This window comes from Erythrolamprus reginae, chromosome 1, assembly GCF_031021105.1.
Source record: "Erythrolamprus reginae isolate rEryReg1 chromosome 1, rEryReg1.hap1, whole genome shotgun sequence".
Taxonomy (NCBI): Eukaryota; Metazoa; Chordata; class Lepidosauria; order Squamata; family Dipsadidae; genus Erythrolamprus; species Erythrolamprus reginae.
The window spans coordinates 13,240,447-13,312,535 of NC_091950.1; the positions used below are offsets into that span (position 1 = coordinate 13,240,447).

Sequence of the window (72,089 nt, forward strand, 5' to 3'; positions counted from 1 at the left end):
AGTAACTGAATTTAAACATGCCTGGGATAAACATATATCCATCCTAAGATAAAATACAGAAAATAGTATAAGGGCAGACTAGATGGACCATGAGGTCTTTTTCTGCCGTCAGACTTCTATGTTTCTATGTTTCTATGTTCTAAGTTGCTTCTCTCCTTGGTTAGTTTCCACCTGTTGCTTCTTGTTCAACTCTCAGGTACTTTGGAGAATAGCTTGACTCCCTTTTCTTTGTGGCAACCCCTGAGATACTGGAATGCTGCTATCAGTGTCTCCCCCTGGTCCTTCTCTCCAGTAAGCTGGAGATACCGAGTTCCTGGGGATGTTTGTATGTTTGGGTACACAAATATATGTATTTACATGTCTATGCATTATATAGTGTACACGTTTGAAAGCAGGCAACAGAAATTCATTTTTAATGTGTGCCAATGTGTGCACCCACAAAAATGACAATAAAGCTTATCTTTTTTTTTTTTATTAGAGTTGAAAGGGACCTTACAGGTCATCAAGTTCAACCCCCTGCCTGAGCAGGAAATCCTACAGCACCCCAGCCAAATGGCAGTCCAATCTCCTCTTGAAAGTGTCCAAAGTTGGGGAGTCCACAACCTCCGCTGGCAGGCCGTTCCACTGGTTGATCGCTCTCACTGTCAGGAAATTCTTCCTTATCTCCAGGTTGAATCTTTCCTTGGTCAGTTTCCAACCGTTGTTCCTCGTCCGGCCCTCTGGTGCCCTGGAAAACAGTGTGTCCCCCTCCTCTCCGTGGCAACCCCTCAAGTACCTGTATACAGCTATCATGTCCCCCCTAGCCCTTCTTTTTACTAGACTATCCATGCCCAGTTCCAGCAACCTTTCCTCGTATGGCCTGGTCTCTAGTCCCTTTATCATTTTAGTTGCTCTTTTCTGCACCCTCTCTAGAGTCTCTATATCTTTTTTTAAGTGTGGTGACCAGAACTGGATGCAATACTCCAGGTGCGGTCTGACCAGGGCCTTATAGAGTGGTATTATTACCTCTCTGGCCTTGGAGTGTATCCCCCTGTTCATGCAGCTTAGGATTGTGTTGGCTTTTTAAGCCGCTGCTGCACATTGCTGGCCCATGTTTAGCTGGTTATCCACTAAGACTCCAAGATCCCTTTTACAGTCACTCATGGTGAGTGGGGTTTCGCCTAATTTGTATTCATGTTTTGGGGGGGTTTAGCCTAGGTGCAGGATTTTACTCTTCTCTACATTGAACTTCATTTTGTTCGTTTCGGCCCACTGTACAAGTCTGTCTAGATCTTTTTGAATTCTGTGTCTATCCTCTGGGGTGTTGGCCACTCCTGCCAGCTTGGTGTCATCTGCAAATTTAATTAATTCCCCCTCTATTCCCTCGTCTAGGTCGTTGATAAATACTCTTCTTTACTTTGGAGAGTAGAAGGTTGTGGTCCACCTTGTCAAATGCTTTGCTAAAATCTAAGTATATTATGTCCACTGCATTTCTCTGCTCAATTGATTTGGTCACAGTGTCGAAAAATGAAATGAGGTTGGTTTGGCATGATTTGTTTCTGACGAATCCGTGTTGGTTGGTGGTTATTACGTTGTTCGATTATCTCATCTTATTATCTCATTTTATCTTAACTTATCATCATTATCTTGTTATCTTATTAGCTCATCTTATTATCTCATCTTATCTTATCTTATCATCATTATCTTATTATCCTATTAGCTCATCTTATCTTATTATCATATCTTATTAGCACATCATTATCTCATCTTATCATCTTATATTATTATCTTATTAGCTCATCTTAACTTATTATCTTAATCTTATGCTATCTCATTTTATCTTATCTTGTCATCTTATTTTGTTATCTTATTATATGTTGTGAGCTGCCCCGAGTCCATGGATAGGGGCGGCATACAAGTCCAATAGATAGATAGATAGATAGATAGATAGATAGATAGATAGATAGATAGATAGATAGACAGACAGACAGACAGACAGACAGACAGACAGACAGACAGACAGACAGACAGACAGATAAATATCTTCTCAAACCAGCCTTCTGTTAACACAAATTTGGAGAGATATTTTCTTCTTGATGCAAAAAAAAAAAAAAAGGAGTTGGGCTGGAAGTTACCCATCTAATCTCCACTTGGGCCGCTGGTCTCATCTCAAGCTGTTTATAAAGAGAATGTTTAGAGAACTGGCATTCTTGATGGACAACAGCAAAGCAGAGAACGGAACACGGAAGACCACCGAGGAAACCAGGATCTGCAATGTATCACAAGCATTCAGCTTCCTGAAAGTAGGGCTGGCAGCCAGCCCTGGCCACCCACATCTTTATCAAGGGAAAGCAGGAATCCTTTGAATTATGTAGCCTGTTCCAATATTTGAGGAGCTACCCCCAAGAAGGGGGGGGGGTCAACCTATTTTTTTTTCAGAGCGGATGGAAATGTGTTAGCACCCATCCTTCTCCTAGAAGAATGAAATATTTTGAGAAATATTAAAAAGGCAAAATATTACAATTGATTAAAATATATCCTGTCTTAATGTCTTTTTATTTTTTGTATCTCTACTTTATACATATATATACTGTATATATATATATATATGTATGTAGATTGTTCTGAGTTCCGGTTTTGCCCCGTGTAATATGTATCACATGTTTTTGCTGAATTTTTAAAATTAAGGGAGACTAGGATAGGGCTATTTCGGCCTCGTCATGGCCTCATCAGCTAGCCATACCCTTACTGGGATTTGATCCTGGGGCCTCTAGGATCGGATCCCTTCACCTTTGTACCAGGGAGAGGCTATATGTTTTTTTGTTGGATCACCCTGGTATATTGAAGGAACATCACAGCTCCTTTTTGCCTCTAGGCCCAACCCAGGGCCATTTCAAGGCAGTTAATTTATTCATAGCCAACAAACTATGTTCTTTGGAAATTTCTGGCAATGTTTCGATGAGGTCCCACTCATCATCTTCAGGCTGGTGTTTCTGTCCTTGTTCTAAGGCGAACACTGCGAGACCTAAGCTGCCTTCCTTCTATAAATACTGGTGGCTGAGTTTGGTTTGATGGCTCAGCAATTGCCTGCTGTGTAGAAACTTCCTGGTGAGTCAGTGGGGTAACATCTGGGGTCGGTATGTCCTAGGGAGCCATTGGGGTTTTTGTAGACTAGGACATCCAGGAAGGGAAGTTTGTTGTTGGTTTCTATTTCCATGGTGAATTGTATTTTGGGGTGTAGGCTGTTGAGATGTGTGAGAAAGCTGTCCAAAACCACAGGACATGAAATTGATTTTGACAGTACTAAATTAATTTCCAAAACAGAACACTACAGCAAAAGAATAATAATGGAAGCCATCGAGATAGAAAAACATCCCCAAAATATGAACAAGCGGGATGATACCTCCCGCCTACAAGACATCTGGAAACCAGCCCTCAAATGTAACTCAGCCATAAAAACAGAAACTAGACTCAGAACACATATTGCAAAACAATCAAGTAGCCTGCAAGCTCCAACTACCCAGGATATCACGCCTAATCAACAACCATTAACTAATCAGCATACTTCAGCTACATCAACGGAGAGGGGCAGCATACAAATCTAATAATAATAATAATAATAATAATAATAATAATAATAATAATAATAATTCTGTGTCCCACGGTGGCCCACCAATTGTCCATGGGGATCTTGAGCAGAAAGAGAAAGCAAAACCCTCCCTTTCTTTTGACCCCCAACAAATGGGACCCAGGAGAATCCTGCCTGCCTCAACCAACATAGAGGCGGTACATGGACATCCATTTCAATAACCACCGAAACACTTGGCATCCATGAATCTGTCTAATCCTACCTTGAAGCTCTCCAGACTGACAGCTGTCACGACCCCTTCTGGAAAGGAATTCCATAAACCAAGGACCCTCTGGGTGAAGAAATATTTCCCTTGATTTGTCCTCACTTTCTTACCTATGTTCTGTCGGACTCTCTGGTAGACTCCTCCCAAAAATTCACAGGTACAAATTTCAGACACACAGTTTGAAAATTCAAAATAATGTTCTTTATAATGAAAATTCACTTAAACCAAGCCCTCTTTTGGTATAGCAAAGAGCACTCGTCTCCAAACAACCTGGTAATTTGTACAAGTCCCTTATCAGTTCTGTGATACTTAGCTTGCAGCTGTGAGGCAATTCACAGTCCTTCTTCTTTCACAAAGTGAAACACACTTTGCCCTGGTTTAGTTTCAAAGCAGGGAAAAATCAGCACACAAAAGGTCAAAGTCAGTAAAGCAGTCACGAAACACAACGATCAGATAATCCTCCACAATGGCCAAACCCACAGGCTGCTCTTTATAGCAGCCTCACTAATGACCACAGCCCCACCCAACCACAGGTGGCCTCATTTTCTTTGATAATAATCTCTCAGTTGTTGTTGCCTATTTATTTTATTATTTTATTACTTAGATTTGTATGCCGCCCCTCTCCGAAGACTCTCCGCATGCGTGGCTGTATCATTAACTCTTGTTCTGAATCCAAGGAGGAGCTAGATAATTGATCTCCTTCTGAGCTGTCTGCCACACTCTCCTCCTCCCTGTCACTCATGTCTTCTTGGTCAGAGGAGCCTTCATCAGCAGATTCCATCGGGGGCTAAAACAGGCCTGCAGCATGTGGATGTCTCCCCCACATCCACAGTCCTTGGGGCAGGAGCTGGGCCAGAGCTAACCACAACAACCTATGAGCTTTAGGGAGGACCCCCTCGTCCTAGTATTGTGTGATAGAGAAAATAATTTTTTCTATCCCATGCATGATTTTATACCCTTTGATCAAGTCACCCCTTAAACGCCGTCTTTCAAAGCTGAAGAGACCAAGGCGTTGCAACCTGGTATCATAAGGGAGGTTCTCCATCACTGGGATAGGGTCCCCTGCTGGAGGAGGATCTTGGACTAGAAGACCTCCAAGGTCTCTTCCAACTCCGTTATTTTGTGTTCTATACCAGTGATGGCGAACCTTTTTATCCCCGGGTGCCAAAAAAGTATGGGAGTGCGCTCTCACCCATGTGCAAGTGTCCACACCCATAATTCCATGCCTTGGGAGGGTGAAAACAGCTTCCCCTGTCCCTTGGAGGCCTTCTGGAGGCCAGAAACAGCCTCTTTCCCAACTTCTGGTGGGCTCAGTAGGTTCGTGTTTTGCCCTCCCCAGGCTCCAAAGGCTCCCCTGGAGCCAGGGGAGGGTAGGAATGCCCTCCCCCATTCCCCGTGAGGCTCTCTGGAAGCCAAAAATGCTCTCCAAGAATGTCTGTGCAAGCCAAAAATCAACTGGCCAGCCCACGCATGCACGTTGGAGCTCAGCTAGGGTAACAGCTCGTGTGCCAGCAGATATACGATGTAAAACTCTTCAACACCACCGATAACACAACTACTCTCCAAAAAGACCTTGACGCTGTTTCTGAGTGGTCTAACACATGGCAACTCCAAATCTCAACTAGCAAATGCTCTGTCCTACACATTGGGAAGAAGAATCTGAACTCCAAATACGAACTGAATCATCAAATTATCACAGATAATCCCCACTCGGTTAAAGACCTTGGTATACTAATAACAAAAGGTTTAAGTGCCAAAGCCCACTGCAACAATATAGCCACGAAGGCTTCAAGAGTTGTAAACCTAATCCCACGTAGCTTCTGCTCTGGCAATCTCTCATTAATCACCAGAGCTTACAAAACCTTTGCCAGACCCATTCTCGAATACAGCTCATCTGTTTGGAACCCATATTGCATCTCAGACAGTAACACCCTTGAAAGTGTCCAAAGATATTTCACCAGAAGAGCCCTTCACTCCTCCACTCGAAACATAACACCCTATGAGACTAGACTTTCAATCCTGGGCCTAGAAAGTTTAGAACTAAGATGCCTTAAACAAGATCTAAGTATTGCCCACAAGGTCATATGCTGCAACGTCCTGCCTATCAGCGACTACTTCAGCTTCAACCACAACAACACAAGAGCACACAACAGATTTAAACTTAATATTGACCGCTCCAAACTTGACTGTAAAAAATATGACTTCAGTAACTGAGTTGTCGAAGCGTGGAACTCATTACCGGACTCCATAGTGTCATCCCCAAACCCCCAACACTTTACCCTTAGATTATCCACGGTTGACCTCTCCAGATTCCTAAGAGGTCAGTAAGGGGCGAGTACAAGTGCACTAGAGTGCCGTCCGTCCCCTGTCCTATTGCTCTCCTATATCTCCTATACCTTTCTTCTATTCCTATATCTCTTCTTCTATTCTTTCATTGATATGTTCTATTATTATATCTTCTTTTCTATTATTTCTTAGATATATTTTACTATGAGTATCTCCTCTATAACCTTCATCATGTATTTTACTACGTGTATATAGATATATACCCACTAAAACCCTCATTGTGTATTGGACAAAATAAATAAATAAATAAAAATAAATAAATAAAATAAAATATGGTTCCGTGTGCCCCCTGTGGTACTCGTGCCATAGGTTCGCCCTCACTGTTCTATACCGTGAGCAAAAGGGTTGCATTTTCTCTGCTTTTCTTCGCTTCCTCTGTCTACCCCAAACTGTCATCCCGAGCGCCTCCTCTCTCTCCGTCCCAACTTTAACGTTTATTTTTCTACAAACCTCCGAAGCTGACAATATACTTAAAACATTCCTTCCCAACCCTGCAATTCATCTTAAAAGCATTTACAGAGCCAATCACCGCTTGTAACCTCGGCTTGTAAACTGGAGATGACTTGTAATTTTTTGCCTATATATGTCCAGGTCCTGCAATCCTGTTTTTTTCCCCCCTGCCCCTCTAAATATATATAAAACAGTATAATGGAATTGCAGAGATCCCATCTTTCTTTGGGTGAGAAAAACGACTCCAATATATCGTTTGTTTTCAATAAAAATAGAATGAATAAGAATAGAGTAGACTAGAGTGTAGAGTAGAATAGAATAGAATAGAAAACAGAATGGAGTGGAATGGGATAGAATAGAATAGAATAGAATAGAATAGAATAGAATAGAAAAGATAGAATAGAATAAGACAGAATAGAATAAGATAGAATAGAATGGAATGGAATAAGATAGAATAGAATAGAACAGAACAGAACAGAATAGAATAGAATAGAATAGAATAGAGAATGGAATGGAATGGGATAGGATAGAGAAGAGAAGAGAAACATAGAAACATAGAAACAGAAGACTGACGGCAGAAAAAGACCTCATGGTCCATCTAGTCTGCCCTTATACTATTTCCTGTATTTTATCTTAGGATGGATATATGTTTATCCCAGGCATGTTTAAATTCAGTTACTGTGGATTTATCTACCACGTCTGCTGGAAGTTTGTTCCAAGGATCTACTACTCTTTCAGTAAAATAATATTTTCTCATGTTGCTTTTGATCTTTCCCCCAACTAACTTCAGATTGTGTCCCCTTGTTCTTGTGTTCACTTTCCTGTTAAAAACACTTCCCTCCTGGACCTTATTTAACCCTTTAACATATTTAAATGTTTCGATCGTGTCCCCCCTTTTCCTTCTGTCCTCCAGACTCTACAGATTGAGTTCATTAAGAGTAGGAAGGGACCTTAGAGGTTTTCTAGTCCAACCCCCATCTTAGGAAGGATAATCCAGACAAATGGCTATCCAACATCTTTTTTAAAACTTCCAGTGTTGGACCATTCACAACTTCTGGAGGCAAGCCGTTCCACTGGTTAATTGTTCTCACTGTCAGGCACAACTGCAGTGATTTTCTTAACAACCATAGTGAAAACGGTCATAAAATCAGACCCAACTCACTTAGAGTCCGCCTTGTTTGGCACTTGAAATTCTAGTCTTCATTGTGGTCATAATTAGAAACATAGAAACATAGAAGAGTGACAGCAGAAAAAGACCTCATGATAGTCTGCCCTGATACTATTTCCTGTATTTTATCTTAGGATGGATCTATGTTTATCCCAGGCATGTTTAAATTCAGTGACTGTGGATTTTCCAACCACGTCTGCTGGAAGTTTGTTCCAAGGATCTACTACTCTTTCAAATATATATAAAATAATAATTGAACACAGAACATAGAATAATAAAGTTGGAAGGGATCTCAGTGGTTTTCTAGTCCAACCCCCTGCTCGAGCACGATTTCAGACAGATTTCCAGATTATTAGAGTTGGAAGGGACCGTGTAGGTCATCTGGTCCAACTCTGTACTCTATCCGGAGTCCTTACACCATTTTGGACATATGGCAGTCCAATCTCCCTTTGAAAGTCTTATGGGTGTTTCTCCATTCTCTTTATGAAAGCTTCCGGTGATGGAGCACCCACAACTTCTGGTGGCATGTTGTTCCATTGCTTGATGGTTGTCCCTGTCAGTAAATTTCTCCTTAATTCCAGGTTGCTTCTCTTTTTGGTTTAGTTTCCAACCATTGTTTCTCACCTTGCCTTTTGGTGCTTTGGAAAATACCGTATTTTTCGGACTGTAAGGTAGCACCTAAGTTTCAGGAAAGACTTCATGAACTCCATCTGTATAGTCTGGAGGTCAGAAGGAAAAGGGGGACTTTGACAAATATGTCAAAGGGTTAAATAAGGTCCAGGAGGGAAGTGTTTTTAATAGGAAAGTGAACACAAGAACAAGGGGGCCCAATCTGAGGTTAGTTGGGGGAAAGATCAGAAGCAACGTGAGGAAATATTATTTTACTGAAAGAGTAGTAGATGCTTGGAACAAACTTCCAGCAGACATGGTTGATAAATCCACAGTAACTGAATTTAAACATGCCTGGGATAAACCTATATCCATCCTAAGATAAAATAAAGAAAATAGTATAAGGGCAGACTAGATAGACCACGAGGTCTTTTTCTGCCATCAATCTTCTATGTTTCTATGTTTACAGGAGAAAAACAAAAGAAATAATTTTTGTCCTCTGCACATCGGATTTTCACCCTCCCCGGCCCCCAGAATCACTCTGCAATGCTCTGCATGGCCCATTTTTGCCAAAAACATGCCCGTTTGGGCCTGCAGAGTATTTTCCCGAATGCCATCACTCTGCTAAACAAATAATTCTCTCAACACTGTCAAACTATTAACTAAGTCTGCATTACTATTACTAGTTTTTTTTCTCATCATTCCTATCACCCATCTCCTCCCACTTATGAGTGTATGACTGTAAATTGTTGCTTGTATCCTTAAGATTTTTATTAATATAGATTGTTTCCTCATTGCTTATTTGACCCCTATGACGATCATTAAGTTTTGTACCTCATGATTCTTCACAAATCTATATTTTCCTTTATGTACACTGAGAGCATCTGCACCAAAGACAAATTCCTTGTGTGTCCAATCACACTTGCCCAATAAAGAATTCTATTCTATTCTATCCTATCCTATCCTATTCTATTCTATGGAACACATTGCATGGAGGTCTTGGGAGGGCAAAAATGCCCGTATGCGGTTTATAAGACATACCTAAACTTTCACCCACTTTTGGGGGAGGAAGGTGCAACGAATAGGATAGGGGTGGCGGGGTGGCACAGCAGGTAGAGTGCTGTACTGCAGGCCACTAAAGCTGACTAAAGATCTGAAGGTCAGCAGTTCAAATCTCATCACCGGCTCAAGGTTGACTCCTTCCTCTCTTCTCTCCTATCCTATCCTTCCTATCCTATCCTATCCTAAATAAATGAATGAATGAATGAATGAATAAATAAATAAATAAATAAATAAATAAATAAATAAATGGGATAGGAAAGGATAGGATAGGAGAGAGGAGAGGAAGGATAGGATAGGATAGGATAGGAAGCATAGGATAGGATAGGAAGGATAGGGTAGAGTAGGGTAGGAAGGAGAGGAAGGAGAGGAAAGGAAGGATAGGATAGGATAGGAAGGATAGGATAGGATAGGAAGGATAGGATAGGAGAGAGGAGAGGAAGGATAGGATAGGAAGGGTAGGATAGGATAGGATAGGATAGGAAGGGTAGGATTGGATAGGAAGGATAGGATAGGATAGGAAGGGTAGGATTGGACAGGAAGGATAGGATAGGATAGGATAGGAAGGATAGGATAGGATAGGATAGGATAGGAAGGATAGGATAGGAAGGGTAGGGTAGGGTAGGGTAGGGTAGGAAGGAGAGGAAAGGAAGGATAGGATAGGATAGGATTTTATAGGCCAAGTGTGACTGGACACACAAGGAATTTGTCTTTGCTGCAGATGCTCTCAGTATGATATAATATCAGCATACACCCACTCCAATTTTTAGAGCACAATTCCGAGAAATTTCTCTGTGGCTGCAGTCATTTCATTACCCCGCCAAGGCTGAGCCTGTGATATATGTTTGTCCTCTACAGTTTGTAGTTGTAGAGGATTTATAGTGTTCATAATTTCTACACTTCAGGTTGCAAACTAATCAAAACGGCCGGGACAATGTTGTGACAAGATTGCACCACCCTGCCTTTTTAAGATGCATTATTTCATTTGCAGCCCTCAAAAGAAGGCGCACAAAACACAGGCGTTGGGTCCAGAACACTGCAAAATCCCCATTCCTTCCCCACTCCAGGAGGAAGGATATTGCAAAACATGATCCTAATATCCAAAATATCCTACATGGCTTAGAACCAGATTATCTTCGGGGACGTCTTCTGCTTTTTGCAGCCCAGCAACCGGTTAGGTCTGACAGAGTCGGCCTTCTCCAGATCCTGTCGGCCAGACAATGTCGGCTGGTGGGGCCTAGGGGAAGAGCCTTCTCTGTGGCAGCCCCGGACCTCTGGAATCAGCTCCCCCCGGAGATTCGTACTGCCCCCACCTTCCTTGTCTTCCGCAAGAGTCTCAAGACTCACTTATGCTGCCAGGCTTGGGGCAATAGACCCAAGCCCCTGGCCCACGAATACCTTTCGTAAACTCCTTAAAACCCACCTTTGCTGCCAGGCATGGGGGAATTGAAATATCTCCCTCGGGCCTATACAATTTATGTATGGTATGTCTGTGTGCATGTCTGCTTAATAACGGGGTTTTTTAAAATGTTTTTAAATTGTTATATTTGTCATGAATTGTTTTATTGCTGTTGTGAGCCGCCCCGAGTCTACGGAGAGGGGCGGCATACAAATCTAATTAATAATAATAATAATAATAATAATAATAATAATAATAATAATAACAACAACAATAATAATAATAATAATATAAATGGTAGTTCCAGCACAAGATGATCCACTGGAACTTGTGCTGGAACTACCATTTACCAGTGGCAAAGAACTGGTGGGATCATAAGCCCGAAAAAGTGGTCGAAAATGAGCAAGCAAAACTACTGTGGGACTTCCAACTCCAGACTGACCAAATTCTGAAGCATAACACACCAGACATTGTGATCGTGGAGAAAAAGAAAGTATGGATCATCGACATCGCAATCAAAGGGGACAGCAGAATTGAGCAGAAGCAGGAGAAATTAGTGAAATGTGAAGATCTAAAAATCGAGCTGCAACGACTCTGGCATAAGCCAGTGAAAGTGGTCCCAGTGGTACTTGGCACGCTGGGCACAATGCAGACATTTGAAAACCATTGGAATTGACAAAATCTCCATCTGTCAATTGCAAAAAGCCGCTTTACTGGCATCGGCAAACATAATTTGCTGCTACATCACACAGTCCTAGGTGCTTGGGAAGTGCCCGACTGGTGATGAAATACAAAATCCAATAGTGATCTTGTATGCTGTGCTGTATTGACATAATGATGATGATGATGATGATGATGATGATGATGTATGGTAGTTGTTTGAATGGGTATGATTGATTTTTAAATATAATTAAGGACTTTAGAGTAGTTACTTCATTTTAATTAATTGGATTTAGGCTATTGTATTTTATTGTTTCTTTTTATATGTTGTAAGCTGCCCCAAGTCCTGATCTCTTAGGAATAGGGAGAGGTCAAAAGTGGATAGTCTGAGGGTAATTGTTATTGTAAACCTCCCTGAGTCCTTCAGAATTGGGCGGCTAGAAGTCGAAATAGATGATAGATAGATAGATAGATAGATAGATAGATAGATAGATAGATAGATAGATAGATAGATAGATGATAGATAGATAGATAGATAGATGATAGATAGATGATAGATAGATAGATGATAGATAGATAGATAGATAGATAGATGATAGATAGATAGATAGATAGATGATAGATAGATAGATGATAGATAGATAGATAGATAGATAGATGATAGATAGATAGATAGATAGATAGATAGATAGATAGATGATAGATAGATAGATAGATAGATAGATAGATAGATAGATAGATAGATAGATAGATGATAGATAGATAGATAGATGATAGATAGATAGATAGATAGATAGATAGATAGATGATAGATAGATAGATAGATAGATAGATAGATGATAGATAGATAGATAGATAGATGATAGATAGATAGATAGATAGATAGATAGATAGATAGATAGATAGATAGATAGATAGATAGATAGATAGATAGATAGATAAAGTTTTGGGGATTTGGTGATGATACTACAGAGTCAGGTAGTGAGTTCCATGCATCAACTACTCAGTTACTAGTCGTATTTCCTGCAGTGAAATTTGGAGTGCTTTACTTTAAGTTTGTATCTGTTGTGTGCTCGTGTGTTGTTGTAGTTGAAGCTGAAGTAGTCATTGACGGGAAAGATGTTGTAGCAGATGATTTTTTGGGCTGTGCTTAGGTCATGTTTAAGGCGACATAGTTCTAAGCTTTCTAAACCTAGGATTGTAAGTCTAGTTGTGTAGGGTGTTCTGTTGTGAGTAGAGGAGTGGAGGGCTCTTCTGGTAAAGTATCTCTGGACACTTTCTAGAGTGTTTATGTCCGAAATGTGGTGTAGGTTCCAGACAGATGAGCTGCATCCAAGGATTGGTCTGGCAAAAAATTTGTATCCTCTGGTTAGTGGTGTGAGATTCTAAACATTTTCTTTTCTTTTTTAAAAAAAAATATTTTTATTATTAATTTTCAAAAATTTACAAACATAAGAACACATAACAATAAGATAAACACGTGTAACAAGAAAACAAAACAAAAAACAGTGCAGTATAATAAAAGTAATACAAGTAACATACAAAGGGAAAAAAAGCATGTTATGTTATTATTAAGATTTTACTAATATTCGCTTCCTTGACATCAGTGTGATATTAATGTTTGTGGATTTATAACTCTAATCCTGCCATAGGCACAAACACCATCTGGGTGAACTTGGGCCAGTCAGTCCCTCTGTCTCAGCCCAACCCACCTCACAGGGTGGTTGTTGTGGAGAAAGTTGGAACTGGGAGGAGTATTAGGCACATTTGCCACTAAGTTATTCATAATAATAACATGTTTTTATTCATAACTTAGTTTAGTTTTGTATAGTTCTCTAGCGACATCTGGTGGCCGATTCAAAAATCAACATGCAGAGTGAAATCTGAAGAGTTGGAAGGAATCTCACAGGTCAAGGGAGCCATCAGTGCTCTGGTTGACCCTGGGGGAAGCAGGCAGGCGTGGCTGATTCAGTGGGTGTGGCCAACTGAGTGGGTGTGGCCAGCTTGACACCACACCCCAAATTACTGGCATGTTTCCTCTTTGCATTGGGGTGAACTGAGCCAGTTAGTACCGTATTTTTCGGAGAATAAGATGCACCTTTTTCCTCCATAAAAGAGGCTGATAATTATACCCTGATTGTAGTTTTCTGGGGCCTCACCAGCCCTAACTAGCTGCTAACAATCTTCCCAGCTCTTACCTTGCAGGTTCTTTCATTGTTACTCTTTGCGAAGAATGTTTTCCAAGCCCTAAGTCTTTGCAGGGTTTTTTTCATTGCTCTAACCTGCTCCAAATGTTTCTTTCCAGCCCTAACCAGGTCCTAACAATGTTCCCAGCTCTTACTCTCTTGCAAGCTCTTTCATTGTTACTCTTTGCGAAGAATGTTTTCCAAGCCCTAAGTCTTTGCAGGGTTTTTTCCCATTGCTTTACTTGCTCCAAATGTTTCTTTCCAGGCGCTTATGATGTTCCCAGCTGTTACTGGCTTGCAAGCTCTTTCATTGTTACTCTCTCCTACTAAGGCCTTCTTTCTGCAGGAAAGCCTCAAGATCCCATCGACTAAACAATGTCGTCTGGCGGGCCCCAGGAGAAGAGCCTTCTCTGTGGCAGCCCCAGCCCTCTGGAATCAACTTCCCCCAGAGATTGGAACTGCCCCCACCCTCCTTGTCTTTCGCAAATTACTTAAGACCCACCTGTATCGCCAGGCATGGGGGAATTGAGACATCTCCCCCTGGCTTTTATAGTTTTATGTACGGTATGCGTGTGTTGCATGGTTTTTGAATGAGGGGGGGTTTAGATGCTTTTTTACTATTAGATTTGTTTTACATTGTCACACTGTTTTATTATTGTTGTGAGCCGCCCCGAGTCTTCGGAGAGGGGCGGCATACAAATCTAATAAATTATTATTATTTTTGTTGTTGTTGTTTGTTGTTGATATTATTGTTATCATGGTTTGTTGTTGTTTATTTTATTTATTCATTCATTCATTCATTGGATTTGTATGCCGCCCCTCTCCATGAACTCGGGGCGGCTAACAACAGTGGTAAAAACAGCATGTGACAATCCAATACTAAAAACAGCTACAAACCATTATTATAAAACCAAACATACATACAAACATACCATGCATAAATTGTAGAAGCCCAGGGGGAAAGAATATCTCAGTTCCCCCATGCCTGACGGCAGAGGTGGGTTTTAAGGAGCTTACAAAAGGCAAGGAGGGTGGGGGCTATTCTAATCTCTGGGGACAGTTGGTTCCAGAGGGCCGGGGCCGCCACAGAGAAGGCTCTTCCCCTGGGCCCCGCCAAACGGCATTTAGTTGACGGGACCCGGAGAAGGCCCACTCTGTGGGACCTAACTGGTCGCTGGGATTATTGTTGTTGTTGTTATTGTTGTTGTGATGATGATGATGATGATGATGATGCCTGGGGATGGTTGAAAAACAGCCAAATGGCCCACCTGGAAATTTGTTTACGATCCTGTTGGCCCATTTGTTAGGCGCTCTGAGTCTGCTTTGGAATGAGTGGTATATAAATACAGTACTATAAGTAAATAAATAAATTGGGTCTTTTTCTGCTCTCCGCAGGTTTCAGGAAGTTTTTCTGAACTCTGAAGCGAGTGAAAATCAGCCCAACAGGCCTACCGGAGATCTGGGAACTTCAGTGTGTGTGTGGGGGGGGGGTTGCAGTGGAGGGGGGGCATTGTGTTATGGCTGTGGAAGTGGTGGGTTCCGACCAGTGGGGTAGGCGACTTTGCACCGGTAGCGGCTGCCAGATCACACAATTTAAGTGTGACCGCTCTAGTACTAGTCCGTCGGGCGGTGCCATCTTTTTTTCTCAAAGTTTTTGGGCTTTTTTGCTTTCTGTCCATGCGCAGAATCAAAATATCGCGAGGGGAAACTCACCATGTGAGATTTCGGCCATTTTCTACTTCTGCCCAGAAGCAAAAAAAAAAAAAAATCACCAAATTCACACATGCGCCAGCTTCCACTTGTGACATTTTTGGCATGTTTTTGCTTCCTGCGTGTTGTGGTTAGCTCTGGCCCAGCTCCTGCCGCAAGGACTGTGGATGTGGGGGAGAGATCCACATGCTGCAGGCCTGTTTTGCTCCCAGTGGAATTTGCTGATGAAGGCTCCTCTGACCAAGAAGACATGAGTGACAGGGAGGAGGAGAGTGTGGTAGACAGCTCAGAAGGAGATCAATTATCTAGCTCCTCCTTGGATTCAGAACAAGAGTTAATGACACAGCCACGCATGTGGAGAGCGATGCATAGGCAGCAGCAACTGAGAGATTATTATCAAAGAAAATGAGGCCACCTGTGGTTGGGTGGGGCTGTGGTCATTAGTGAGGCTGCTATAAATAGCAGCCTGTGGGTTTGGCCATTGTGGAGGATTATCTGATCGTTGTGTTTCGTGACTGCTTTACTGACTTCGACCTTTGTGTGCTGATTTTTCTCCGCTTTGAAACTAAACCAGGGCAAAGTGTGTTTCACTTTGTGAAAGAAGGACTGTGAATTGCCTCACAGCTGCAAGCTAAGTATCACAGGACTGATAAGGGACTTGTACAAATTACCAGTTTGTTTGGAGACGAGTGCTCTTTGCTATACCAAAAGAGGGCTTGGTTTAAGTGCATTTTCATTATAAAGAACATTGTTTTGAATTTTCAAATTTGTGTGTGTCTGAAATTTGTACCTGTGAATTTTTGGGAGGAGTCTACCAGAGAGCCCGACAGAACACTGCGCATGCGTGGTAGGAACATCGCACGAAGGACCCGTGCGCAGGTGTGTGCATGGGCACACCCAAATAAAGAGGATGAGCGTGCAAGTTTATCGGTTTGCAGGAAAGTGCAACCTGCCTCTGGGGTGTGGGAACATGACCACTCGCACCCTTTTAGCACCCAAGTCAAAAAAAGTTCGCCATCACTGAGCTAAGGGTTCAAGCAGGAATATCAGATCCTGTAATAGTTTTGTTCTTTAGGCCCATGTTTCCCAACCTTGGCCACTTGAAGATATCTGGACTTCAACTCCCAGAATTGATTAAATCTGTGTGCCAGTCACTGTATTACCCAGAGCAAATCTAGATTGGGGTAAATAAAGTACACTGCTCAAAAAAATAAAGGGAACACTTAAACAACACAGTATAACTCCAAGTAAATCAAACTTCAGTGAAATCAAACTGTCCACTTAGGAAGCAACACTGACCATCAATTTCACCTGCTGTCGTGCACCTTCAACTTTGTACAAAACAAAGTATTCAATGAGAATATTTCATTCATTCAGATTTAGGATATGTTCTTTGAGTGTTCCCTTTACTTTTTGGAGCAGTATATGTTCCAATTTAAATTTGCATCCAGTTTACAGGTAGTCCTCGACTTGCGACCACAACAGAGTTCAAAATTTATGGTGCTGAGGGAGACCGTTGTTAAGTGAGTTTTGCCTCATGCCTTTTTTTTGTTTTTGCCACAGCTTTTAAGCGAGACATTGCAGCGGTTAAAAGTTATTGACAGGGTTGTTACGTTCTGTCTGGCTTCCCTGTTGATTTGGCTTGTCAGATGGTCGCAAATGGTCGCAACTTGGGCGTCCTCCTCGACCCACAGCTCACATTAGAGAACCATCTTTCAGCTGTGGCGAGGGGGGCGTTTACCCAGGTTCACCTGGTGCAGCAGTTGCGGCCCTATTTGGACCGGGAGTCACTGCTCAAAGTCACTCATGCCCTCATCACCTCGAGGCTCGACTACTGTAATGCTCTCTACATGGGGCTACCTTTGAAGAGTGTTCGGAAACTCCAGATTGTGCAGAATGCAGCTGCGAAAGCAATCATGGGCTTCCCCAAGTATGCCCATGTTACACCAACACTCCGCAGTCTGCATTGGTTGCCGATCAGTTTCCGGTCACAATTCAAAGTGTTGATTATGACCTATAAAGCCCTTCATGACAGAATATGTCCGGGACCGCCTTCTGCCGCATTAATCCCAGTGACTGGTTAGGTCCCACAGAGTTGGCCTTCTCCAGGTCCCGTCAACGAAATAATGTCATCTGGCTGGACCCAGGGAAAGAGCCTTTTCTGTGGCGGCCCGACCTTCTGGAATCAACTCCCCCCGGAGATTATGACTGCCCCCACCCTCCTTGCCTTTCGTAAACTCCCCAAAGCCCACCTCTGTCGTCAGGCTTGGGGAAATTGATTCCCCTGGGCTGTTCCAGCTTTGTGTATGGTATGTATGAGATGCATGATTGTCTTTTATATTAAGGGTTTTAAAGTGTTTTTTAAGTATTTGATTTGTATTGTTTCTTGTTGTGAGTCTACGGAGAGGGGCGGCATACAAATGTAATAAATAAATAAATAAACAAACAAACAAACAAACGATCACCTGACAAGAGATACCGTAACTGTCATAAATATGAGCCAGTTAAAATTGAAACTTTCAATTGAAAATTGTAGCACTATGGCCTTAGTAATTAGATGTGATTTAGATTAGGAACAGCCTAAAATGTATATTGGCTAACAGTCTTTTTTAATACTGTATAAGAAATTTGGGTAATTATTTTTGCTCAGATGTCAAATGTAAAGGAGGTAGCATTGGTTAAATGATGTACATACCGAAATTGTAAAAATGATTCGTTATAATATAATTCAATACTAATGGTTTGGGGTTTTTTGGTACACGTGATTGGAGAGAAAAATAAAAAAAAATTCTTTGCTGGAAATGTGAGCTGGTTACCAAGCACCTGAATTTTTTTTCACGTGACGGTGGGGACGCTGCAACTGTTGCACGTGTGAAAAACGGTCACAAGCCACGCTTTCCAGCGCTGTTGTAACTTCAAAATGTCACTGAGCCAATAAGGAGTGTCTGTGGGTCTGCAACTTGGGAGTCCCCCTTCATCCACAGCTGAGCTAGGCCCTAGAACAGTGATGGCGAACCTTTTTTCCCCCATGTGCCGAGAGCGTGTATGTGCATTATAGCGTATGCGTGGCCCATAATTCAATGCTTGGGGAGGGCGAAAACAGCTTCCCCCCCCGGAGGCCTCTGGAGGCTGGAAACGGCCTGTTTCCCAACTTCTGGTGGGCCCATTAGGCCCGTGTTTCGCCCTCCCCAGGCTCCAAAGCAGGGGTGGGCAATTCATTTTGCCATGGGGCCACATGAGAAATTGGGATGGTTTTAGAGGGCCGGACTAATATAATTAACTCAGTTCTGCCCAATACTCTAAAGACCCAGACCCTAGCCTGACGTAAGCACCCAGGCCCACTCTACAGACCCCTAATTGTTTGCTTTACGGCAACACGGTGTACCAGTCACTGCGCTAGATTGTTTGCGTGGTTTTTGTGCTCGGCCGTTCTCTGTAGGTCGAGGTCCGCTCCAGTGCGAGGATGAAAGAGCTCACCGCATCTGCCGGGACTCCTCTGGTTCCTGCTTTTCTCAAGATTTATCAGGAAAACAGAAACCGGAGGAGTCCCGGCAGATGCAGCAAGCTTTTTCATCTGGAGTGGACCTCAACCTCCATGGACCGGTCAGATAGCAGGCGGGCCGGAGACAGTGGGTGGGACAGATGCGGCCCATGGGCCACCCCTTGCCCAGGTCTGCTCCAAAGGCTTCCCTGGAAAGTAAAAACGCCCTCCCCCATCCCCCCAGAGGCTCTCTGGAAGCCAAAAACGCCCTCCCAGAGATTAGATTAGATTTAGATTTATTGGATTTATATGCCACCCCTCTCCGCAAACTCCGGGCGGCTCACAACAATGGTAAAAACAGTACATAGTGACACATCCAATAACCACCAATCCAATTACAATTTTAAGTTAAGAAATTCATAAAAAACAACCCCAAAATATATAAAAAACAAGCACACAATCAATCAACACCAAAACAACATGGGTAAGGGGGAGATGTTTCAGTTCCCCCATGTTTGACGACAGAGGTGGGTTTTAAGGAGTTTACGAAAGGCAAGGAGGGTGGGGGCAATCCTAATCTCAGGCGGGAGCTGGTTCCAGAGGGTTGGAGCCACCACAGAGAAGGCTCTTCCCCTGGGTCCCGCCAGACGACATTGTTTAGTCGACGGGACCCGGAGAAGACCCACTCTGTGGGACCTAACCGGTCGCTGGGATTCGTGCGGCAGAAGGTGGTCCCTAAGATATTCTGGTCTGATGCCATGTAGGGCTTTATAGGTCATAACCAACACTTTGAATTGTGACCGGAAACTGATCGGCAACCAATGCAGACTGCGGAGTTTTGGAGTAATATGGGCATACTTAGAGAAGCCCATAATTGCTCTCGCAGCTGCATTCTGCACGATCTGAAGTTTCCGAACACTTTTCAAAGGTAGCCCCATGTAGAGAGCCTCTGTACAAGCCAAAAATCAGCACACACATTATTATTATTATTATTATTATTTATTATTATTATTATTATTATTATTTATTAGATTTGTATGCCGCCCCTCTCTGAAGACTCGGGGCAGCTTGCACGTTGGAGCTCAGCTAGGGCAACAGCTCGCATGCCAGCAGATATGGCTCTGTGTGCCATCTGTGGCACCCATGCCATAGGTTCGCCATCACTGCCCTAGAACATCTCTCAGCTGTGGCAAGGGGGGGCGTTTGCACAGGTCCACCTGGTGAACCAGTTGCGGCCCTATTTGGACAGGGAGTCTCTTCTCACAGTCACTCGCGCTCTCATCACCTGGCGGCTTGATTACTGCAATGTGCTCCACTTGGGGCTACCTTCAAAGAACGTTTGGAGACTGCAGGTAGTGCAAAATGTAGCCGTGCAATCACTCTGTGAGCTGCATTGACTACCGATTGGTCACCAAACACAATTTAAAGGGTTGGTTATGCCCTACCAGGGTCACCCAGAAGGTAATGCACCCAAAAAATTTTTTTGTCAGGCTACAGTAATGATACGAATGCAAAACTTTAGATATACATTATTTGAATTGTCAGGAGTGCGTCTATAAATTTTCCCTTTTTTCAGACCGATAGCGTAGCTGCAGCCGTGTTTCGAAACGGCATAAGTGATGTACGTTACAAGCAGTGTGTCGGCGTTGAATTTCTCACTGTGGAGAAAGAAACTGCTGGGAACATTCACAAACGTTTGTGTACAGTTTATGGGCAATCTGCAGTCGACAGAAGTACGGTTAGTCGCTGGGCACAGAGGGTGAGGCCATTAGAGGTGATTCGCAGAGTGAAGAAATGGCTTCGTGACCAGAACAAGGAGTGGCACCGACAGGGTATAAACACCCTTGTGTCTCGCTGGAGGAAGGCCATAGAATGGGACGGAGATTACATGGAAAAATAGGGAGTGTAGAAGAAACATCATTCTTTCTTGTGTGTAAGTTTCATTGTGTTCACATTTAATATATAATAATAATAATAATAATAATAATAATAATAATAATAATAATAATAATAAAAGAACTGGTGGGATCATAAGCCCAAAAAAGTGGTCGAAAATGAAAAAGCAAAACTGCTGTGGGATTTCCGACTTCAGACTGACCGAATTCTGAAGCATAACACACCAGACATTGTGATCGTGGAGAAAAAGAAAGTATGAATCATAGACATCGCAATCCCAGGGGACAGTAGAATTGAGAAGCAGCTAGAGAAATTAGTGAAATATGAAGATCTAAAAATCGAGCTGCAACGACTCTGGCATAAGCCCGTGAAAGTGGTCCCGGTGGTACTTGGCACGCTGGGCGCAGTGCCAAAGGATCTCAGTGGACACTTGAAAACCATCGGAATTGACCAAATCTCCATCTGTCAATTGCAAAAGGCCGCTTTACTGGGATCGGCAAACATAATTCGCCGCTACATCACACAGTCCTAGGTGCTTGGGAAGCGCCCGACTGGTGATGAAATACGAAATCCAGCATAGTGATCTCGTTTGCTGTGTTGTATTGACATAATAATTGTTGAAGAAAAAAATGTGGTGCATTACTTTCTGGGAGACCCTCATAGAAAGCCCTATGTAGCTTATGACCAGCTTACGGCACCATCTCCTGCCTCAGGTATCCCAGCAACCGGTTAGAGCCCACAGGGTCAGCGTTCTCCAGGTCCCGTCGGACAAGCAATATCACCTGGTGGGGTCCAGGGGAAAGGCCTTCTCTGTGGCAGCTCTGGCCCTTTGGAATCAATTCCCCGCAGATTTGCACAGCTCACCCCCTCCTGGCCTTTTGTAAGGCTCTAAAAACACATTTTTGCTGGCAGGCTTGGGGCTGTTGAGCATTCCCTTCCTGCCTCGGCCGACATACCGTCGCCCAGAAAGTAATGCACCACATTTTTTTTTCTTCAACAATGAGTGAATGATTATCAATGGATTTTCGTTAAATGGTCTTTAATTGTGTGGGGTTTTAGATTAGGTTTTGTATTGGGTTTCTTAGATTTTGTACTTGTATTGATTTTATTGTGTGAGCCGCCCCGAGTCCTTTGGAGGAGGGCAGCCTAGAAATCCAATCAATCAATCATCACTCATTTTTTTAAAACAAAGGACGACAGAACATTTTTCTTTTTTTGTAAGGAATGAATTTTATTCCAATTTCAAACAATTTATTCAGGAGAAAGCTATGAAAAAAAATCAATTTTCCATCATGTACTTCTAAAATAAGGAGGGTCAGCACCCAGCAGATGAACGAATTCAAGTGTTCCGAGAAACCCAGGCTCTGCCTCCTCCTCCTCCTCCTCACCGTCAGGAGAGCGAGACAGGAACACAGGGGGGGGAAATACCAATCCCGGGCCACAAAATTCCCAATGCTCTCCTTTGCCCACCCCGCCCCCACGTGTTAACACCACATGCAAGTTCAAAATGACCAAAAAAAGGTCATATATATATATATGGTCATAACCATGTATATATATATATATATATATATATATGGTTTTACTTTTAAAATAGGATGTTTAAATGTTATTTCATTTTTAAATCAGGTTCTCTTATTATAATATACTAGTATAACCAAATAATTTTTCACCACACTGGTACTTGTAAAAGAGTCTCTGGTAAAGAAAAGAATGGGCATTGGCACAAAACCATGTAATGTTTTTTCTTCTTCTTCTTTAAAATTAAAAAAAAAAAGTATACAACGTACGCACAAGCACACACAGAGTACTGAATTACAGACTTGAAACCTCAGATGGTGAACTCGGCCTTCCTTTCCGGTCAAGCGCAATCCTACGGCCAGCACACACCCCCTCCCCCCACAAAGTAGCCATAAAATGTGTTTGGAGGGAGGGAGGAACACACAATAAAAAAGACACAAAGCAGGTGGAGAATTCGATCCCAAGGTGAGACCGCTGAAGGGGAGGGGCAGTCGGCGGTTGGTGGGCCCACCGTCACAACGTCTCCCCTCTGCCCGAAAGGAAATGGAATGGTGTGTTTTGGCAATCCTCTTTCCGCCTACAGTCCGACGAAGTGTGCGAGCAGGTTAGTGCGTCTTCAGTAGGATTCTACTTTTTTTTTTCCTTTTCTTTTTTCATATAAAGTGCACTGTGAACAGAACATGGTCAGACTGCTCTCCCGTGTCTTGACTTTGGCCGACTCCACCACGCGCGGGCCCGATTTCTTTCAGGAATCATCTAGAACTTTGGCCAGTTCCCATCACCCCCGTCGTGAAGGGAAGGGACGAACGCTTCAATGGGCGAGGAAGGTTGGCACGCTCCTGAGCAGAAACCCCCGGGTGGGACGTCCATCCCGACGGCTGGTCGGCTTCGCGAGAAGAGGGGGCCCTCCTCACACATCTTCACGCAGCTCCCCCCCCCAAGGGGCTCGCAGCCTGTGGGGAGGGCGAAGGGCCCGCTTGGCAGGCACGGTGGTCTGGGATGGAGGCCCATTTCCTGGAAAGGCGATGCGAGAGAGAGAGATGGGGCAGGCACTCCCAATCCGAGTTCCAGGTCCGAGGGCTGCCGCGGAGGCAGGGGCTCACGCCATCCGAGAAAAACACTTCCGGCGAGGGGCTTCGAGAGTTAAAGTCATGGCACCTTTGCAAGAACAGAATTCCCCCCGTTGTAGAAAGAAAAGTCTGGGTCTTTGGGCGAGAAGACAAATTCGACATGTAGCTATTCCTCGACCTATCGAGGGGGAATCCATTCGCCCCCCCCCCCATTCCTAAAATACAATCCCCAATACATTTCAATCAAAACAATTAAACAAAAAGTCAGGAATGTTGGTGACGTTGGAAAATAGCTCCATTTCTGCCCTCCCCACCCCGCCACCCCCCCCATCAACCCAACAAGCCCTTTTGTGTAGTTACTCTGCAGTAACTGTAGTTTACTTTCTCCCAATTTTAACAACTTCTCGTTCACGGTGTGTTGTCGATACGATGCGACGGTAAGCGGGAGGGACTCCCCACCCACCCATCCAAAAAGAAAATGCAGCTCTCCCCGCGCCCCAGCTTCTTTCTGTAGTGTTCCACAAAAAAAGGGGCGGTCCCAGAAAGCCAAAGGCAGCCCCCTCTCCCGCCCCCCTCCCACCCCGCTGGAATGCTGCCAATGTCCATGCGAAATTAGTGTTGTTGTGTCGAACCAAACCACGTCTCCCCAAGCCCTTCATTAACATCTCATGCGAGGAAATCTGCTAGTGTTGGGGGTGTGGGAAAAGCACACTGGACGCCCCCCCCCATCCTTGTCCGCCCCCCACATTAAGGGGGATCGGTCCATTGTCCCGTTCGTGAAAAAGGCGGATTCTTGCGGCATCTGTAAATGTGAGAGTTGGCAGTTGCGAGACACTTATATTGTGTTGCTGCTACACGGGATCTCTGGAGGAAGCGGGCACAAAATCTAATTGGGTCCTGTTGGCAATCTGGCTTCCAAAAAGACTGGCAAAAGTTTGGAGTTTGGCACTGGCTTTGAGCAGGGCACACAATTGGCACTCAAGGCTCTGTTAAAGGGACCCCTCTTAGCTGGTCCGCTTCAAAGCCAAACCTGTAAACCTCTTCTATTCCACGGGCCCCTTTGGCTGGGCTTCTTTCATGCAGCCCCAGAGTGGTCCCGGCTTCCGAGAGAAGGGGGGTCAAGAGATGGGAAGATGGATGGCAGCAGCTGCCAATCACACCAGCCTTGGCAATGCCATTCAAAGCTCCCCTCTGATTTGGCTGCAATCATGCCAAGAGCTGAACAGGCCTTTCCAATACTTTTTTAGAACCAAAAAAGGCAAAAGGTCGCTTCAGTTTGACTCAGAACGCAGACACCATCGTAACCCCCAACCCCGCCCAAACACTGGGTCAGGATAGTTCCTGACCCAAAAGGGTTAATTTGCAAAACACACACACACACATGCACAAAAGATCCAAGAGAATGAGTCAAAACCCCTCAAAATCTTCCTTCCGGCTCAAAACCTGGTGCAGATTTTGGATTTCCACCAAAGGGGTTTCCTCACATTGGTTGAGAAATAACTTTTCTTTTTCTTTCAACGCTAAATTAGAAAACAAAACCAAAAGATAACGAAACCAAAAAAAAAAAAATGCAATCAGGCACTTCCCTCAGGCTTGATAGGTATTGCTTGGTTGGTAGTCGAGAACCGAAAGTATAGCGCATGTAGCAAACTATGTGTAGTACAATAATTTTTTAAAAAAATCACAGTCTCAATAGAACTTCCATAATTGGCGGAGGGAAGAAAACGAACGCAAGAGAAGCAACAAAGGAACGTGGGAACCAAAGGACGGCTTGTTTCGAGCTGTCGAAAAATAAAGTGGGTTTTCCTCTTTAGGATGTCATCTAGGTAAACCTTTTCGGCACATATCCTTACAGTCAAGATGTACGGGGAGGAGGGAGGACTCAACGCCAGAGGCAATATATGGCACAAGCTGAAGGTCCAAGCTGCATTTTATACTTTCTCAGCTGGACAAAGCGCATTATTTTGGCTTGAAAGTCTGAGACACGTTTATCGCCAGATCAGACAGGAAAAAAAGAATTTTACTAATGCAACGTACGAAGTCTGAGAGGAAACCGCCTTGACTGCTGGCAACAAAGCAGGAAATTAACAAGGTGCCAGAGAGAGAGAAAAAGAGTGAAGCGTGTCCTCCACTGGTTTTTAAACTGTGAAATAAAAGCTATTTAAAAAGGGGGGGGAAATATATCAGCTATCCTGTGGGGCAGACACGAAACCGAAGGTAACGGTGTGCTTAAAAAAAAAACAAAAAAAAAACATTGCCACTCCACAGATCAGACAATTTGCAATCATTACATCATTTAAAAAAAATCAAGATTGTTTTCCTGTTGGTTTCAATTCGTGGGAATTCGTTTGTCTTACTTTTCTTCAGGACAAAAGGTCTCCCAGGGAGATTACGGGAGGGGCGGGCTGGGAGGGCGGGAGAAGAGGGGAGACTCATTCAAGGTCAGACTAGGTTATATTCCTTCAAGTTGAGTTGCAGGATGGTGTCCTTGACAGCCGCAAAGACAAACCGGATATTTTCCGTATCTGTGGCACAGGTGAAGTGAGAGTAGATAATTTTATCGCTGTCGGGATTGAGATCCACAAACATTTTGAGGATAAATTCCCGGGCGGCTTGAGCGTCTCTCTGTGGGCCTGGAGACAGAATGGGAGACAAGGGAGGATTATTCATTCATTCATTCATTCATAGAAACATAGAAGACTGAAGGCAGAAAAAGACCTCATGGTCCATCTAGTCTGCCCTTATACTATTTCCTGTGTTTTATCTTAGGATGGATATATGTTTATCCCAGGCATGTTTAAATTCAGTTACTGTGGATTTACCAACCACATCTGCTGGAAATTTGTTCCAAGGATCTACTACTGTTTCAGTGAAATAATATTTCCTCACGTTGCTTTTGATCTTTCCCCCAACTAACTTCAGATTGTGTCCCCTTGTTCTTGTGTTCACTTTCCTATTAAAAACACTTCCTTCCTGGACCTTATTTAACCCTTTGACATATTTAAATGTTTCGATCATGTCCCCCCTTTTCCTTCTGTCCTCCAGACTATACAGATTGAGTTCATTAAGTCTTTCCTGATACATTTTATGCTTAAGACCTTCCACCATTCTTGTAGCCCGTCTTTGGACCTGTTCAATTTTGTCAATATCTTTTTGTAGGTGAGACCTCCAGAACTCAGGTTGCTGGCCCTGGGCTCAGGTTGCTGCTGCTGAATGCCAGGTCGGTGGTAAATAAAGCTCTCCTCATCCGGGATTTGATCATGGATGAGGAGGCCGACCTGGCATGTATTACTGAAACCTGGCTGGGCCCAGAGGGAGGTGTTCCTCTCTCTGAAATTTGCCCAGCCGGGTTTCAGATATGGCATCAACCTCGACCCCAGGGAAGGGGGGGAGGAGTGGCTATTGTAGCCAGGGAGAGCCTTTGCCTGCGTAGACTCATTGCTCCGGAAATTGCGGGTTGCGAGTCTCTCTTGATGAAGTTGGACTTAGGGGTTCAGGTGGGCTTATTTCTCACGTACCTGCCTCCCAGCTGCGTGTCAAAAGCCCTGCCTGTGCTACTCAAGGAGGTAGCCGGGTTGGCGGTGGAGTTCCCCGGACTCATCGTCCTGGGGGACTTCAACCTGCCGTCACTCGGCGAAACCTCTGGGTTGGCACAGGAGTTCATGGCCACCATGACAGCCATGGACCTGACTCAAGCAGTACAGGGTCCGACTCACGAGGGAGGGCACGCACCTGACATGGTATTCCTTTCCGAGCAATTGAGTAATGATCTGAGACTAAGGGGCTTAGAAGTATTGCCTTTGTCATGGTCAGACCATTTTCTACTACGGCTTGACTTCCTGGCTCCAATCCTTCCCCGCAGGGAGGCGGAACCAATGAAGATGTTCCGCCCCAAACGCCTGATGGACCCAGAGGGCTTTCAGACGGCGCTTGGGGTTATTCCAGAGGCACTCGTCCACAGTTCGGCGGAGTCTCTCGCGGAGGCCTGGAACACGGCTGCAGCGGGGGCTCTTGACCGGATTGCGCCTTTGCGACCTCTCCGAGGCGTTAGACCCCGTAGAGCCCCATGGTTCAACGAGGAGCTCCGGGAGTTGAAACGCCAAAAGAGACGTCTAGAGAAGCGATGGAGGAAGAGTAGGTCTGAATCCGATCGAACACTTGTAAGAGCTTTTATTAAGACTTACAAAGTGGCGCTCAAGGCGGCAAGATGCGCGTACCATGCCGCCTTGATTGCATCAGCGGAATCCCGCCCAGCCGCTCTGTTTAGGGTGACCCGCTCCCTTCTTAATCAGGGGGGAGTTGGGGAGCCCTTGCAGAGTAGTGCCGAGGATTTTAACACGTTTTTCGCTGATAAAGTCGCTCGGATTCGGGCCGACCTCGACTCCAATTGTACAACAGAGTCGACTGACAACGAGTCAGTCGAGGTGACTGGGGCATGTACTTGTCCACCTGTCTGGGAAGAGTTTGATCTGGTGACACCTGATGAAGTGGACAAGGCCATTGGAGCTGTGAGTTCCGCCACCTGTTTACTGGATCCGTGTCCCTCCTGGTTGGTTTCGGCCGGCAGGGAGGTGACACGGAGCTGGGCCCAGGAGATTACCAACGCTTCCTTGGGGAGGGGAGTTTTTCCATCACTCTATAAAGAAGCGCTTGTGCGCCCCCTCCTCAAGAAGCCCTCCCTGGACCCAGCTGTCCTTAATAACTATCGTCCAGTCTCCAACCTTCCCTTTATGGGGAAGGTTGTTGAGAAGGTGGTGGCACTCCAGCTCCAGCGGTCCTTGGAAGAAGCCGATTATCTAGGTCCCCGGCAGTCGGGTTTCAGGCCCGGTTACAGCACGGAAACCGCTTTGGTCGCGTTGATGGATGATCTCTGGCGGGCCCGGGACAGGGGTTTATCCTCTGTCCTGGTGCTCCTTGACCTCTCAGCGGCTTTCGATACCATCGACCATGGTATCCTTCTGCACCGGCTGGAGGGGCTGGGGGTGGGAGGCACTGTTCTGCAGTGGTTCTCCTCCTACCTCTCTGGCCGGTCGCAGTCGGTGTTAGTGGGGGGTCAGAGGTCGACTCCTAGGTCTCTCCCTTGTGGGGTGCCTCAGGGGTCGGTCCTCTCCCCCCTGCTATTTAACATCTACATGAAACCGCTGGGCGAGATCATCCAAGGACATGGGGTGAGGTATCATCAATATGCGGATGATACCCAGCTTTACATCTCCACCCCATGCCCAGTCAACGAAGCGGTGGAAGTGATGCGCCTGTGCCTGGAGGCTGTCGGGGCCTGGATGGGTGTCAACAGACTCAAGCTCAACCCGGATAAGACAGAGTGGCTGTGGGTTTTGCCTCCCAAGGACAATTCCATCTGTCCGTCCATTACCCTGGGGGGGGAATCATTGACCCCCTCAGAGAGGGTCCGCAACTTGGGCGTCCTCCTCGATCCACAGCTCACATTAGAACATCTTTCAGCTGTGGCGAGGGGGGCATTTGCCCAGGTTCGCCTGGTGCACCAGTTGCGGCCCTATCTGGACCGGGACTCATTGCTCACAGTCACTCATGCCCTCATCACCTCGAGGTTCGACTACTGTAATGCTCTCTACATGGGGCTACCTTTGAAAAGTGTTCGGAAACTTCAGATCGTGCAAAATGCAGCTGCGAGAGCAGTCATGGGCCTACCTAGATATGCCCATGTTTCACCATCACTCCGCAGTCTGCATTGGCTGCCGATCAATTTCCGGTCACAATTCAAAGTGTTGGTTATGACCTTTAAAGCCCTTCATGGCATCGGACCAGAATATCTCCGAGACCGCCTCCTGCCGCACGAATCCCAGCGACCGATTAGTCCCACAGAGTGGGCCTTCTCCGGGTTCCGTCAACTAAACAATGTCGGTTGACGGGCCCCAGGGGAAGAGCCTTCTCTGTGGCGGCACCGGCCCTCTGGAACCAACTCCCCCCGGAGATTAGGACTGCCCCTGCTCTTCCTGCCTTCCGTAAACTCCTTAAAACCCACCTTTGCCGTCAGGCATGGGGGAACTGAAACATCTCCCCCTGGGCACGTTTAATTTATGCATGGTATGTCTGTGTGTGTGTCTGTTAGCATATGGGGTTTTTAATATTTAAACATTTTAAACTTGTCTGATTACCCATGATTTGTTTCTACATGTTGTGAGCCGCCCCGAGTCTACATACAAATCTAAGTAATAAAATAAATAAAATAAAAATAAACTGAACACAGGATTCCAAATGTGGTCTCACCAGTGCTCTATATAAGGGGATCACAATCTCCCTCTTCCTGCTTGTTATATACTCATTCATTCATTCGATTTTTAGGCCGCCCTTCTCCTTAGACTCAGGGCGACTTACAACATGTTAGCAATAGCACTTTTTAAAAGAGCCAGCCTATTGCCCCCAACAATCCAAGTCCTCATTTTATCCACCTTAGAAGGGTGGAAGGCTGAGTCAACCTTGATGAGATTTGAACCGCTGACCTGCAGATCTACAGTCAGCTTCAGTGGCCTGCAGTACAGCACTCTACCCGCTGCGCCACCCCGGCTCTTATTATAATGAGGAACAGAAGGCTTATCTGGCTGGAAGGAGGAACCCCCTCTGATGAAGAGCAAGCTACAGGTAGTCCTCGACTTACAACAGTCCTCGACTTAGTGACCAAAGTTACAACAGTACTGAAAATAAAGTCACTTATTCCCATTTTTCACACTTAGGACTTTTGCATCCTCCTCAGGGTCACCTGATTTACATTCAGATGCTTGACTGACTCATGGTTATGATGGTTGTGGTGTCCTGGGGTTACGTAATCTCCTTTTGCGACCTTCTGACCAGTCAATGGGGAAATCGGGTTCACTTAAGAACCGCTTCGTTCATTTAAGAACTGCAGTGAGTCACTTAACGCAGTGTTTCCTAACCTTGGCAACTTGAAGATATCTGGACTTCAACTCCCAGAATTCTGAGAGTTAAAGTCCAAATATCTTCAAGCTGCCAAGGTTGGGAAACACTGACTTTACGAATGTGGCGAGAAAAGTCGTAAAATGAAGCAAACTCACTTAACACATTTATTTATTTGTTGGTTGGTTGGTTTGTTGGTTTGTTTATTGGTTGAAAGGGACCTTGCAGGTCATCAAGTCCAACCCCCTGCTCAAGTAGGAAACCCAACACCTCCCCAGCCAGATGGCAGCCCAATCTCCTCAAGAAAGAGGGAAGGCTCAGGAAAAGATTATTATTATTATTATTATTATTATTATTATTATTATTATTATTATTATTTATTGGATTTGTATGCCGCCCCTCTCCGCAGACTCGGGGCGGCTAACAACAGTGGTAAAACAACATGAACAATCCAATTAATAAAAACAACTAAAAAACCCTTATTATAAAAAACCAAACATACACACAAACATACCATGCATAACTTGTAATAGCCTAGGGGGAAAGGATAACTTAACTCCCCCATGCCTGGCGACAAAGGTGGGTCTTAAGTAATTTGCGAAAGACAAGGAGGATGGGGGCCGTTCTAATCTCTGGGGGGAGTTGGTTCCAGAGGGCCGGGGCCGCCACAGAGAAGGCTCTTCCCCTGGAGCCCGCCAAACGACATTGTTTAGTCGACGGGACCCGGAGAAGGCCAACTCTGTGGGACCTTATCGGCCGCTGGGATTCGTGCGGTAGAAGGCGGTTCCGGATGTATTCTGGCACAATGCCATGTAGGCTGCCCTCAAACAGAAGGGGGGCTGCTACTACTGGATATGGCCTCACAAGTCAACAGGGCCGATCCCTTATTTTAATTCCTGAAAAAGCCAACTTCTTACCATCAAACTCTGGAAAGTAATCCACAAGGTGGGAGTACATGATCTTGTCTTCCAAGAGATCTTTCTTATTGAGAAAGAGGATGACAGAGGAATTCTGGAACCAGGGATAGGTGATTATGGTCCGGAAAAGGGCTTTGCTCTCTTCCATGCGGTTCTATAAGGAAAAGCAGATTTGTTTTTAAGATCCAGGGATGAAATAATAAATATACACGATATAAAGAAGGATTACATCATTGCCCGTGGTGCACCTGCGTGTCCGTGCGTGGTTTCGCTACCTGTACAGGTGCAGTAGCATAATTGCGCTGGACTCTGTTAGCTCTCAGAGCCACGGGGGCAAGCACACGTCACCATTCCACCTTAGCCAGAAGTGTATTATACAGTAAATAGGTACCCAGTCCTGTCTCCTTGTTGCTTTCATGTGAGGGGAGAACGGACTGAAAGGGTTGGGGACGAAAAAGGCAAATGTTTGTTGGTTTTCTATTTATTCGGGGGGGGGGGGGGGATAGAACCTCTCGGCATCCACCAGGCCCTCACAGCCCAACACCCAAGCCAAGAACTCTGCAGGGCACAAATGGTCACTTTGAAAGCCAAGTAGCAAACTTTGATCCCCACCCATATTTTATGGTCATGCTTGGTCCTTCCTCTAAGGCAGCCCTTATATAAGACCTCCATTTAAAAATAATAATACATAAATACAGTGGTACCTCAAGATACGAACCCCTCGTCTTACGAACAACCCATGATACGAACCCGGGGTTCAGAAAATTTTTGCCTCTTCTTACGAACGTTTTTCGTCTTACGAACGCCAAACCCGAACTTCCGGGTTCAGCATTCCGGAGGCTGCTGGGAAGCCCCGCAGCCCGGCTGTCACCTTTTAAAACAGCCGGGGGGTTTCCCAGCAGCCTCCCGAAGCTGAACCCGGAAGTTCGGGTTTGGCGTTCGGCTTCGGGAGGCTGCTGGGAAACCCCCCGGCTGTTTTAAAAGGTGACAGCCGGGCTGCGGGGCTTCTCGACGGCGGCGGCGGCAGGTTGGTAACACGGAAAACATTCGGGAGGCCGCTTTGGGTTTTTGGCTGGGAGGGAAGGCAGGACGTCCGGCGCTGGGGAAGGGAGTCAGGAAGGTCCTCCTGCTCCCCCCTCAGCGAAAAACACAAAGACGGTCTGCCGCCGCATGACAGGCAGGGCGGAGCAGCATGGAGCAAACGGAGTCTGAAACTGCCAGCGGCTTCAGCTTCCCATTGCTCCGTGGGCGGCGGCAGACCGCCTTTGTATTTTTGGCTTGGGGGGGGGAAGCAGGAGGCGCAGGATCGGGCGGGCGGCGGGCGAGGCGTGACCGAGCGGGCCCGGCTCAGGCTAGGACGAGGTTCGGGGTTCGGGGGGGTGCTGGGAAGCCCCCCAGGCCGGCTGTCACTTTTTAAAACAGCCGCGCGGCTTCCCAGCATTCGCCGAAAGCCGTTTTTTTGCGGGGGTTTTTTTGGTTGCACGGATTAATTGACTTTACATTGTTTCCTATGGGAAACAATGTTCCGTCTTACGAACCTTTCGTCTTATGAACCTCCTCCTTGCACCAATTAAGTTCGTATCATGAGGTATTACTGTACATAAATACATAAATACATAAATAAAGGGAGGGAGGGAGGGAGGGTAGGAAGGAGGGAAGGAAGGAAGGGAGGGAAAGAAGGAAGGGAGGGAAGGAAAGAAAGGAAGGAAGGAAGGAGGGAGGGAGGGAGGGAAGGAAGGAAGGAAGGAAGGAAGGAAGGAAGGAAGGAAGGAAGGAAGGAAGGAAGGAAGGATCCTGAGCCAAGAAATATATGACTTGGGAAGGACAGGTGCTCCAAAGAATTCTGCTGTTGACAAGATAACAAGGCTCCCCATCTCGGGAACATCATCCACCCACCCCACCATTCTAATAGTGGAAGTAATGTGCCAGTGTCTGGAGGCTGTTAGGGTTTGGATGGCTGCTACCAGGCTTGAACTCAAACACCTTCGATGTACATCATACATAAGAAAATTATAAAAAATGAAACAATAAACACCCAGCCTTCCCATTCAGTACAAACCCCACCTGCCAAGGCCGTCCGCCAGTCATGTTGCTTACCTCGTTATCAGATTCCACCAGTACTTGGTCATATTCGCTAAGAGCTACTAAGAACATGATGGAAGTAACATTTTCAAAGCAGTGTATCCACTTCCTCCTTTCTGACCTTTGCCCACCAACATCCACCATTCTGAAAAGACAGACAGGGTTGGGGGAAGAACAACAGTGAATTGTTGTTGTTGTTGTTGTTGTTGTTGTTGTTGTTGTTATTATTATTATTATTATTATTATTATTATTATTTATTGGATTTGTATGCCGCCCCTTTCCGCAGACTCAGGGCGGCTAACAACAGTGGTAAAACAACATGAACAATCCAACTATTAAAAACAACTAAAAACCCCTTATTATAAAAAATGCTCAGTGACTGGTCAACGTTCCCACTCTCCAAGTCCCTGCCCCCCCCACCCCACACACACACTAAGAAATGGGGTATCCAATATGTTTGCAACAGCAGAATTGTTGGGAGACCAGCAAGGCTGGTGTGAGAAAGCTAATCTGTGTAGTGGTACTTATTTCCTTTAGATTCCCTGCTGCAATTTTACCCACCAATAATAATTTTAAATTTGTCCATCTATTTAAATCTTTTTGTGTGTCCTGTGTGAGTTTGTCATAATTATCTTTTTTCAGAGTATTGTTGTTCGCTGAGATTGTGATGCCCAAATATTTGGTTTTTTTCACTATTTTTATATTAAGGGTTTGTTCCAACATTGAGTTTTGTTCTATTGTCATGTTTTTGGTTATAATTTGAGTTTTATCAAGGTTGATTTTAAGACCGGTTATTTCCCCAAATCTATGGATTTCACTCATTAAAATGTGGGCTGATTTAAGGGGGTCTTGGATTATAAGTACTATATCGTCTGCGAACGCTTGAATTTTGAAATCTTCCTTTTTTATTTTAAGTCTATTTATTTGTTCGTTGTTTCTTATATTTTTTAAAAATGTTTCCATAGCTAATATGAAAATTAGAGGTGCTAAAGGGCATCCCTGGCGTACTCCTCTTGTTATTGTTATTTCTTCTGTGATGGCTTTATTGAAAAGTATTTTTGCTGTTTGTTGGGAGTAAATAGATTTTATTAAGTTAATAAAATTATCTCCAAATTTCATGTGTTGGATTTGTAATATAAAATATTCCCAATAAAGGGAATGGAAGGCTTTTTTCAGGTCAATAAACATGAGTGCCACTGGTTTATCACGATTTTCGTTGTAGTATTCTATGGTATTGAGTATAATTCGGGTATTATTGCTTACCGTATATTTCTTTTTGGTAAGAATCCATTTTGGTCGGGGTGTATAATATTATTTAATATATTTTTAAAGCGTTCTGCAATTATAGATGAGAGAATTTTGTAGTCTGTATTTAGTAGTGAGATTGGTCGGTAGTTTTCTAAATATTTTTTGTCTTTGTTTTCTTTTGGTATGATGGTAATGTAGGCTTCGGACCATGTTTTCGGAAGCTTGCCTTGTTGTAATGCCTGAGCATTATTGGCTCTAATATGTCCTGATGATGCTTATAGAATTCTGACGGAATACCGTCAGGTCCTGGTGTTTTATTATTGTGTTGTTTTGCAATGGCCAATTTGATTTCTGTAGAGGTAATATTTCTATTTAGTTTTTTTCTTTCTTCCTCTGTTATCTGAAATGTTTCATTTAAGGCTAAATATTTTTTGATTGCAAAGTTATCTGGTTTATCTGATTTGTATAGGTCCTGATAGTATTGTTGTATTATGTTTTTCTTTTCCTCTGTGTTTGTTTTCAGTAGCCCCGAATTATCATAAAGAGATTCTATAATTTTGTCAGCTTTTTGTTGCGCCAATTTAAAGGCCAACCATCGACCAGGTTTATTAGCGGATTCGAAATTTAGTTGCTTTAGGGTTTTATATTTGGCAGTGAGTTGTTGTTGAGTTTCTAGGTTTATTTCATGTTTTATGGTTTTGATTTTAGTTAATGTTGCTGGGTCATCCGGATATTGCTGTAATGTTGTTTCTGCTTCCTGTAGTTTTATGTTAAGGTTGTTAAGTTTCTTCTTTTAACTAGTGCTGATGAAGTAAAAAGTTCGTCAAGACCTGGGAGTGATAAGGTCGTGATGTCCTTTTTTATGATGTGTGTTTCTTGTAGACATGTAATGTCAAAATTGTGGCTTAGGAGTTTGTGGAAAAAAATTTCTCTTTTTCTAACTGACTTCAATCCATTAATATTCATTGAGAATATAGTAATGTCATCTTTTTGTGTTGTAGTATCTAATTTTTTCTCATTTTTATTTTTTGATTTCAGCTCGTGCCCTTGTGATCGGTCCTTGTCTCTCATGTTTGTTTTGTAGTTTCTGTGGGTCATTTTCCTCGGTCTGTACTTAAGAACCTGGTCACAGAACAAATTAAGTTAGTAAGTAGAGGTACCTCTGTATACGTACACCAACATTTCCACCCTCTTGGGAAGGGAGGGGAAAGGTGCATCTTATACTCTGAAAAATACGGTAACTTACAAATACCTTAAAAATATAAGGAAAAATGTCCTGGTAAAGTCTCAGCAATAGTAGTACAATCTGCCTATAGGATTTTGTGAGTTTAGTTTAGCTTACTTTATCGTCATTGCACATGGTAAAACAAAATTAAATGCCATCTCCAGTGTACATTATAACTATAAAAATAAAAACACGAACATACATCCTTTACATTCTGTATAATTGAAATGGAAAACCCGATATTGCACTGTACTGTAGAATTCAACATGGTTTATTGCCCTGGGATACAAGCTTCATTTCAGCCTATTGTCCTTGTTTTTATTATCCTGTACCATCTGCCAGATGGCAATAGTTGTGTTTTTTTAAAGAGTGCCTAGTGGAATATTTTAAGAGGAGGCTGGGCAGCCGCATCTCAATGGTTTACTTGGTTTTCCTGCCTGGTTTTAATAACAACAACAACAACAACAGAGTTTGAAGGGACCTTGGAAGTCTTCTAGTCCAACTCCCTGCTCGGGCAAGAAACACTATACTACTGCAGACAGATGGTTATCCAACATCTGCTTAAAAACTTCCAGTGTTGGAGCATCCACAACTTCTGGAGGCAAGCTGTTCCACTGATTAATTGTTCTAACTGTCAGGAAATTTCTCTTTCCTGCCCTACCCTCAGCTTTGGAGAACAGCCTGACTCCCTCTTCTTTGTAGCAACCCGTGAGATATTGGAACACTGCTATCCTGTCTCCCCTGGTCCTTCTTTTCATCAAACTAGCCATGCCCTGTTCCTGCAACTGTTCTTCATATGTTTCAGCCTCTAGTCCCCTGATCATCTTTGTTGCTCTTCTCTGTACTTTTTCTAGAGTCTCAACATCCTTTTTATATTGTGGTGACCAAAACTGAATGCAGTAATCCAAGTGTGGCCTTGTCAAGACCTTATAAAGTGATGTTAACACTTCACGGGATCTTGATTCTATCCCTCTGTTAATGCAGCCTAGAACTGTGTTGGCTTTTTTTGGCAGCTGCTGGCTCCTATTTAAATGGTTGTCCACCAGGACTCCAAGATCCCTCTCACAGTTACTACTGTTGAGAAATGTACCACATATACTGAACCTGTGCGTTTTGTTTTTATTGCCTAAATGTAAAACCTTACTTTTTTCACCATTGAATTTCATTTTGTTTGATAGCGGCCAATGTTCAAGTCTGTCAAGATCCTTCTGTATTTTGAACCTATCTTTTATTTTAAAGAAGCGTGTACATGTACTCCTGACCTTGATGGGTTGCAGTTTTTCAGGCTCAGGAACAGAAAGGCGTTTCTGCCTCTGCCTCTTCCACCCTTGTTTCCCTTGCTCATATAACATTCATTCATTCATTCATTCATTCATTCATTCATTCATTCATTTTTTTATCAGATTTGTATGCCGCCCCTCTCCGTAGACTCGGGGTGGCTAACAACAACAATAATACAATGTAAACAAATCTAATATTTAAGTTAATTTTTTAAAAACCCAATTTAAGAAACCAATCATACACACTGACATTCCATGCATAAATTTTATAAGCCTAGGGGGAAGGGAAAGTCTCAATTCCCCCATGCCTGACGACAGAGGTGGGTTTTAAGGAGCTTACGAAAGGCAAGGAGGGTGGGGGCAACTCTGATATCTGGGGGGAGTTGGTTCCAAAGGGTCGGGGCCACCACAGAGAAGGCTCTCCCCCTGGGTCCCATCAAACGACATTGTTTAGTTGATGGGACCCGGAGAAGGCCAACTCTGTGAGACCTAACTGGTTGCTGGGATTCGGGCGGCAGCAGGCGGTCCCGGAGATATTCTGGTCCGGTGCCATGAAGGGCTTTATAGGTCATGTCTAAAGCATGTGAATTTTGGGTTTGCTTATCTATTTGCATACACACACACACCTTTATTGTTTTCAAAAATAATTCAAGAGGGGAATACACACAATATTCTTTCCCCCTCCTGTTTTCCCAACAACCGCCACCCTGTGAGATGAGTCGGGGTCAAAGAGAACAACTGAGCCAAAGTTACCCAGCTGGTTTTATTGCCTAAGGTAGGACTAGAACTCACAGCCCCCTGGTGATTGTCCCAAGATCACCCAGCCACCTTTCATGCCTACACCAGGACTAGCAGTCTCCTGGTGATTGGCCCAGTTGGCTTTTGTGCCTAAGGTGGGAGTAGACGTCCTTATCGCCTGATTTCTAGCCTGATGTCTTCACTGCTATTATTGCCATAATTATTGCCATTCATTCACTCTGAGCATGTCAGAAAAGACTGCAAGGAGCCTCCCATCCTTGCAAGGATCGTAGAACTTACATAAGGTCCTCATGTTGTTGAATACTTTACCCCTAGAGGCTCAAAGAGCACCAGTTTGATGGAGTGGGTTAAAAACACTGAGCAAGAAACCAGGAATCTATGAGTCTCCTCTCCCCATCCCTCTATATCAGTGATGGCGAACCGATGGCACAGGTGCCACAGGTGTCACATCTGCTGACACACGAGCCATTGCCCTAGCTCAGGAGTCCCCAAACTTGGCCACTTGAAGACTTGTGGACTTCAACTCCCAGAATTCTCCAGCCAGCTATTCTGCTGGAGAATTCTGGGAGTTGAAGTCCACAAGTCTACAAGTGGCCATGTTTGAGGACCTCTGCCCTAGCTCAACTCTAATGTTCGTGTGTGTGCCGGACAGCTGATTTTTGGCTCACACAGAGGCTCTGGGAGGGCTTTTTTTTTGTTTCCAGAGAGCCTCCAGGGGGATGGGGGAGGGGGTTTTTATCCTCCCCTGGCTCCACAGAAGCCTTTGGAGCCTGGGAAGGGCCAAACATGAGCCTACTGGGCCCACCAGAAATTGGGAAACAGTCCGTTTCTGGCCTCCAGAGGGCCAGGGGAAGCTGTTTTTGCCTTCCCGGGGCATTGAATTATGGGTGTGGGCACTTGCATAAGCACAATGGTGTGTGTGTCCACTCTTTTGGCACCCGAGGAAAAAAAGGTTCACCATCACTGCCCTATATAAAGTCAAGATGGATAACTTTGACCCAGATGATCACAACAGAAAGGAGGTACAGTGTTCCCTCAATTTTCGCGGGGGATGCGTTCTGAGACCGCCCGCGAAAGTCAAATTTCCGCGAGATGCGGAAGTAAATACACTATTTTTGGCTATGAACAGTATCACAAGCCTTCCCATAACACTTTAAACTCCTAAGCTGCAATTTCCCATTCCCTTAGCAACCATTTAGATTATTACTCACCAGGGTTATTTATTAAAGTTTATTAAAAAAAAATATTTATTAAAGGTGGACAAAAGTTTGGCGATGACATATGATGTCATCAGGCAGGAAAAACTGTGGTATAGGGAGAAAAATTGCAAAGTATTTTTTAATTAATATTTTTGAAAAAACGTGGTATAGACTTTTCGCGAAGTTCGAACCCGCAAAAATCGAGGGAACACTGTATTGGCAAATCATTTCCCCAAACCTTGCCAACGCAGTGGAAACTAAGCCAAACAATAATCAAGAATCCACTGATTTGAAGGCACCTCCGTTTCTCTTTAGGAAGATTGTGAAAGCCTTCCTTTTTTCAATGAGTTTATTTTTCTTTTAAGCTCCAGCTGAACGGCATAAGACACTTCCTCTATACATGTATGGCTTTGTTTTTACCTTTAACTGATTTATTGGTTATAAAGATTGGGTTGTTATTATTCTGTAGTCCATTGTCCAGGGCTTTTATGACTGAGGGGGTTAAGAAATATAAGAGACAGACAGACAGACACAAGGCAGGCCCAGGATTGAATGACTAATTCTTGCTATTCAACATACGAGCACTGCTAAACCCAGTAACCATTTCAAAATCCATAATTTAAAAGCGCCTCTTTTTTTTCTTTCTATCCCTCTTTTTAAAGCTCCAGGTTTAATAGCCATATATTACCATTGGGGAAACTGCTGCTTTATTGTTATGATGGCTGTTGTCATAGAAATCCTTCCTAATCTTATCTCTGTTTGTCATTGCTTCCCCTCCTAAGATTGATCTCCTCTTTATGTCTCCAGCAAGCTCTACCGTGTTTATCTATTCCTGAGCCCAAGAAAACAAATACATCCCCCACCTTCCTTCATTTCTGCAACAGCAAATTCAAGTGGGTTTTATCTTTTTAATATTTAACATGAACTCAGATTAGTCACTTCCCTTTGTTGTGTTTATAATTAGGTTTTCTAGCTCTTCTTTACTTTCTGCGAGTGTAACCTGCGTATCTTAAGCAACGCTGCCACAATAATTGTTGATTCCCACTTTTCCAATCCTGCCATTCTTATAACTCATTGTAATTTACAGAGAGGGTAACAACATGAATCTCTGCCTCGCTCCCTTTCCTGTTCTGAAGTACTCAAAATTCAACAGCTTCTAGTTCCCCTAAAGCAGGAATGTCCAACCTTGGCAACTTTTAAGACTTGTGGACCCCAGAATTCCTAGCTAGCTAGCCAGCTATAAGAACTAAGTGTTCTGATCCACAATTAGCCTAAATATGTTCTACATTCTAGTGTAAACTAAGCAATCATATAAGCAAGAGAGAGAATGTGTGTGAGAGAGACGGAGAGATCCACTTTCCAAACTCTATGGTCACACCATTTGGTTCCATATTTTTGGATAATGTATTTGATAACATATTTGCTTGCCCTTACTCTAACTCTTTAACTCTATTCCTAACATTTAAATGGGCATTACTGCTGCGCCTGTATTGTCTTACTGTACTGCCTATCGTATCTCATTTTCCGGTATTGTCGAACTTAATTTCTCTATAAATGTTTCTGTGGTTTTATAATCCTGTTTCCCACTAAAGGCTTCTGTAAAGTTTCTCCATCTAGTTTCCTGTCCTGGTTTCTGGCCCAATGCCTTGACCATTAGACCAAGCTGGCTCCCATATGAGATAATGTTACGGATGGTATTCCTGATGACATTGTGGTCAGGGCCATAAAAGCTAGAGAGCTCTTCCACCACATTAAAATGACAATCTCTTGGGAAGGCTTCATGTATCAATAAGACATATCAACAATACACAGAGAAACATGGTTATAAAAGATATTCGTTTTCCCCAAACTCCATAGACACATGTAATCGTATTGTGCTTTTATATAAAGCACGCTGTAAATATCAGATGCCCGTGAGAGAAAGTTACCTGAATATAATGTTCTCGAGATCAAAGGGGTATTCTATGATCCCAGTTGTTGGGACTCTGACCCGCAGGACGTCTTGTTGGGTTGGGAGATACCCTGGGGTGGCAATACGATCCACATCAGTAAGGTAGCTGCAAAAATCATGTATGAGGGAAAGATTAAAGAGGCTTGACAGCCACTTTAAATGCCTTTGAAGAGAGATTATTATAACGGAGAATGATAGAAGAGCTCTGATACAGGAGGACCGCTACAGTTGCTCAAACTTTCAAGGCTGGCTTCCAACAATATCCCACATCCAAGAATATAGAATTTAAATCCACATCTTGTAGTGAGGCACAAATATTCCCAAACCTTTTATCTAATTTCCCATCACCTACAAAGGTAGGCATTCTCCTGGTTATAATTCACTCTAAGACGAAAAACAAGGCAAAGGATTTCTCAATCAACCTGACTGGGGCATTCTGGGAGTTGAAGTTCACTTGTCTTAAAGTTGCCAGGTTTTGGAGACCTCTGAATTACAGTACAGTATCAGTCACTTCCTTCTGAAGAGACAAAGCTGATTTAATACCCCTAAATCCTATTATTAACCTGGATCAGTGTTCCCTAGATTGATGGAACTGGTTAAAAAGGAAGTGAGAGTTGCAATTTTATACGATAAGAAAGCTTTCCTCCCTCAGTGGTTATTCTTTAGGTGTGCAGGGAAGAGGGTGGTACATTTGATTTTCACCAAATGTCTCCAGTCCAAAGATATTAACAACTGCACACAATTAGGCATCCCGTCTACACAACTTGATACATGGACCAAGGAATCTAACTCGGATGCTACAACAGAGGCACAACATGAAAACACCAATGCAGAAATGAACATGAGCTCCTGAGGCTTTTCAGATTTCAAAAGAAATCTTGATCAATACAAGACTGCAAAATCTTAAATCCAAATATTTTTCTTCCACCCCACCAACGATGCCTCAACACCAACTTTCCCTTACCGCTTTACTTCAACCTAAGACCCAGGAGCTCAAAAGGCAAATATTATTCTGGGGGTGCATTCTATACCCAGAACATGGGAAGCAACAATCTACTCTATCTTGACCTATTTCTCTCATTCTGAACATCACCATTCAAAAGGAGAAGGGACAAATTGGAGCAGATTCAGAGGAGAGCTAGCAAGATTCAAAGGAGACTGGAAACCAAGCCCTACACAGATTATTCAGGTACACCTAGCCTGCAAAAGGCACAACTGAGAGCAGATACAACATCCTGAAATCCATATTACTGTAATAATGTAAGAGCTTGTTGCATAGGAGAAACGGTTTCTGTAGCTCCAGAGGTAAGAACCAAACCAATAGATTAAAATTACACCTAAAGAAGTTCAGGCTACTCAACAAGAAAGAAAGATGTAAAAAAAAGTGGCAGTAAGTTGGCTTACTATTTAGCCGAGTCAGAGAGCTGGTATTCTCGCCGCCGGTCATAACATTCTTGGATTCCTGGGTCATTCCACAATGTCTTAATTGCACTTACATAGGGCTGTTCAAAGGATGAAACCTTTTCTACATCCACTTCTCGGATCAGTAGTGCATTGGTCTTCGGGATGAGAGAAGAGAGGTGTTAATGGCTTACTTGGATCTTATCCCCGCCCTTCCAGCAGGAATTGACTTTTATTTACTCTATGGAGATTCTCAGTCATCCAGGCCACAGTTGTCCCAAAGGTGTTTTTTTCCAAGAGGCTACCGGACTTTCTTCTTTTTCTTTGAAGACATTTTACTTCTCATTAGGAAGCTTCCTCAATTCTGTATTTCAGAACTGAAGAAGCTTCTTGGATGAAAAATGAAACATCTTCAAAGAAAAACCAGTTGCCTCTTGAAAAAGCAACTTTTTCAAAAGGGATTTTTATTTACTCATATCCTTTTCCTATCCTGCATCTTAACAACAACAGAGAAGGAGGATCCAGTGCAAAATTCAATTGGTGATCAATTCACAGTTGTTTCCCAGAACACAGGTCTCCAATCTTGGTAACTTTAAGACTTATGGACTTCAATTCCCAGAATTCCTCAGCCAGCAAAGCTGGCTGAGGAACGCTGGGAGTTGAAGTCCACAAGTCTTAAAGTTTCCAACGTTGGAGATCCCTGTCCCAGAGCCTTTCATCCTATAAAAAGCACCCTTTCCTTTAGACCAGGGCTGTCCAATCTAAGCAACTTTAAGTCCCATGGACTTTCCCCAGAATTTGGAGGATTGAAATCCACAGGTCTTAAAGTTGCCAAGAATGAACAGCCCTGGTTTAGACCCATCGGGCATACACTATCCAATAATATTGCATGGGATAAGAGAGATTAAAACAGGTTTCTAACTCACTACCCAGACACAGATATACAAGTAGTCCTCAACTTCCAACCATTCATTTAGTGACCACTCAAAGTTACAACGGCACTGAAAAAAAGTGACTTTATGACTGTTTTTCACATATAAGACGGTTGCAGCATTCCCCCAGGGTCACGCGTTCAAAATTCAGAAGCTTGGCAACCAGCTTAATATTTATGGCGGTCGCAGTGTCCCAGGGGGGGTCACACGATCCCCTTTTGCGACCTTCTGACAAGCAAAATCAATGAGGAAGCCAGATTCACTTAACAACCATGTCACTAACAACTGCAGTGGTTCACTTAACAGCTGTGGCAGGAAAAGTTGTGAAATGGGGCAAAGTCACTTAACCAATGTTCCACTTAGAGACATACATTTTGGGCTTAAATTGTGGTCGTAACTCAAGGACCACCTGTACTTTTGATTCTTACAGAAGCCAACTTCTGAATCTAGTTTGCACTGTTCTTTTGAGGTCTATGAATTATGGAGCCTGCGCAGTCCACCCCTGCAAAGTGGACAGGGCAAAGAAATGCAGACTTTTGTTTTTGTAAATTAAACAGGATTATTGTTATGGGAATACAATAACAGAAGTGCCTACTGTTGTGTAAAAGCAAAAAGTTGTGGTTGTAATGTTGCCTTCTACTGTGCTAAAGACAGGAGTCAGTGCCTTTTTATTTTTTATTTTCCCCCCTTCTCGTCTCACTTTGTCATGATTACTTGCATGACATCATCATTTCTTGCCTTTTCTGCCGCATGAATCCCAGCGACTGATCAGTTCCCACAGAGTCGGCCTTCTCCAGGTCCCATCAATCAGACAATGTCACTTGGTGGGGCCTAGGGGAAGAGCCTTCTCTGTGAGGGGCCCAGCCCTCTGGAATCAGCTCCCCCCAGAGATTCGTACTACCCCCACCCTCCTCGCCTTCCGCAAGAATCTTAAGACTCAGTTATGTCGCCAGGCTTGGGGCAATTAGATCTAGACCCCCTGGCCAATAATTGTGATGTATAGCTGCAATTTTAATTTGTTTGATTTTTAATATATTGGGTTTTTTAGCTTAAGTAGTTTTTTAGTAATTAGATTTGTCTCTGTATTCACTGGTTTATATTGTATGCTGTGAGCTTCCCCGAGCCTTCGGAGAGGGGCAGCATACAAATCTAATTAATAATAATAACAATAATAATAATGATGATGATGATGATTTTTCTTTCTATTTTATACTTTGATAAACTAATGAAAGGGGGAGGGGACACAAAGAAATGCAGACTGCTGTGCAGTGATGAGCCTCACCTTATTTTGCTCATACTTGTATAGGATCTTTAAGGTCTCCATAGCCCTGATCATTGACTGCATGGCAGTGAAGATATTCTGGTACACCAGTTTGGTGAAACCCTTTTTATCTTCTTCAGAGTAGCCCGAGCCATGGATTATCCGCATCTGTTTAATGAAGGTGCTTTTCCCACTTTCTCCTGTGCCTGGAAAAAAGAAATGTGAGATAGGATTAGGATAAAGAACACAGCAACTTTAAATGGGAATTTTATTCTCTCTTGCTTTATGTTTTCTGGCATGAATTTTTATGGTACAATTTGTTTTTAAAAGACAACCGAGCAACACGGGGATAAAGTAGCCTACAAAAAGCCTTGTAAAATAAAATGGTATGTTTATAATAGAAGCTGGCACTTCCATTCGAAACAGAAGGAAGGTTAATTCTATGTTGCAATCCTAGCGGTTAAAGGATCCTCAAAATCGACCCTTCTGCGGAAGGACTAAAAAACTTTTGTTATCCTTCATATCGCCCCGCCCTGTAGTGAAAAGCTGCACCGTCTTCATTGAATGACGAAAGTGAGAATGAGGAAGATGAGCAACATACCTAAGCTTAGCATGGAGATAGGAAGAGATTTTATATATTACTTATTTGATGGGAGAAAAGCATTCTGCACATGCGCTGAAGGACAGTGGGATCAAGCATTGCCACGGAAACTAGTTCTGAAGGCCCAGAACTGGCATTTATGTTGCTTGGTTCCTGGTAGCATTTATAAAGTTGGGTAAATTACAAGCTCTCATAAATAATACAATAAATGATGACTATTCAAATTCTCAGTTGCTCAGTCCAAACAACTTTCTCCCAAACCATTTGACCTGTCAAAAATCCACCCTTCCCGGCTGACTCTTCATAAAGATAGAAACCATATTTTAATATTAATTTTAATACAATGGAACTATGCTGGCTGGAGAATTCTGGGGGCTGAAGTCCACTAGTCTTAAAGTTGCCAAGTTTGAAGACCCCTGATATAAAACATGCCATGTCGGAAACTTTTAAGAGGCATGCTTCTTACAACTTCTAGCATGGTCCAATGCTGTTACAGTATTATCCTTGTTACACTGTTGTTATGCAATATTGTTACAGAATCTATCAAAAAGAAAAGCCAGCAACCAGAGGCTGATTATACTAGCTAACAGTGCAACCCCCAATTTTAATTTCATCTCAAAGTTTTGTCCAGAAAGGCTGTTGAGCACCTCATTGTACAACTAGTCATCTAAAAAACAAAGAGGTTCTTCTACATCTGTTGCCTAAATCATCTCATTTAGAATATTTTACTTTTCTGACTATTCGCAAAAGACCCAACATCACCTGGTACTTTCTTGTCACTCTGGCACTCTCCTAGTCACACCTTATTCCCAAATGCAGTCTGCTGATGTCCCCCTACAAGATGTCCCCCCTTGGCCAAACTTTTAATTGTTTTTTAATTGTTTTTGTTGTGAGAAAGGAGGGGTTGCAATACTCTATTGATTTGTAGGTCCAATTCTTTACTCAAACAAGTCAAGGTGTTTTTGACAAGGCAATTTTTTTCTTTTTCTCAGTAGGGGTTTGGGATGAAATTATGAGAATTATGTAACGAACATACATATGTATTTTTCAGGTGCGACATCCTGAGTTCAGTAGTGTAAATGAAGCCAGTGTGCTCTCACTTTATTTTAGATATATGTTGCTTCTCAATAGTACTCTAAATATTTAAAACATCCCTTCAACATCCAGCTTACACCCCTTTACATTACTATATTTGAGTTCTGCATTGCAGGCCTATCTTTCAAAAATTTTCTCTTTCTTTCCTGACCAAAACTTTAGCTCTTCCAATTTTACGCTGTTTCCCAAATCTTCAATCCCATGCTAAAAACCCATGCAAACACAACTTAATTATCACAGCTTATTTAAAATATAACCCTTCGGGAGTTGGGCGGCAAATAAACAAACAAACAAACCTTTCTTAATGGTCTAACAGTAAGGCAGACTGAGAAAATGTTAGAGTCTAGGTTAGTTATGTCTATGTTATTTGAATGGAATCCTTTCAAAGCAATTATGTCCTCTCATGTATAGTATAAAAACATTTCTATTCCATCTCATTCAATTCATCCGTCAGAAGCTGTGGATGCTCCATCACTGAAGGTGTTAAAGAAGAGACTGGACAATCACTTGTCTGAAAACATATAGGGTTCCCTAAGTTAGTCACTCGGTTGCTAAGCGAATCCGGCTTCCCCGCTGACTTTGCTCGTCAGAAGATCGCAAAAGGGGATCGCTTGAACCCAGGGGACACTGCAGCCGTCATAAATATGAGTCGGTTGCAAAGCATTCAAATTTTGATCACGTCACCCCGGGGTGCTGTCACAGTTGGGTGAAAAACAACTCTAAGTCACTTTTTTCCAGGGCCATTGAACTGCCATTAAATGAATTATTCTAAGTCAGGGGCCTACTTGTACTGGAAAATTGCTATTATGTCACTCCTATTCCTTCTTTTCATTAACCTAGGCAATTCCTGCCATCATTCTTCGTGCATTTGAGCCTCCAGTCTCCTAGCCCTCAATGTTTTTCTCCTCTGCACTCTTCCCAGAGGCTCAACCTCTTTTTTACAGCCAAAACTGGATGCAGGACTCCAAGCGTGGTCTTGTCAGTGCTGTAAAGTGGTACTAACACCTCATGTGATCTCAACACCATCCCTTTGTTGATCTTTGAGAGCTGTGTGAAACTAAACTTCATTTTAATGTATGCCAATTAGTGTACAGTACCTCCAAAATGACAATAAAGTTATTCTAAGTTCAAGTTAAAAATCTAGGAGGACCAGGGAGGACATGATAGCAGTATCCTAGGATTTGAAAGACTACCACAAAGAGGGGGGGGGAATTATTTTACAAAGCCCTAGAAGGCAAGACAAGAAACAATGGAAGGAAAGTAATCAAGGACAGAAGCATCCAGAAATTGTAAATGCTCCAACACTGGAAGTTTTTCAGAAGAGAATAGATAACCATTTACAGTATTTGAAGTGATATAGAGTTTCCTGCCTAAGCAGGGGGTTGGACTAGAAGACCTCCAAGGTCCCTCCCAATTCTATTCTGACTGACTGAAAAGCTACTGGGTTGACTAATACAGTGTTTCCCAACCTTGGCAACTTGAAGATATCTGGACTTCAATTCCCAGAATTCCCCAGCCAGCATCCGCTGGCTGGGGAATTCTGGGAGTTGAAGTCCAAATATATTCAAGTTGCCAAGGTTGGGAAACACTGGAGTAATAAATATGTTCACAAACTTTACTGGAATGGCAAGACTCTGAATGGGCCAATAAATCTATATGTAACTATGTATGTATGGGCCCTGGAAAATATTTTCAAAGCCCATGATCCCATATTAAAATTTTAGGAGGCAGTATCTTCTTTCTTGCATCTCTCTCTTCACAATTATGCATTCTTGTGTAAGACAGAATAATTCTGAATAACCACTAGATGCCAACACCAAACTATACAAAGGCTGTTTTTCTATAGAGTAGTTTTAAACTGGCAAAAACCTAGAATTCCTGCCACTAAAGTTCAATTACAACAAAACAAATATGTCCAAAGTAAGTGGTAACAAACAAGCCTGTGGATGCAGAGTCTTCTAGAGTTTTCCTCAGGTACATAGAGGAGTCACAGTGGCCAGCACTGGCCTATGAATGGCAGGAAATGTGAGGTTTGTGGACTATCTAGATCTGGTATAAATACTAGGAACCTGGCTTTTAATCCCGGTGTGATTAATAGAGTAATTCTTCCTGCCTCACCCAACTAAAACACCAGCCAGCAACTGATTGCAGCAATCCTGGGACTGGACAAGATCCACAGTAGGTTGTCTCTTGCCAACCTGCTTCCTCTCTAGAAACTAAAGCCAACAACTTTGGGATATGTTTACATGACTTCACCAATTTTCTTCCTATGCAAATAGAAGATAACGCTTCTAGAGGAAACACACCAGCAGTCCTTTATAGGAGTACTCAACACTTCTTTTTTTTTTGGCAGGGCAAAAGTGGATGGTAAAAATGTCGCAGCTTATGCCGCGTTAAGAAAAATGCTTGCAGAATAACCAGCCGTTTTTCGCTTCGGCAAATAAAGGGCAGCTCAATTAAAATGGCCTATTATTTTCCTTCTCACGCACACACATCAACGTTGACAAGTCAGGACAACTTAGGGGGAAAATCTTTTTCAAAAAATGATGACATTTTAAGGATTCTCCAGTGGACTGGGAGGGAATCCATGAACATCATAACTTCCTCCAGATGATGCTACTGCTCAGTGACAGATTGGCACTGTTGAGAGGTTTCCTCATAAGCATAAAATGTGAACACATTTAATAGAGTGACCGACAATTGGAGTTCTAAATGTTCTTCATAATAACCATAATGGGGCTTCGGCCTGACTTCCTACATTCAGTAAACAAAAACAAAATAGGGTAACATATCTGAACAATTCTCAATAGTTAAAAGTCATTATGCTTCAAAATAATAAAAAATAGTAACGTTATATATAAAAATGATTTTAAATGGAAATTATTTCTGTTGAAATACCTAAAATCCTATTTGTAGGTGCCCAAAAATTTAAAAATTGCCCCAAACTTGCCAAGACAGTAGCAATTCCATTCCCAAGATTCCACAACATTGCAGAGTTCTTGCCTGAAGTATTGTGAGAAAACAGAAACCGTGCAACTCTTCAGCCATTTGTAAAGTAATTTGTGTAGCCATCCCCTAGATAGAAGTCTTACAAGTGCTACATTGCCTTGCCACCTTTTATTTTATGTAAAACACTGCAAATTAATGAAAAAAAGATTTTGCATTATCTTCAGAACTGTACATGACAATACATTTATGAAGGTCACCTAAATAAAATCTTTTTTTTTTAATTAAACTTGACAAATACCATTCTAACAAGAAATGCCTTACTCAGTTAACCTCAGAAATCCCATCCAGAGATGAGCAGTGCTCTATTTCAGGGGTCTCCAAACTTGGAAAATTTAAGACTTATTGGCTTCAGCTCTCAGAATTCCTCAGCCAGCCATGCTGGCTAGGGAATTCTAGGAGTTGAAGTCCACAAGTCTTAAAGTTGCCAAGTTTGGAGATCTGGCCTGGATAGCTGGAAGCCTTCTCTTAGCTCACTTGTTAAGAATCTAATAGCCATGGCACTATCTCAGACTAGTCAAGTAAACAAACCTTAAAGTTGGTAATTGCTGTGAACCTATTTACAAAAGGATTTAATCAAATATCATTTTAATTGTCCGATTAGAGTATTTCTAGGATACTATTAGCTAAAAAGATATATATATATATATATATATATATATATATATATATATATATATATATATGTTTTTCTTATGTCGGATATATATATATATATATATCACATGTTTAAGCTGAATTTGAAAATTAAGGGAGACTAGGATAGATATATAGATATATATAGATATAGGATATACCGTATATACTCGAGTATAAGCCGAGTTTTTCAGTCCAAAAAATGGGCTGAAAAACACAGCCTCGGCTTATACTCGGGTCATTAACAAAGTCACCACACGAGGGCGCCATTGCTTGAGCCAGAGCGAGGAGGCACCAGCTTTTGTCTCCTCTCGCATGCCGTAGTTCCTCTCCCTAGCTCAAGCAAATGAGGCAGCCATTTGCTCCAACCGAGGGGAAAAAAGTAATGGTGAGTATTCCTTACTCTCTCTGCATTGCCTTTAGTCAGATTAAAAAGGCCCCCTGCTGTCAGATTCTCCTCCCCCTCCTTTGAAAGGATTTAAACTGTTTAAAAAATGGTATTTTGTGGTAGTTGCTGTCCTTGCTTGGATAGGATCTAATAATGTATTATGAGGCAGAGCTAGACAGGAATTCTTTTTCTATCTGTCTATCTTTCTATCTATCTATTTTTCTATCTGTCTGTCTGTCTATCTATCTTTCTATCTATCTATATCTATCTGTCTATCTATCTATCTATCTATCATCTATCTATCTGTATCTATTTCTATCTATCTATTTTTCTATCTTTCTATCTATCTATTTTTCTATCTATCTATTTTTCTTTCTTTCTATCTATCTATCTATCTATCTATCTATATCTATCTATCTATCTATCTGTATCTATTTCTATCTGTCTGTCTGTCTGTCTGTCTGTCTATCTTTCTATCTATATCTATCTATCTATCTATCTATCTATCTGTATCTATTTCTATCTATCTATCTATCTATCTATTTTTCTGTCTGTCTGTCTGTCTATCTATCTATCTTTCTATCTATCTATCTATCTCTATCTATCTATCTATCTATCTATTTGGTTTTCTATGCTGATAACCTCACAGCAGCTAATGCTGAAGCTCTTCTTTGGATACACTTATTTATTTGTTTGTTTGTTTGTTTGTTTATTTATTTAATTGGATTTGTATGCAATCCTTCTCCAAGGACTCAGGGTGGCTCACAGCATATATAAAAACAGAACAATAATGTAAATCCAATTAATGATGAGAAGGAATCCAGTTTTGAAGGATTTTAACTCTTAGGTTTTAGCTTTGTTCCTGATCGAGCTACTTTTTTTACTTTTTAATTTATTGTTAATATTGTTAATTTGTTTACCCTCTTTTAAATTTACAGAGCTAGTTTACTGGTTTTCTTTAAAATAAATATTCTAAAACATGTCTCAATTAATGTAATTTTATTGTTTTCCATTTTTATAAGTTACCAGTAGCCACTGCATTTTCTAACCTCGGCTTATACTCGGGTCAATACGTTTTCCCAGTTTTTGTGGCAAAAATTGGTGCCTCGGCTTATACTCGGGTCGGCTTATACTCGAGTATATACGGTATATATATATTAAAAAGGTCATTATTTCCTAACAAAACAGCACCCTGTTTTCTATCCCAACTGAATGAAGATACATACCTTGTCACTTAAGAGTTACTAACAAATGCAACCCTCAACATAAGAGGCAAAACAATGACGCCAAAGAACACAAATTAATCTAATACAATATGGATGTAAGAAATTGTGTACACTCATGAGACAAGACGTGAGGGGATTTCCATGATCATTCTGGCTAGTAATACTAACAAAGTACAACGATGTAGAGTTTATTTCAACATTTTTATCAAAAAAATACCACTCTGCAAATTTGTTTTGTAGCCAGCTGCCTTGATTATATGAGAGCAATTTTTTGAAAGTGTCCTTGCTAAGGAGGTTGAAGTTTTTGTATCTTCCAATGATGGAGAAGTTATTCATTGCCTGCTATTTCATATTCCACTTTTTATGCTCTTTGACATAAAACACATAGTTCAAGTCAGACACCAATAACTGTGATTGTAACTTAAAGTATCGTACAAACACAGAATCAGATACTTATCAAAGAAAGTATATTTCAAAAGTAATGTCATACCGGTTGTTTTTTTAATGAATGTTTAAAATACACAGTAATACTAATGTTATATCATGCTACACAGCAGGAACTAGTTGCAAAATATTTGTTTTAGTAGTTATTACTAGAGGTAAAAGAAACACCACAATCATATGGATGAGGGCTAAAATCTGGGAAGAAACACAATGTGGAGCCAAAACATGAGAATGCAAAGCTTAGTTATGGGGAAGACTGATTGTTAATGATATAAATAGTGTTTCTTAATTCTTAATCTTGCCATGTTGAAGGTACATGGACTTCAAGTCTCTGAAGCTGGCTGGGGAATTCTGGGAACCGAAGTCCAGGCACCAACATCTTACCAAGGTTGAGAAACACTAATATAAAAAAGATGTAGTTTTTATATCTGGAAATTTCCTGTTCCACAACTATAATAATGCAACAAACATCCACATTTCAAAATTTCGCTTTTCATAAGGAAAAATTACCATGGAAAAATATTCATTAGATTTTGAAAAAGTGTAAAATATTGAAGTGTGACTCCAGTGATAGGTTTTTGCCCTTTAGCTCTGGGCTGTAAAAACAGAACATCAATACAGTTGAAAATTAATTCTGGGACTGATGGACTGCATCCCTAATAGAAAACAGGAAATTAGCCTGAGTTAAATCTGAGTCCAAAACTTATGAGCAATACAGATTTACAAATCAGTTTTGCACTTCAAAAAAAAAAGTTCTACTAACACCAACATCTTAAGATCTGAAGTGGCAGAGATTTATTTCCCCCAAAAGGTTATTTCAACTAAGAAATGGATGAATAATAGTGCAACTGAAAGAAAATTCATCATTCTGTGAACCCAGAATGCAAAGTCTGTTTACAATTAAACAAGTCACCTGTTGTCCAATGCAGGCCTTAAAAAGACTTAAAACCAAAACCTCCGAGGCAGAAGCCCCCAAAAGAAGAACACAACCCTCATCAGTCCTATTTTTAGCCTTATTCAGGATTGAAGACTAAAGTTTAAAACCAAATCTTTAAAAACATTGCTAAGGCTTAACGTTTACAAATATTTTTCCTCACCGGAGCATGTTTCGTTTGGGACACAAGGCGGGCAGGCGAGAAGCAAAAGAAAGACCGCACAAAGCTGTATGGGAGGACTGACATCACTGCAAAGACCAGTGATGAAAGCTGTCAAAAATGACATAGAGGAGAAGGAATAGCTCAATAGAAAAGAAAGGAGAGCGGATTCCTTTGAAAGCAGGGAAGACTGAAAATAAGGTTGGTAGGTATGAGGAAGTAGTTGTGTCTCTAAACAGCACTGGCAGACACCATACCAAAGGAAGAGAAAAGTCACCAGAGAGGGTGGAGAGGAGAAGAGGGTAGAGGCCTTATACTTCATGCATTTGAGAGTAAGGCAAACATTCCACACACACACACACACACACACACACAGATGGAGACAATTAGGGAGGGGGTGACTTTGGAACAGGGGGAGGGGGAGGCAAAGAAAAGGCGCTGTGAGATCCGCTTAGCTAGGAAGCAGGATATAAATTATAGAAAAACAACACAGAAGGAATCTAAAGGGTTGCAAACAAGACTAAAGGAGGATGGGAAGGAGGGATAGCTTATATTCAATGTCTGCCATAGGAAGGGTTTTTGTCTACTAGAGAGAGGGGGAATGTGCAACAATTATATAAAAGCAAGGTGGCCAGTAGTCAGGAAGAGACCCTAACAAGAGGGTTATTAGCTAGGCCAGGGGTCAGCAACCCGCATGTGGCACTTTCATCCCTCTGCTGCGGCTCCCTGTTGCTCAAAATATGCGTCACAATTGCCAATGTGTGATACCCACTGGGACACAAATTATTGGGATTTTCAACCCCTGGTAGGCCAACCATGGATAAATCCAAGAAAATAAAAGTTTCACAAGAAAACAGAACCTTTAATTCAACTACATATGCTAGTTCTGTGGTCGCTCAGGAAATAGTCCGGTACGGGAAAGGTTTTGTGACTCCTGGTGTTTTCTTTTCTGTGGAAAATGGCTCTTTGAATGTTTAAGGTTGCCAACCCCTGGGTTAGGGAATATAGATCCCAGTACATCCACATCACACATGGTCACTCAGTGAAATTATAGTCTTCTCCCTCTAGATTCTGATTGTACCTGCTCTTCTTGACACCCGGTTCCTCTCCCGCCGGAATTAGCCAATTCCCATTACTTTAGACCAGTGTTTTCCAACCTTGGCCACTTGAAGATATTTGGACTTCAACTCCCAGAATTCCCCAGCCAGCGAATGCTGGCTGGGGAATTCTGGGAGTTGAAGTCCAGATATCTTCAAGTGGCCAAGGTTGGGGAAACACTGCTTTAGACCATGCATCTAATGATTATTATCATGCCTACTTCAAAACTTCTTTCCTGTTTCTTAATCACCTGGTACTGTTTGAGAAATGCCATTCTCAACCTACATACAAGCCTATCAACCAGTTCTCTGTGCCTTATCAAATTATGCATGTTGAACTTATTGCCATCCCTTCTCTGGAATGAAAAGACAGAATGAACAAGGCCAGAGGATAGCGGAATATTAATCTCAAATTACTGGATAATAACAAACTCCAGCAAAAAAAATGACTGCAGTTCCTAACATTCTAAAACTCAGAGTGCAAATGAACAAGCAGAGTTTCCTGTAAGAGTTTGATGTTAATCAATGTAACCTCTTGCCCTCTCCTCTCAATCTTCTTTTCTAAATAAACTCCAATATCTTGGCATATGAGATATTTCTAAATATGTATACCCAACAGCAGCCAGGCAAAGTACAAAACAATCTGACCACAATAGATTTTTTTTTAAGGTGAACACCACAGAATCTGAATAGAGAAAACAATTGGGAAAGTCACAGAAATGAGGGCGGTTGAAATAAGATGCAACACCCCACAAATAACATAAGAAGAAATTGGCTGACAGGGAGTGAAAGACGAAAAAGGGTGCAAATTATATAAAAATCAACAAAATTTTAATGCACACACACCCTAGAAAACTATTCCCGCTGCCAATTACAGTCGTTTCAGTAAAACATCACATAATCAATGACCGAACAGGCCCAGCAATGGCATATGCTCAGAATATGTTGATCTGATCTATCAGGAAATGAGGGAGAGGTGGAAATAGAAGCCAAATAAATCCCACCCTAATATCACATGGGATTCAAGAGGATGGAGGAATGACAAATGCAGGAAGAGGAGAAAAAGGCCCTTACACAGATTTCCATTTCAAGAAATTTCTGGGGAGGTTTTGGGGAGGAAATGAAACTCTCCCTTTCCTTTTGACCCTACCCCAGAGGATTGCTGTGAATATTAAAGACCCACAAGGATGTTGCCTAAAAGAAACCATCCCCTCCCTATATCGGAGAGGGGCGGCATACAAATCTAAATAATAAATAAATAATAAATAAATAAATATAATAGGGATGTAAAGTTCCCTTGGAGAAAAGGAGCGCCTGAATTATCTACTGGACAGCAAAGAAGCCTTGAACCCCTTTCCTGCCTGTCCTGGCTCTCTTTCTTATGAGGATGAAAAAGCAGAGTGGGAAAGGGCCCTGGAGACACTCAGCCTGAGCAGGGAGGCAGACAAAGTGGATTAGATTAAAGCAAAGAGAAAGGCAGGCAGGGCTAGAGAAAAAGAACCATCCACCTCATAAATACCATTAAGAAAAGCAGAAAAGCCACCTGAAACCAGCAGGACCCAGAGAAAGTGAGGAAGACAAACACTCACCAGAAAGGAAATAGTGAGTAATGAAGAAGACACACATGCAAACAATGGAAGATGCATGTCTGTGTATATACACAATACCGCATATATCACACAAATCTATAACTGTGTATATATAAATAATTGCATATTTAATATAGATGTAATTGCATATATATATAAAATTGTGTATACAACTCATATATACTTATTTGCACACACAAATAATTGCACATATACAATTGTGTATATCATATGCACCCATGTGTACATATAATTGTGTGCATCATACATATATATATAAATAATTGGGTGTACCTCTCAGACATATATACATATATCATATGCAGACATATACACATAATTGTATAATCACACATACATGCCTGATTGCTAAAATATATACAGTACTGTACTTGTGTTTGTATATGATACGCACAAGTGTACATATAATTGTGTGGGGTATATGCCACATACAGATGCATACAAATAATTGTGTATACATATCAGGCATGTAAATGTAACACAAGTGTAGATACAATTGTGGGGGTATATGTCACATATACATGTATATAAATTGTGGGTACATATCAGGCATGTATATATCACATGCACATGTATGATATACAAACACAAGTATATATGTTAGCAATCATATATAGATGCATGTGTGTGATTATACAATTATATGCATGTTTGCATGTGATATATGTATATATGCCTTATAGGTGCACCCAATTATTTTTATATATGTGTGATGCACACAATTACATGTGCACATGTGTGCATGTGTGTGCATTTTTCTGCGTGCAAATAAGTATACATGAATTGTATACACACACACACATATATATGCAATTACATCTAGATTAAATATGCAATTATTTATATACAGTATACAGTTAGATTTGTATGTGTGATTATACAATTATATGTATATGTCTGCATGTAATATATGTATATACACATGACTGCTCCGAGTCTCCAGAGAGGGGCGGCATACAAACCTAATAAATAATAATAATAATAATAATAATAATAATAATAATAATAATAATAATAATGTGTATGTGACCTATACAAACGCATTGTTTTTGTATAGATCATACATAGAAATACAATTGTGTGACACGCATATATTGTGCGCACGTGTATCCATACAAATATGTGTATATATCACACACACATATATGCCAATAATTGTGTACACATATCACATACACACATTATTGTAAATATCACACCTGACCATATACGATTGCAAACATGCAAACTCCCCCCCCATCTCTCTTACAGACGCATTTAAGTCCTCCCTCACATCCGTGTATACCGACACACGTGTCCGTGCACAGGGGGTGATGTTCCGACATGATTCTCCCAGGGACCCACCCCGAGGGAAGCCAAAAAAGCCGCCCGATGTCACACGGAGGAGCGGCGGGCACCGCAGGCCTCCGGGAGGGAAGCGGGGAAGGAGTCCCCTCCAGCCGGGCGTCGCTCGAGGCAGGGAAATGCGCAGCAGAAATAAGCCCGGCCGAAGAGCCGAGGGGCGGGGGGGGGACAGGGATGGGGCCTTCCCACCCCGGCCGAAGCAGCGTCGCCTCCGCCTTTCCTCCCCGGGAGACAGGTCCGCTTGCCCGGCCTCCCTCCCTCCCTTCCCCGCCGGACTGACCGAGCAGGAGCAGCTTGAGCTCCCGGCGGGCGTCGCGCTTGTCCCTCCGCAGCTGCTTCTCGATCTCGGCGTTGATGCGCTTCGACTCTTTCACCTCGTCGCTGAGGCAACAGGCCATCATGGACTCCAGCGTCATGGCTGCTGCCGCCGCTTTTGCTGCCGCCACCGGCCACGGGCGGAGCCGCCGCCGCAGCCGCCACCACAAGAGGAGGCGGCGGCGGACGAGGAGGAGGAAGAGAAGGCGACGGAAGGGAAGAAGGGAGGCTCGGCCTGCTCAGGCGGCGGCTTCACGCTCCCCGGCCGCCCGGCCGCAGTGGCGGCGGCTCCGGCTGCTGCTGTTGCTCCGCCGCCCCCTCAGCGACGGCGACCCAGCCCCGCGACGCCAACCCAACTTTTCCCAGCTCGCCTCACAACACGCGGTCAACCGAACCTTCTTGCGGGACTGACGGCGGCCGCGCCCAATAGGAAGGCAGGCGCGCGCGGGCGGGCGGGCGGGCGGGTGCGTAACGGCTGCACCCCCACCCCGCCTCTCCCTTCCCAACCACCACACAGTGACTGACAGAAAACACCGGGAGGTTCCGATTGGCGGCGCGGGGGGGGAACAGAGACGCGACGTGGCTCGGCCAATGGGCGAGCGAGCCTCCTCAGGCGGGAGGCGGGGACGGCGGGTGGGGTGGGGTGGGAACCGCCGCTGAGCAAAAGAACGGATTGGTCCCGCCGGCCGCACGATGACCAATCCGAGAGCGGAGGAGGGGGTGGGAAGAAGCCCGAGAGGATTTGCTGGCGTGTGAGGAGGCAGAGAGGGTTTTTTAATTATTTTGTGGGACCCGCCCTTTTTTTCCCTTAGGTTTTTTTTTTAAAAGCAAGGTTGGTTGTTAGATAAGAGATGGCGGGGGAAATGTACGGTCTGGGCGCTTGGTTAGAATAGGGGGTGCGCATGCGCGGGGTATGAGGCGCGTAGCATTATGGGCCGGTGGAGGATTTCAGAGCATCGAGTGAAAAGGACTAGAGGAGCCCAAACGTTTTATTTTGAAATAGTACCTCTACTCGCGTGCAGAGTCCGATTTGCCAGAATGTATATGTAATATGTATACATTAAATTAAATTAAAAGATGCTTGCTCCTGAAGAGGAAAGTATGGCAAATCTGAGGCAAATTTACTCCTGAGGAAGAAAGCTATGGCAAATCTGAGGCAAATTTGCCCCTGAGGAGGAAAGCTATGACAAATACTGTAGACAGCCTACTAAAAACTCAACATTAAGAAAAGTAAAATCATGGAATCCAGACCTCTCAATTCCTGGCAAATAGATGGGGAAGAAATGGAAACATACAATGGAAGATTTTATGTTCCTGCCCTCCCAGATTCACCGCAGTTGGGGACAGCAAAGAAACTAAAAGATGCTCCTGGGGAGTAAAACTATGACAAATCTAGACAGCAATACTAAAAAGCAGAGACATCACTCTGCCAACAAAAGTGCACAAAGTCAAGGCTGTGCTTTTTCCAGTTGCAATGTATGGCTGTGAACGTTGGACCATAAGGAAGGCTGAGTGCCAAAGAATGGAGGCCTTTGAATTCTGGTGCTGGAGAAGACTCCGGCGAGTCCCTTGGACTGCAAGGTGATCCAACCGTTCAGTCCTAGAGGAGATCAACCCTGACTCTTCTTTAGAAGGCCAGATCCTGAAGATGAAACTCAAAGACTTTGGCCAACTAATGAGAAGGAAGGACTCACTGGAGAAGAGCCTAATGCTGGGAACGATGGAGGGCAAAAGAAGAAGGGGGTGACAGAGGACAAGGTGGCTGGATGGAGTCCCTGAAACAGTCGGCAGAAGCTTAAATGGACTCCAGAGGATAGTAGACAGTATTGGGTTCCTACGGTACGGGCTACTCTATAGCTCTGGTAGGGAAAATGGAGCTGTTCACACAGTTCCAGTTGACTGGTATGTACATGTGCATCCACACAACATTAGTCTTTTGCACATGTGCCGGAAGCAAAATCTCGCACGAGGACGCACATGCGTGTGAGATTTCACCAATTGTGGGCAAGTTTTTTGCTTTCATGTGCGGAAGCAAAAGAAATCAGCAAAAATCAGAGAAATCTCTTTTGCGTGACCATCCTCATGTGAGATTTCGCTTCCTGTGCATGTGCAGAAGCCAAATCTCATGCTGGTGATGAAGAACCTTTGCCTGATGATAGAGAACAGGAGGTCCTGGAGGAACGTTGTCCATTGGCTCCCAATGGGGCGGACACGACTTCATGACTAACAACAAAATAAATGGGGAAACACTTCAAGATTTAAATGGAACCCCCAACAAAGTTTTGAAAAACATGTTTATGCCTGAGGGTGTTGTGTGAATCCAGTTTACTTGATGAGTGTACCATTCAGGGGCACATCCTTGGCTGGGTCCTTGATTTAAGCCAATTTCTGGGTTTTCATAAAACATTGGAAACAACGGGTTAAAATTCAGTTCAATTTATTAGATTTGTATGCCGCCCCTCTCCAAAGACTCGGGGCGGCTCACAACAGTAATAAAAAACAATATTATAGCGAAACAAATCTAATATTAAAAGAACTATATAAAACCCTATCATATTTAAAAACCAAACAACACGTACATACCAAACATAAAATATAAAAAGCCTGGGGGAAAGGTGTCTCAACTCCCCCATCAACAGGTAGTCCTCGACCTACAACCACTTGTTTAGTGACTGTTCAAACTTATAACACCACTGAAAAAAGTGATTTATGTTTGTTTTTCACACTTCTACAATTGCTGCAACATCCCTCCGTAGTCACATGATATAAATTCATACACTTAGCAACTGACTTATGACCGTTGCAGTGTCATGTGATCCTCTTTAGCGACCTGGCAAGCAAAGTCAATGGGAAGCCAGATTCACTTAACCGTGTATTACTAACTTAACTGCAGTGACTACCAAAGTTAATAACAGTGGCCAGAAAGCTTGTAAAATGGGACAAAACTCACATAACTGTCTTGCTTAGCAATGGAAATTTGGAAATCAATTTTGGTCATAATTTGAAGATTAGCTGTCTCCCAGGTTGCATCTGAGGGACTGTATGTGTCATACGAATGCCATCACTCCGAGAGCTGCATTGGTTGCCAGTTGGTCTCCAGACACAATTTGAAGTGGTGGTTATGACCAGGACTGGGCTGCTGCCTGGATGGGGGTGGGGGTGGGGACACAGACACAATGGGGTAGTGAAAATGGAGCTCCACCCCAGAGCACCCAATTTGCACCGAAAGATGCTGAAAGAAAATGCAAGGTGTCTTCTTTGGGCAGCCTCTGCTTTCTTCCCCAAAGCGTTTAAAAGCGGCGATTCTGCTACAAATAAAAGTGTCTAGGAAAAGTATAAGGAGATAAGATCTGGGATGAATTCTATGTGATCTGGATTTCTGCCTCCCGCTCCTTCCCGAATGGCTATATAGTATTCTCTAGAACGGAGGTCTTCCTAGCTAGCTGGAGAATTCTGGGAGTTGAAATTCACAAGTCTTAAAAGTCACCAAGTTTGGGGGGCCCTGCTCTAGAAAATAAAATGAATAATGCTTGAAACCAAATGTTTTGCTAAAAACTTGGTTTTGTTTGGTAGTCTGCAGGAAGGAGGGTTAAGACTGTTATGTGGAATGGAGCATTTTGGGATGCTCACTTAGGTTGTGAAAGTAGCAAAAGGAACACTTTAGATTGTTGCCTTTGAATAAGTGATTATTTTGTGAGTGGCCATTTTAATCATGAAGGCACCTTTATGCTAATGCTCAAAATGTGCTTTCAAAATTCTAAATGAGATGTTTCTGTCATTTCACTGTTCTAGAGCTGCTCACTTCTAGGATGTGGGTGAATTTGATGACCTGCTTGTTTTGAGTCCCTTGGAAAATCCTTGGTCAAGTCACATGATTGTCAAGCCACTCCCACCTGGTCACATGGCCATCAAGCCACACCACAAAGTAAACCACGCCCAAAGTGTGGTAGGAAAAACTTTGGTAGCCCTTCACTGGTTATGACCTACAAAGCCCTACGTAGCTTAGGACCAGGATACTTACAGGACCGTCTTCTGCCTCATGTATCCCAGCAGCCAGTTAGGTCCCACAGAGTTGGCCTTCTTCAGGTCCTGTCAGGTAAGCAATGGCGGCTGGCGGGGCCTAGGGGAAGAGCCTTCTCTGTGGCTGCCCCGGCCCTCTGGAGCCAACTCCCTCCAGAGATTCTTACCGCCCCCACCCTCCTGGCCTTTCGCAAGGCTTAAAAAATGTACATGTGCTGGCAGGCTTGGGGCCGTTGATGTGACTGCGATTGTTGTTGAATGAATGTTTTTTATATTATGAAGATTTTAATTATAGGAGGAGTTATATTATTAGGGTTTTAACTATTAGTTTTAGTTTAGGTTTAGTGTTGGGTTTCACTTTTCATATGTATTGTATTTTGTTTATATTGTTGTAAGCAGTAAAGGGCTACCAAAATTTTTACTCCCACACTGTGGGCATGGCTTATGCAGGACGCGCTGCATTTTGTTTCAATATCTTTCAGTGCAAATTGGGCGCCCTGGCATGGAGCTCCATTTTTGCTATGCCACTGGGTTCCCCCTTGTCCGGGCAGTAGCCCACCCCTGGTTGTAAGTCCCCCTGAAGAAGGGCGGCCTAGAAATCCGACCAAATAAATAAACAAATAAATAAATAAATAAGAGAATACAAGACTGAACGTCGACATCTTAGGAATCAGTGAACTAAAATGGACAGGAATGGGTGAATTTAATTCAGATGACCATTATGTATACTACTGCGGGCAAGAATCCCTCGGAAGAAATGGAGTAGCCTTCATAGCCAATAACAGAGTGGGAAAAGCAATGCCCCAAAATGACAGAATGATCTCAATTCGAATCCAAGGCAAACCATTCAGTATCACAGTAGTCCAAGTCACTGGTAAAGCAATTGTATAGATGCTATTCTGTCACTCAAGGGCTTGGCTCAGCTCAGCTCACGTGAGAAATATAGGAAGTTAAAAGGGGAAATTTATTAATTTAAATTTTAAAAGATTAAATTCCAGGGCTATGAACTAGCAACAGTAGTAATTAATAACAACAACAACAACAACAAATTATTATTATTATTATTATTATTATTATTATTATTATTATTATTATTATTATTATAGAACTGGTGGGATCATAAACCTAAGAAAGTAGTTGAAAAACAAACAAACTGACAACTTAGGTGATATGAGCTTAAAATCAAACTACAATGTCTCTGGCATAAACCAGTATAGGTGGTCCCAGTGGCAATTGGTATGTTGGGTGCTGTGCCAAAAGATCTCAGCCAACATTTGAAAACAATAAACATTGACAAAATCACGATCTGTCAATTGCAAAAGGCCACCACCGTACTTGAATCTGCACGCATCATACGAAAATACATCACACAGTCCTAGATGCTTGGGAAGTGTTCAAATTGTGATATTTTTTTTAAAAAATTTATTTATTTATTTATTTATTTTGTCCAATACACAACGAGAGTTTTAGTGGGTATATATATATACACATAGTAAAATACATGGTGAAGGTTATAGAGGAGATACTCATAGTAAAATATATCTATGAAAGAATAGAAAAGAAGATATAGGAATAGAACATATCAATGAAAGAAGAAAAGATATAGGAATAGAAGAAAGGTATAGGAGATATAGGAGAGCAATAGGACAGGGGACGGAAGGCACTCTAGTGCACTTGCACTCGCCCCTTACTGACCTCTTAGGAATCTGGAGAGGTCAACCGTAGATAATCTAAGGGTAAAGTGTTGGGGGTTTGGGGATGACACTATGGAGTCCGGTAATGAGTTCCACGCTTCGACAACTCTGTTACTGAAGTCATATTTTTTACAGTCAAGTTTGGAGCGGTTAATATTAAGTTTAAATCTGTTGTGTGCTCTTGTGTTGTTGTGGTTGAAGCTGAAGTAGTCGCCGACAGGCAGGACGTTGCAGCATATGATCTTGTGATACAAAATCCAGCATCTCATTTGCTGTGTCCTGTATTACTGTTTTTTGTGAATAAAATAATAGTAATGTAAGAACAACGAGTTGGAAGGAACTTGGAGGTCTTCTAGTCCAACCCCCCACTCAAGCAGAAGTCCCTATATACCGTTTTGGGCAAGTGGCAGTCCAGTCTCCCTTTGAAAGTCTCAAGCTCTCACAACCCCCGCAGGCAACTTCTGTTCCACTGGTTGATGGCTCTCACTGCCAGAAACTTTCTTCTTTTGGTTGAAGCTCTCCTTGGTCAGTTTCCATCCATTGTTCCTTGTCTGGCCTTCCGGTGCATTGGAAAACAGCCTGATCCCCTCCTCTCCATGGCAGCTCCTCAAGTATTGGAAGACTGCTATCATGTCTCCCCTAGTCCGTCTCTTCGCCAGACTGGCTGTGCCCACTTTCTGCAGCCGCTCTTTGTAAGTTTTATACTGCTCAAAAAAATAAAGGGAACACTCAAAGAACACATCCTAGATCTGAACGGATGAAATATTCTCATTGAATCCTTCTATACAAAGTTGGATGTGCACAACAGCAGGTGAAATTGATTGTCAGTCAGTGTTGCTTCCTAAATGGACAGTTTGATTTCGCAGAAGTTTGATTTACTTGGAGTTATATTGTGTTGTTTAAGTGTTCCCTTTATTTTTTTGAGCAGTGTAGTTTCCAGTCCCCTTATCATCCTGCTTGCTCCCCTCTGCATTTTCTCTAGAGTCTCAATGTCTTTTGTGTAGCGTGGTGACCAAAGCTGGATGCAGTACTCAAGGTGTGGTCTAACTAAGGCTTTATAGATTCGTATTAGTACCTCCCTAATCCTAGATTGTATCCCTCTGTTAATGCAATTTAGGATTGCATTGGCCTTTTGGGCTGCCGCTGCACACTGCTGGCTCATATTTGGCTGTCCATCAAGACTCCAAGATTCCTCTCGCAGTGGCTGCTACTTCTTGTGGTTGGCTCTGGCCCAGCTCCTGCCCCAAGGAATGGGGAGGCGGATGCAGGGGAAACTTCAACATGTCACAGGCCTGTGTTATTGCCGACAGAATCAGATCAGAGTTTAGTTTCCTTGGACGAAGAAGAAGGTGGGAGTGACTCGGCAGAGGGGAGCTTGGCACACAGCCAAGGCAGTCAATCTCCCTTATCTTCCCTTGATTCAGATGATGACATTTTGGACCCACGCAAGCGCAGAATTATGCGTAGAAGAGACCAAGTAAGAACATATTACAGGAAATAAGGGAGGCCACCTGTGTTTGGGTGGGGCTTCAGTAATCAGGTCAGCTGCTATAAATAGCAGCGTGTGGGTTTGGCCGTTGTGGAAGAATATCTGATCGCAGTTCGTCAGGAATCTTGTGTTGCTGGACTTTGTTGCTTTTTCATGCCTTTGAAACCAAAGTAGAGCAACGTGTGTGTGTGAGAGAGAGAGAGAGAGTGTGTGTGTGTGTGAGAGAGAGAGAGAGAGTATGTGTGTGTGTGTCTCACTTTGTTGGAAGAAGAAGGGGTGTGAAGTTTTCACAGCTGCTAGCTAAGTACTTAATGACTGCTTAAGGGAAATTGTACAGACTACCCTGTTGTTTTGGGAAGAGTGCTCTTTGCAATACAAAAAGAGTGCTTAGTTTATTTTGAATTTTGTGATAAAGAACATTGTTTTAAATTTTCCAACGTGTGTGTGTGTGTGTGTGTGTGTCTGAAATTTGTACCCTTGAATTTTCGGGAGGCTCCTATCAGAGAGCCCGGCAGAATACTACTGAGTGTGGTTTCACCCAGTTTATACGTACTGTATATCTTTGGTTTTTCTTACCTAGGTGCAGGATTTTAGTTTTCTCTATATTGGATTTCATTTCATTTGACTGGGCCCACAGGAGCAAAAAACAAGATAGCTGGTTAGGAGGCCTGGCAGGCCTGGATCGTTGCCAGTTCTAGCAACCCAGGCTTCCAAGTTAGTACCGGTTCTAGAGAAGTAGCCCAAACCAGTAGGAACCCACCTCTGATTTGGCTGCAAAAAAATATCTTTTTTCCTTAAAATGGCATCTCTCTTTTCCCTACTCTTCCTGTTCCTATCACATTCTTGTAGCATTGCAGCCAGAAACCTGTATTTTGCATACACCCAAGTAAGGGAATACAGTAAAGCAAAAAGATGGTCTTCCCAACAAGTCCGCGCACACACACACACACAACAATCCCAAGGGTCCCCATTTCTTCAGCAATGCGCTGCCCTCCCCCCAATTCACAATCCCCTCTCCTGGCTTTCCTCCCCCCCCCAGTTGCTTTTTCTTCTCAGCAGAGGGCGCTGTGGTTCTTCTACAAAAGCAGCCCGTTATAAACTGGGGTTGGTTTGAGCTTTTATGAGGAATGCATTCCTTACAGCGTTTCCCTATACAGTGGAACCCCGACATAAGAGCTGCTCTACTTAAGAGCAACTCGAGATAAGAGCTGGGAGGGGAGAGATATTTTTGTTCTACTTACAAGCCCAAATTCGAGATACAAGCGCCAAGGAGCTGTCTCCTGAAGCCAAACGCTAACTTCCGCGTTCGGCTTCAGGAGACAGCTGCGAAGCGGCGCGCGTGTTTTAAAAGGTTGCAGCCGGCCTGGGGGGCTCGGGGGGGTGCTTGCAGCTTTCTTTCTTGCTCTTTTTCTTTCTCTCTTTTACCTTCCCTTCCTCTATTTCTTCTTTTCTTTCTCCTTCCCACCTTCTTCCCTCCCTCCCTCCCTTCACTCATTCCTCTCTTACTCTCCCCTTTCATAAGTTTCCTTGCTTCCTTCCTCTGTTCCTGTCCCTTCCCCCTTTCTTTCTTTCTTTCTTTCTTTCTTTCTTTCTTTCTTTCTTTCTTGCTTGCTTGCTTGCTTGCTTGCTTGCTTGCTTGCTTGCTTGCTTGCTCTTTTTCTTTCTCTCTTTTACCTTCCCTTCCTCTATTTCTTCTTTTCTTTCTCCTTCCCACCTTCTTCCCTCCCTCCCTCCCTTCACTCATTCCTCTCTTACTCTCCCCTTTCATAAGTTTCCTTGCTTCCTTCCTCTGTTCCTGTCCCTTCCCTCTTTCCTTCCTTCCTTCCCACCCTCCGTCCATTCATTCACCCATTCCTCTCTTGATCGCTTAAAGCCGGTCCCTGGTGCAAAAAGGGTTGGGGACCTCTGTCCTACAGGATTGGGTGGCAGAGAAGTTGAACATATGTAAATTTAAAAGTTTAAGAAAGTTTACAAGTTAAGTGAAAGAAACTTCATTATTCATTTATATGTACATGTACATTTCTTCATTAAAAACATGTCTTTCTGCATAATTTAGACTAACTTTGTGAGTTTTTTGAGGGCTGGAACCAATTAAAATTATTTACATTAATTCCTATGGGGAAAAGTCGTTCGAGATAAGAGCTGCTCGACTTAAGAGCCCAGGTCCGGAACGAATTAAACTCGTATCTCGAGGTACCACAGTATATTCTTCTCTGGGGCAGAGTGCAATATTGAAAAAATCCAGACTGGCTGAATAAAACCCCCAGAAGAAAGGTCTTCCTCAGTGTTTTTCAAATGTGGCTCTTTTTTACAATCAGGATCAGAATATCTCTCTTTCTCTCTCTCTCTCTCTCTCTCTCTCTTATCTATCTATCTATCTCTATCTATCTCTCTATCTCTCTATCTCTCTCTCTACCTCTCGCTAGCTATATCTATCTTTCTTTCTCTCTATATATATATATATATATATTTCTATCTATCTCTCTATCTCTATATATCTATCTATCTTATCTCTCTATCTATCTTATCTCTCTATCTATCTCTATCTATCTCTATCTTTCTATCTCTCTCTCTACCTCTCTATCGCTAGCTATATCTATCTTTCTCTCTCTCTCTCTTTCTATCTATCTCTCTATCTCTATCTATCTATCTTTATATATCTCTCTCTACCTCTCTATCTATATCTATCTTTCTCTCTTTCTCTCTCTTTCTATCTATCTCTCTATCTCTATCTTTCTATCTCTCTCTCTACCTCTCTATCTCTAGCTATATCTATCTTTCTCTCTCTCTCTTTCTATCTTTCTATCTCTCTCTCTCTCTCTATTTATCTATCTATCTTTCTATCTATATCTATCTATCTATCCTTCTATCTATCTATATCTATCTATCTCTTTCTTTCTCTCTATCTCTCTATCTTTCTCTCTATATATATCTATCTATCTCTATTTATCTATCTCTCTATCTCTATTTATCTATCTTTCATCTATCTATTTTTTCTATTTATGCCACCCAACTCCAGTGGACTCTGGGCAGCTCATAATAGTAACAGGAATTAATAAGCAGTGTAAAAAAGGATTACTGTATCAACAACAGTAAAAATATAAAAGCATAAATGTAAGCCTTCAAAGCCATACTTACGCTCACTCATTCATGGTCCCAGGCCTGTTGGAAAATCTTAATGGCTTTCCGGAAGGCCGATGGGGTGGGGATAATGTGGATCTCTGGACTCAGTTGGTTGCAAAGTGTCGGAGCCACCACAGAGAAGGCCCTTCCCCAAGGCTCCGCCAGCCAACATTGTTTGGTGGATGGGACCTGGAGAAGGCCAATTCTGTGGGCCCTTACAGATATTATATAGTCTATATTCTATTCCAGAATAGAGCTGGAAGGGACCTTGGAGGTCTTCCAATGCAGCTCGCTACTCAAGCAGGAGATGCTACACCAGTGATGGCAAGCCGAAAGCATGCCACACCCATAATTCAATGTATACCCCACTCTCCCTGCGCATGCTTGTGACCTTCTCGCACTGCCCTGCACTCCGTGCATATACGCACAACTCCCTGCACTCTCCCACGCATGCACACCCGACCCCTTCCGTACTCTGTTTTGGGCCTACCCTGTTTCCCCAAAAATAAGACGTACCCCGAAAGTAAGGCACGTCAGAGGTTTTGCAGAATTTGCTAATATAAGGCACCCCCTGAAAATAAGGCGTAGTCAAGTTTACATACGGTACGGTGGAAAAACATATGATACCATTCAAAGCTGTTCATAGCGGTACCGTAATAATGTGGCGTCCCCTGCTGGCCCCTGCCATCGCTTTGTACCGTCCAGTACAGCAGACACAGTCTGCTGCTGTCTCACCGCCATTACAGTCTCCACTACAGTGCGTAGACTAGTTCCTCCGGTGCCCGGAAGCTGCAATAGTGGGAGTATACTGTTGTACCATATAAGTGCCGTCGTTTGTGTGTGTGGGTGCCATACTGACAGGTACCGTACCGTAATCAGTGTACCGTATGGTACACTTTCTTTGGGGGTGTCAGCTTTTCTGCCTGTGAATTTGTCTTATTTGAGAAATATAAGGCACCCCCCCCCCAAAATAAGACATAGCACAACTATTGGAGCAAAAATTAATATAAGACAGTGTCTTATTTTCGGGGAAACAGGGTAGCAGACCTACCTGAAGCCTCCAGAGGACGAAAATGGCCTCCACACATACACTCTCCTGGAGGCCCTGTGGAGACCAGAAGTGGATCGTTTTACGACTTCTGGTGGGTCCGATAGGCCCGTTTTTCACCCGGGTTCCAGAGACTTTCTCCTCCACCCGTAACAGAACATCCTACGAGACTAGACTTTCAACCCTGGGCCTAGAAAGCTTAGAACTAAGACTCCTTAAACATGATCTAAGTATTGCTCACAAGATCATATGCTGTAATGTCCTGCCTGTCAACCACTACTTCAGCTTCAACCACCACAACACAAGAGCACACAACAGATTTAAACTTAATATTAACCGCTCCAAACTTGACTGTAAAAAATACGACTTCAGTAACTGAGTTGTCGAAGCGTGGAACTCATTACTGGACTCCATAGTGTCATCCCCAAACCCCCAACACTTTACCCTTGGATTATCTACGGTTGACCTCTCCAGATTCCTAAGAGGTCAGTAAGGGGCGAGTACAAGTGCAATAGAGTGCCTTCCGTACCCTGCCCTATTGCTCTCGTATATCTCCTATACATTTCTTCTATTCCTATATCCCTTCTTCTATTCTTTCATATCTTCTCTTCTATTCTTTTCTAGATATATTTTACTATGAGTATATCCTCTATAACCTTCATTATGTATTTTACTATGTGTATACCCACTGCTCACAGTCACTCATGCCCTCATCACCTCAAGGCTCAACTACTGTAACGCTCTCTACATGGGGCTACCTTTGAAGAGTGTTCAGAAACTTCAGATCGTGCAGAATGCAGCTGCGAGAGCAATCATGGGCTTCCCTAAGTATGCCCATGTTATACCAATACTCCGCAGTCTGCATTGGTTGCCAATCAGTTTCCGGTCACAATTCAAAGTGTTGGTTATGACCTATAAAGCCCTTCATGTCATTGGACCAGAATATCTCCAGGACCGCCTTCTGCCGCACGAATCCCAGTGACCAGTTAGGTCCCACAGAGTTGGCCTTCTCCGGGTCCCGTCGACTAAACAATGTCGTCTAGCGGGATCCAGGGGAAGAGCCTTCTCTGTGGCGGCCCCGACCCTCTGGAACCAGCTCCCCCAAGAGATCAGAATTGCCCCCACCCTCCTCGCCTTTCGTAAGCTCCTTAAAACCCACCTTTGTTGTCAGGCATGTGGGAATTGAGATATTCCTTTCCCCCCAGGCCTATACAATTTATGCATGGTATGTTTGGTTTTAATGAGGGTTTTTTAATTATTAAACATTAGATTTGTTATATGCTGTTTTAGTATTGTTGCTAGCCGCCCCGAGTCTGCAGAGAGGGGCGGCATACAAATCTAATAAATAAATAAATAAATAAAATTGAGATATTCCTTTCCCCACAGGCCTATACAATTTATGCATGGTATGTTTGTGTGTATGTTTGATTTTTAATAAGGGTTTTTAGTTATTTTAAATATTAGATTTGTCATATGCTGTTTTATCACTGTTGTTAGGCGCCCCGAGTCTACGGAGAGGGGCGGCATACAAATCTAATAAATGAATGAATGAATGAATGAATGAATGAATGAATGAATAAATGAATAAATAAATAAATAAATAAATAAATAAAACCCTCATTGTGTATTGGACAAAATCAATCAATCAATCAATCAATAAATAAATAAATACTGGCCTCTCCCACCTCCCGCAGGCCGCAAAAAAGCCCTCCTAGAGTCTCCTGGCATGGAAACTCCTTTGGGGAAGGCTTCTTCAAGGAATGGGCAGCCGAAAATCAGATCGTCAGCGTGCCCGAACTGAGGAAGGGCAACAGCTTGCATGCCTGTAGATATGGCTCCATGTGCCACCTGTGACACACATGCTGTAGCTCGCCATCATGGCCCTATACCAGTGTTTCCCAACCTTGGCATCTTGAAGAGATCTGGACTTCAACTCCCAGAATTCCCCAGCCAGCATTCGCTGGCTGGGGAATTCTGGGAGTTGAAGTCCAGATCTCTTCAAGATGCCAAGGTTGGGAAACACTGCCCTATGCCAGTGATGGCGAACCATTTTTGGTTCATATCCCCCCACAAGGCATGAGCACCCCCGCTTTCTGAAAACTGGTAGGTAAAATTATTATTATTATTATTATTATTATTATTATTATTATTATTATCATTATCATTGTTATAATTATTACCCTTATTATCATCATCATTATCATCATTATCATCATTATTATCATTATCATTATCATTATTTTCATTATTTTCATTATCATCATTATCATCATTAATATCATTATCATCATTATCATTATCATCATTATCATTATATCATTATTATCATTATTAATAATAATTAATAATAATTTATTAGATTTGTATGCCGCCCCTCTCCGAAGACTCGGGGCGGCTCACAACAAGCGATAAAACAATATTGTACAGGCACAAATCTAATATTAAGAAAAAACTAAAAAACCCTATCAATTAAAAACCAAACAGCACATACATACCAAACATAAATTATAATAAGCTTGGGGGAAAGGTGTCTCAAATCCCCCATGCCTGGCGGTATAGATGGGTCTTAAGTAGTTTACGGAAGACAAGGAGGGTGGGAGCAGTTCTAATCTCCGGGGGGAGTTGATTCCAGAGGGCCGGGGCCGCCACAGAGAAGGCTCTTCCCCTGGGGCCCGCCAGACGACATTGTTTAGTCGACGGGACCCGGAGAAGGCCAACTCTGTGGGACCTTATCGGCCGCTGGGATTCGTGCGGTAGTAGGCGGTTACGGAGGTATTCTGGTCCAATGCCATTATTATCATTATCATTATATCATTATTATCATTATTATCATTATTATCATTATCATTATATCATTATATCATTATTATTATTATTATTATTATCATCATTATCATCATTATTATCATTATTTTCATTATCATTATTATCATCATTATCATTAATATCATTATCATCATTATCATTATATCATTATTATCATTATTTTCATTATCATTATTATCATCATTATCATCATTAATATCATTATCATCATTATCATCATTATCATTACTGTATATCATTATTATCATTATTATTATTATTATCATTATTATCATTATTTTCATTATCATTATTATCATCATCATCATTAATATCATTATCATCATTATCATTATTATCATTATTATTATCATTATTATCATTATTATCATCATTATCATCATCATTATTATTATTATTATTGTTGTTGTTGTTATTGTTATTATTTATTAGATTTGTATGCCAGGACTTGAAGCAGCTCACAGCAACAATAAAATATAATAGAATACAAATCCAATA

At 42.7% G+C, this 72,089-nt stretch overlaps 1 protein-coding gene across 1 annotated transcript; it reads right to left on the reverse strand.

Annotated features, from left to right (window-relative positions):
- Positions 1–22,001: 22,001 nt before the first annotated feature.
- On the reverse strand, positions 22,002–57,913 carry GNA11 (G protein subunit alpha 11). Its single transcript, XM_070744657.1, has 7 exons — positions 57,357–57,913; positions 44,557–44,741; positions 42,346–42,500; positions 40,919–41,047; positions 33,294–33,423; positions 31,197–31,350; positions 22,002–26,021 (listed from the first exon to the last, which is right to left on the reverse strand). Exons 1-7 carry the CDS (start codon positions 57,490–57,492, stop codon positions 25,831–25,833), a joined length of 1,080 nt encoding a protein of 359 aa, XP_070600758.1. The 5' UTR covers positions 57,493–57,913; the 3' UTR covers positions 22,002–25,830.
- Between the last annotated feature and the right edge of the window lie 14,176 nt (positions 57,914–72,089).

What these genes read in the sequence shown, in the direction of transcription:
- GNA11 (XM_070744657.1), bottom strand. Translation starts at nt 57,492, where the DNA reads ATGACGCTGGAGTCCATGATGGCCTGTTGCCTCAGCGACGAGGTGAAA. An exon ending in CTCTCTGACTCGGCTAAATA is followed by an intron (nt 41,048 to 42,345) that starts GTAAGCCAACTT and finishes TGATTTTTGCAG; the next exon opens with CTACCTTACTGATGTGGATC. An exon ending in TGGTGGAATCTGATAACGAG is followed by an intron (nt 31,351 to 33,293) that starts GTAAGCAACATG and finishes TTTTCCTTATAG; the next exon opens with AACCGCATGGAAGAGAGCAA.